Source organism: Etheostoma cragini, chromosome 18 (assembly GCF_013103735.1).
Source record: "Etheostoma cragini isolate CJK2018 chromosome 18, CSU_Ecrag_1.0, whole genome shotgun sequence".
Lineage (NCBI taxonomy): Eukaryota > Metazoa > Chordata > Actinopteri > Perciformes > Percidae > Etheostoma > Etheostoma cragini.
In genome coordinates, this window is record NC_048424.1 from 8,171,919 (window position 1) to 8,243,712 (window position 71,794).

The window sequence follows — 71,794 nt, forward strand, 5'->3', positions numbered from 1 at the left end:
TGGAAGGGGGAGGCTGACGGGGGCGACAGGCTGATAACAGCACAGCGTAGCAAAGGAAAAGTGAGGGTGAAAAGGGTCAGAGGAAGAAGCTGTGTGACAACAAGATAGTTGTGATAGAATGCGAAATATTTCTCCTTGAGTCAGCCATAAACCTTTAAGAAAGGCAGAGGTGGAGGTTGCGTCAAACCTTTCAGCTGTAATGGGTTATAAAATGGGCTCAGCCTCCATCTCTGCCAAAAATCATTGTCCTCATCCTTGGGGGAGGTGATGGGGAAGGCGTGGTCACCTTTAGTCCTGCTGCGAGAAATGACCTTAGGCAGGTACAGACTCAAGCATGGAAATTACAGGGTTTAAGATACGTACGCCGTTTACAGAGGCCCCAAAGGCACCCTTAGCCTGTGTACAAGCAGCTCTCCGTATTCTGGTTTATTGCATCTGACTGGTGACTGTATCTCTGGCCAACTGTAAAATGCAAATTTTCATTTTCTTCCAAGTTATTGTATAAGTTAAAGCAAATGTTTACCCAACATACAAAAAACACGTTCTTACTGTCCTGTCTAACCATACAGATCATTTTGGTTTTATTTCCCCGATTTTTCAGATATCCGTTCACCTCAGTACAGGTGTTTATGGTGCTTATAGTGTTCACAAGGTTAGTAATGCATAGTTATATTTTTGCAATGTAGTCTGAAATAAGACCGGGATTACCTAGACGATACAGCTCTTCTGTCTCTCCTCTGCCGTGCTGCTGCTGGGGCATTTAAGGGTTAAGTGGCATCGACACATGGGGTTCAACATTACGACTTTGTAATTTCTGTTAAAATAGATGTCACAAAATTGGTAACGAAAAAAAGTATTGTTCAGAAACCGGTATCAAAGTCACAGTATTGGTATCGGTTCCGGTATTGAAAACTTGAACTTGAACGATACCCGGCCCTACTTGTATGACCACTGGCTTACGGTGGCTAATGTCAAGGCTGTTTTATAACTGAAATGATATGACGCTGACAGTTCTTGTGCTCCTATAACTGTGTGTTAAGACGGAATGTGAAGCAAAGATTTATGGGTGGCACGATTGCATACGAAGTAAATGTAAAGAGGCAATCATATACAAATTTGCCTGGGGTTGTACGAAGTGACACAAACACATGTCCCTGCAAGTTAAAAATGTTTCAACATCAGTGGCAAATTCTTACATATTCCGGCGTATATTATCAAGAATGTTTCATAAAAGTAGATGACAGGGAAAAGGAGATAACAGAATAACAGAAAGTAAGTTTTGAGTTCAGTCAGAGGCTGAGCTGAACACAGACATGTCAGCGCGGCTGTTTCTAGCAAAGTTAATAGCTGTAGCAGTTAATGTGATAAAGTAATTTTCACTTTATCAGCAAAAGTCTAGGTGTTGCCCGTCATGTACATGACCTGTGTTGCCAAACTTGTCTTTTTTTTTTTTACATGCTACCCAAAAAAAATGTCTCAAACAATGACTCATTGACAGTCAGGGAACTTGTTCTTCCTATAAAAAGTAAATTTTTACACGGTCATGTTCATGTCGTCATCTTGTCATGTAAAATAACTAATCACAAATATGCCCACACTCAAAAGGCATCAACTCACACATAACCAAAGTCCTCTAAAAGCTCAAAGGCCACTCCACAACGAGAAAAGTTCATGCTGTTGTTACATGAATTACTCACACAGTACGTATATAAGTAATATGGGTAGTAAAAAGAAGGTTCAGACGGAGAGGCATTACAGAAGACAAGTAGGTGGCAGGGAGGAGGAAAGCTGAATAGAAGGTGATGAATGAGATGACTGAAGGCAAAGAGAAAGAGCGAAACACTGTGAGAGAGAAGTGGATTTTAAATTACATGGTGGTTCATGTCAGCAGACATAATTAGCAGCTTGGTCAGGTGTGATGAGTGGGACAGGAAATATGAAAAGAAGGACAAAACAGCACAAAAACCAAAGCAAGTGTATGAGGAACAGAATCCACTTGACACAATGGAAATGCAATTTGAAATTCCCTGAAGTGGAGAAAGTGAATGAGAACAGTATGTTCTACAAATTCATGACTTTGAATGGAAGTGAGCTCCCAGACATGCAAACATGGCTGCATGGTTTGCAGTTTGTCGCGTGTCAAGCGCGTGAATGACAAGTGTGAAAATTCAGAAAATTCTTAAGCTGGCTGGCGGCCTGCCAAGTTAAATGTTGCCTTTGGTAGCAGCAGCAGGGGGGGGGGGACTGCTGGGTTCCAGATAAACTTACAGCATGATACAAGTATTTACACATTCTGGATCTGAACCATTCACCAAACAATTAACTGAAAAAAGACTCAGCAGATGAATCGATAACAAAGGCCGTCATTAGTTGAAGCCCTAATTGCAACCGAAAGTTATGTGATTTAAAAGAGACTTGACTATACTTCTTTCTGTGGTGGATTACACGTTCCAAAATGGCAGTTATCAAGCATTACTTTGACAAAAAGATATCAAGAATAATTTTGTTTTAGCTCTCTGGAGCTCAACATTGGCAAGTATCTGCATGTTAGTCATTTTAAACTGACCGTCTATTTGAGCTGGAGAACACACAAGAAATAGTGGATTGCATTGCATTTTTGCACTATGATGGAAGTACTGTCTTCATGTCTATATGTAGTTTATTTTGTGACAATATGGTGTGCTGCATTTAATCCTGTATGTAAACAAGAACTTCTTTGACATATTAAAAGCTTTAACTGAATTGAGGATTTTGACTGAATTTCCAAACCTTGCTTCAAACTACACAAGCACCAAAATGACCTCATCTCCTCTGTGCTGTGGCCTTGACTTCCAAACACACAGGTATGGCTTCTTTTCACCCAGACATGGAGTGGTTGACTGTCAGAAAATGAAGATGTATATGTCTAATCCGGACATAGCTGTGCACCCCCCCAAATAAAGCATCATGCCCCTAGGCAAAAGAGTGACACACGCACACACACACACACACACAAACACACATTCTCCAAGGAGGAGTCATGGGGAGGAGGGGAGGGAGCACAACAAGAGGAAAAGGGAGTGTATTTCTCAAACCACACACCTTCCCTCCTCCCATGTAAGAAGTAAGAGGAAGACTCACACACTTAAGTGTTCATTTGTGCGACCAGTCACACACAGGTTCACAGGATACTGAGGTTGGGCGAGAGACTAGGAGAGAAAGAGAGAGAGAGAGGACAAGAGACAGAGGACAGCCACTAGTTGCTCATAGACACTCAAGCTTTCAAGAAGAGCACTGATAGCCTACCATATGTGTGGCTCCTCCCAAGGCTTCACAGTAAGTGTGCATCCTTTTCAAATAATTTTAATGATACTAATGTATCATAGATCTTGTGCTAAGAATTCATATTTTTACCAGTATGAACTGGAGTTATTTTTTATATTATGTTGTTTTTTAATTTGTTATTTATTTTTTATTTAGTATCTTATCCATTCAAATTTTTTTTGCATTACAACACTGTCGCGCGGAACATAATGCAACAGTAAGGTAAGGAGTGCTTTCTAGAGTTAACCTGTTAAATGTTGTCCTGCGAGCCACACAGCTGTGTGCCTTTGACTCATGTCTTGATTTTCAGAATATATTTTCTGCCGTGTCACAGGGGTTCGATGGTTTCGGAGTGAGCTGTCACACTTGTGACAGTCATTCCGAGTCAGCTGTGGTGACCACACTTCAGAGAAAAATAGGGGGAAACGTCGTCCATAAATCTCATATCTCTGCACTTTTATCTGCACTCCTTTTGTGTCTCTCCCCGAGAGTAAGCTGAGATATTGTGTTATTGCACCAAACGTGCCACTATTGAATACATACTGTATATTTCAGATTACTGTGTGAGCTTCGAAGGATTTTTAAATAATTAACACAACTATTCTTTTTAATGTAAAAACGGGAAATACACTCTTTCCATTTAGGCGGGTTAAGTAAAGATTTGTTTATAAATGATTGTATAGGATGATATGCCATAGAAGCTTCCCTCCAGTCTTCATTTCAGTTTTGAGTTGAGGTTTCCTAAATATTACCAACCACAGACCTTATCCATCGCTATCTCAGAGGCAAAGTGATGAGCCTGAAAAAGTAAGTTCTGAGAGGGCACATCTGAGCATTGTCTTTTAATCACAAGTCTTGTCTTCTTCTCTTTCACTATTTGACTGTTTCATCCCACCAGCCGGCCTTTTTCAGAGCTTAGGTGCCTGACAACAATCTTCCTGAGAAGAGAGTGATAGACAATGAGGAACAGACAAAAAGAAAGAGACTTTAGACCTGGCTCGGAGCCAAGTCAGTCAGTTCAGAGGAAGTCTGTGCGATTCACTGGGAGTGCTGATTTCCTTGTGAAAGTGGTGCCGCTCCGGGGGCTGACGTGCACAGGAACCTCCCTTATAGCCCAGGGGTTATGATTTGGAGAGTCACAGGATGTATGGGACAGTGGGGGCAATGGGGCAGCAAGCACCACAGTTCCACTTTGAAGTTTGTTTGTCCGGTAGTTGCTGCTGATGGGAAAGTTAGATTCTCCACAACTTCTCCTCCTCCTTAACATCCCTGACTTGCCCCCTGCCTTCTCTGTGTCACATCTTGCACTCTGGAATCTAATTTTAGCTCCATTCAAAACTGGACTTCCCTTGGTACTTTAACTGTTGTTTGTATTGTCTGTGTTTTTTTTTCTGTGTGTTATGTTGTGACATAAAAAGGAAAAGGCAAAAGGAAAAAAACGTGTCCTTGGTCAATACTCCCATCTCCTTAATGATCAGTTTATTTGTTTTAGATACAGAATGACAGACATTACATTATGTCTCTATGTTTTCTGTAGGCCTCCTCCTCTCCGTGCACCCCAGCCATGTTAACCCCAGAAAGCTCACCGCAAAGCACAGGGGTCATCGCAGCAGCGATGCCAGAGACAAAGGATGAAGACATGACATCACTGAGCGAGGCACACTTTGAGGAAAAGTGCACTTATATCGTCAAGGACCAACATCTGGATGAAGAGTCCGAAAATAACAGCAAGACACGAGCTGAGAGATCCTTACCGAGAAACCTGGCGCTGAGACGCTGCCACAAGTCGGCAGAGGTATGTAGTAAAGCAGATCTCCCTTGTTTGTGTGTGTATTTCAAATTGTCTAAGAAAGTTGAGTTTTAAGGAGTTCTTACAAAAACCAAAGCAGGAAAACGATGTAGAAATACAATCCCAAAACATCTAAATGGTACGAAAGCATGTATTGCAGTTGTTTATGTTTGCTGTAACTGCCGACAGATTGCGTCACTCCAACATCCTTCCATCCACTCATCCATCCTGAGGAGGGAAGTACTTGACATGTTGTTGTCTAATTTCAGCCTTTCCTCTCTGCTATGTATGTGTTAAGGCAGAGGCAGAGAAAGGCAAGCCTCTCAGCACACAGCCTGAGGTCTCTATGATTAGTAGCTACTACTGCCTCAGATTCCCGACCCTTTGTCCCAGCACACAATTACACCGTAAAACAGAGCACCAGCACCGGCACCCACTTTATGGATTACACCGTAAAAATCATCTGGCTTGAATGAGTCAGTTAAAGTGAGTTGAAGTGGTGGGTAGCTTATGTTTAACTGGATGGACTAGGACATTGTAGATAGTGAGATAAATGTTCGGTGGAAGATTAGCCCAGTGCAATCAATGAAAAGGAAACATTAGCTTTCCTCACGCAAGATTAGGGTTGAGACTCAGTAGATGAAAGATGGTTGTCAGGCGAGATCAGAGGAAGTAGCCTCGGCGTCTGCAGTCAAATACCTGTACTACCACTTTGACCTTCTAATAAGGTCTGTCTGGAGTCTTGTTGACACCAAAAGAGCAGGATACATTACAGTAATCTGTGACACAAGGGCACCTCGAATGGAGCAGTGTGACGAAGCGAGGGCTGGATAGACTAGAGATAAACTCTATGGCTAAGCATGTAGTGGTTGATCCAGCTAACTACACCAAGCCAGTATTGCTCCAAGAGAAAAGAGAGACGACATTACAATTGCTTGGGGCTACCTGAACAAGGAGCTCAAAGTACAGTTGACTGGTCCGGGGTGGGCCCATGACACCTTATCCTCTCTCTCACACCCAGGGGGCTTGAGACAGAGGGGCCAGTTTCACACCTGCGGGTAGCAGAAAAAGAGTGGTGGTGACATTTTAATATGGTGGAGAAACTAAAGATAACGTGGGCGATTGGCTTAAGAAATAATCAGCATGTGAAGGAACAGGCACATTCTGTCACAGCTGAGCAAAGTTTTCTCTGGGAAAGATTTGTTATGACAGCTAATATACATAAAAAAGTATATAACTAAAACAACGCGTTGCTTGGTTGCTTAATTCCTTTTTCTAGAGATAGCAATTTTCCAGTAAATTGACCCGATCTTGTTTGTCAATCACCAAGAAACCAGCACAGGGTGCAGAGTCAGATAAGAAGGACTGTTTTTCCAACAATGGGAATGTTTTTCAGCTCTGAGTGCATCCGGTTGCTTGCTCAGGCCTTTAATTTGTGTGCAAGTGTGTTGTTTGATGATTTCATGTCCTCCTTGTTAAACAGGTGCTTGGGGTGACCAGTAAGGAACTGATTCCTAAGGGAACACGTTTTGGCCCTCTGGTGGGGGAAAGCTACACCAATGAAACACTGTTGAAAGACGCTAACAGAAAATACTTCTGGAGGGTAAGTGAGCTGCATGTCAGTTTATGGATTTGAGCGCTTGCATGTGAAATTAATCTTTGTGTGCCTCAAAACTCTGCACATCCTGTATCTGGAAACGCTGCTGTGGCTGTGGCATGGCACGAGTAAGCAGTTGTGGTCAAAGGGTTGACATCCTGTGAAAGTAACGACTCAGTCTGCCAATGTTTGGGTACCTTTAAATGCTGCGGGATCAGATGGGTTCAAATGTGCATGCACTGTAAATGTGTGTTTGCCAGTTCTCTGCATGGCTGCCTGAGGTCACACACAGCTGTTTGGTTTCAGTGACGCAGCAGTTGTCCTCTCTCTCCGCTTCTCTCGGCAGCGGTATCGCTGCCAGTAAATACACCATACACATGTCCGCGCTTCTCCAGACTCAAACTCTCACACTGACTAAGCAAGGAAGTGGCTTTGAGCCTGAGAACTGTTATGTTACAAATCAGCAGCATCTTCCATTACACACAAGCGCCTATGTAATTCTACAGTTTAGAGTCAGCAACCTTGAAATCATCCAACCCCAACCAAAACTTGCCACAGCCATAACACAGACAATGTGTTAACATTACAGCCATGACTCATGTGACAGCACAGCCTCAAAGAGCAGAAAGAGGAGGCTATTTCACCAGTAAGGCGATAGGTGAGAATCGCAGTGGGCGAGATAGTACACCCAATACTACAATCCAGTCATATGGTGAAATTCTTATTTACTGTTGCTTTTATCACTCTATGACTTGTGTGCCGCAAACACAGGCAGCACTTATCTCAGCTAAAAGAACACACAGAATTTACCATAAAGCCGTTAGGAAACCTGTGACATCATAGTTTCTGATTCAGGGCATGTCATCATCAACTGACTTCTTGTCATATCTCACAATGCAGGTCTTCTCGGAGGGGCACTTACACCACATCCTGGATGGTTTGATCGAGGACCGGAGCAACTGGATGCGTTATGTCAACCCGGCCTGTACTGTGGAGGAGCAGAACCTGGTTGCCTGCCAAAGTGGCTTGGACATCTACTTCTACACCATCAAAGCACTTCAGCCGGGCCAGGAGCTCCTGGTGTGGTACTGTCCTGAATTCGCCCAGCGCTGTAACTACCCTCCACTTGGCCAACTCGCTATGGACAGCAATGGTAAGTGCGTGAATGGTAATAATATATGTATCTTGTGTCTTAACCTTGATGTTGGAAGGACAGAGTGTTTTTTGGACACTTTAAGAACCATTCCTGTGGCCACGCTATGAGACACATCTGTTATTGTGGAGTAAAAAGCTCCCAATCAAAGTGCCCGGCAACTGAAACAGTCTTTGTGTGTGTGTTTAATAAGTTACTATGTCACACCCACAGCTCTTTTGTTAAAGCAGGACACAAAGGAGGAGAGTAGAACTTTGAAAGCAGAGAGGGTCTGTCTGCCGGGTATAGTACCTGTGTAAGATGAGACGAGTTTTAGGACTATAGGAAATGTTGCAGTTTCCCTTTTTTAAACTCCACACAGAAACACAGCTGGCAGCTCTTTGACACTCAAAGCATTCGGCTTTTCATTCACAAACACAAAGAGGGCACATGCTAACAGAGAGACCGCATGCACACGCCAAAATAGTCATTTACACGCACGCTCACACACACATACACACACACACACACACACACAAAGTGGCTGCCTGAGGTGCTAACAGCATTCTGGCACGACTCCTCTAATTTATTTTGCTCCTACGGAGGAAGAGAGGTAGGAACCGCTCCAGTGACTACTTGAACTTCCTGACAAGACGACCTGCTGACAGATTGATATCTCTTACTGAGTGTTGGCTGTTTGTTTGCTGAGAGCTTGCCTCCTAAGAGGGGGGGGGGGGGGGGGGGGGGGGGGGGGGGGGGGGGGGGGGGGGGGGGGGGGGGGGGGGGGGGCTAACACGGGGGAGCACACAGTAGATAAGGGTTGCTCTGTGTTTGTTGATGTTAATTGTGTGCAAGAGTAGGTGAAATGTGCATGCATACTTCTGTATTTCTTCTTCCTTTGTTGTCAGCTTGCGCCCTTTGTCTATGCAGGAGCAGAATTTCTCCTTGTGACTTCCTGGATAAAAAGTGGGAGGATTTGCTAAGATGAATTACAGCTTTGGATTTCATAAAGTTGACCTGTGTGTAGACTTTAGTGGGAAATAAATTATATTCATCAGTTGTCAGTTGCTGACAGGTATATATTTTCCACTCCATCAAGCATCTTTAAAAATGATTCATGTCGGGTTAAGTCTGTGGTTCAACAGTCACTTTATTGACAAGTCCTTATCCAGTGCTGTCCTGCTCGTGGTGGAAAACACTGCCCAGCATTCTAATGCAAATAACATACTGGACCCACTAACTCCATGCTATCTGTATCCTGATCAGACATCTATTGTTTCACATGTGGTGTCCACTTTCATAGAGTGCCACGGCAAGTCTGGAAGGCACACCTTATATAAAACACATACACACACACACACACACACACACACACACACACACACACACACACACACACACACACACACACACACACACACACACACACACACACTAAAGCTTGGGACTTGAGTAATTTCAACAAGGAACTCATGCGCATGATTGTGTTAATTTCATGGGTTTATGTGTGACTCAACTTAATAATGATGATACTGTTACTGAAATTCTAAAAACAATTTCAACTGTTTCTGATGTTATGCCCCAATTTATATGTCCCACAGATCAGAGTCGAGCTCAGAAAAAGACAACAGAAAAACGAGGACACAGCGTCTCTGAAATCCTCAGAGACAAACCGTCCAAATCCCTGACTACTTCCCCCAGACGTGTGGATAGTCCCTTGTCTCATGCCAACCTCCCAGCAGTTTTCCCCCTGTGCCCCCGTGTTGTCTACCCAATCCAGCCTAACTCAGAATCCATCCATGGCCACAGACATGCAACTCTACCGAATCTGCCACCAGGAAGTAATCCAGCTGCCAAAAGACCAGCTCTAAGTGGTCCTGTCCCTTCCGGCTTGCACTTCACCTTTCCGCACAGTCAAGGCCCTGTTCTAGCCAAACCTTACCAAGAGCCTTCTGTGCCTGATCGACTTCATCCTGCACTGAGGCATTCTCCCTATCTACTGCCTCACTACTCGCTCGGCCTTAACAGCATTCTACCTCATTCATACCCATTGTACAGAGATCAACTGAAACCTCACTTAACACTCTCATCTAATTTACTGCCTTTTGACGGCTATGCACACTTCTTCCAACCACTGGCAAATGGACACAAAGACTTGACACTTGCACTATCCGACACCAAACAAGACCTCATTCTTTCACCAACCAGTGAGCATAGAGACAACAAGGACCTCACATACGAAAGGACAAACTACCTCAGAATCCCCTCAGATAACCTCAGAGATTTCACACACTCTCCTCCCAGCAATGTCCAAGCAGACCTCCCTATACCCACCACATCCAGTGCTTCACCCATGGTCACCTCACTCCGCAGAGCACTGCCCTCTCTTGCGCCTGGGGGACGCTCACCACCAGTGGGCATGGCCGCCTTTTCAGACTGCCTCCCTTCCAGACCCACGTCTGCCACTCAGAGCAATTCTGAGAATGCAATGGACCTCAGGAAGATAACACAAGATGGGCAGATTATTGGCTACAAGACCCTGCCGTACCCCCTCACCAGGCAGAATGGAAAGATTCGTTATGAGTGCAATGTCTGTGGAAAGGTCTTTGGGCAGCTGTCCAACCTCAAGGTTAGTTCCTCTTCATCATATTTTTTATGAAAGAAGGGTTGGGAAACAATGCCTAAACACAGTGGCTGTCAACTGACTTGCACAACATTGAACGTGGCTAAAGAATGTTAGAATTTACCAGCCACCATGGTTTCTTGAGTTTGATGGAATGAATAAATGTATGGTAAATACTCACTTCTGACATGTTGTCCTCAGGTCCATCTGCGAGTGCACAGCGGAGAGCGTCCCTTCAAGTGTCAGACCTGCAATAAGAACTTCACTCAGCTGGCCCATCTGCAGAAACACCACCTGGTTCACACAGGAGAGAAGCCTCATGAATGCAAGGTATGACTATATCTTAAATTAAAGAAATAGTGACATGGTAAATAGGTGGTTGTAGCCAGCAGTCAAGGGTCCATGGGTTAAAGAATCTAAAGCTCACCAATTTACATGTTTTACCTTGTTTGTTTAATACAAGAATTCAAGTGTAATTCGCTGTTTAATAATGGGTTATTTGTTTATTTCTTGGCCCGGAGAAGTAACTTCATGGAGTCTCCTGGCCAAGTTCAAATAGTTCAGCACATTAAACCCCCATAAAACCACAACTCGATGTTTTTACATTTACAACAGAGCAGGTATAACTATTATTTTAAAGTCCATAAATTGTCCTCAAATATTTTATCCCCTTACGCTATCTCAACTAGAGGTATACTGTGACAGATCTAAAAGATTCTGAAACATTTTCTCTGTGGCTGTTTCGACACAGGTGTGCCATAAGCGATTCAGTAGCACTAGTAACTTGAAGACCCACCAGCGTCTACACTCAGGTGAGAGGCCCTATCAGTGCAAGCTCTGCCCAGCCCGCTTTACTCAATTTGTCCATCTCAAGCTCCACAAACGCCTCCACACTGGAGAACGGCCTCACAGGTGTCCTTGCTGCCCCTGTGCCTATCTCCACTACTGCAGCCTCCAGGTGCACCTCCAAAGCTTCTGCCCCCTCTCCCCTGCGGCATCTCGCAGACACTCACCGGAGGAGCTACACCGAGTCAATGCGGAGATTGAGAGGTTTGATACGAGCGAGGCGGCGGAGCAGTTAGAGGCCATGGCTGCAGAGGTCGAGATGGACAAGGGGAATGTTATTGATTTAATAAAGAAGATGGAGAGTCATTCCTCTGGTCCCCACGATGACGAAGAAGGGGAGACTGAGCTGAACATCTACACATCAGCAAAGGAGTGTTCTGCTTTTGAGCTGCATCATGCCAGCCCTCTACCTCTGCATTCAACCAGCATTAAGCTGGAGTCAGGCTGCATATCAGAACCCTAAGACAGCCTTGCTAATCCAGCCGTATAATCCGTACAGGTCAACTCAGCAGCTGTCTGTTACTGCCCTATTTGAAGCAAAGCCTTATCTCCATCATGCCTAGTCTATTCTCTACAGAGGCTGTAGCATGTGAAGAATAAAGACCAGCATGGCCTGGGAACCAACGGTTTGACTTATTTACATCATTGTTAATTTATTCTGTTGTTCACATTCAACTGAAGTGTAGATTTGGGACATTTTCTGCAATTTTGTTTTAGTATCTCTGGAACATCTTCATGGAACAACAACTTACTGTGTGATTTTGCATAAACAAAGCTTGTGGTTAATTGCGTGAGTGTTTCTGTTTATTTGCGAGTGCGTATTTAAGCCGCCTATTTAAAGTGTTGATTACTGTACAGGCATGACTATGCAGTATCGGAGTGTTGAAGTGTTAACACAGATGAAACCTCACTTGTTTGCATGTAATGTAAATACTTGCCTTTGTGTGTGTGTAGAGTGCTAATGTAGAGATGTAGACAAACATCTTGTTATGAGTCCTTGGACACCCACCACCAGTAAGTGTCAGTCCTTCCCCCTGGAAAAAACACAACTAAAATAGTTTTTCTATCAATAAGATCATGCTGCTAATTTTGTACTTGTACTTCCATATTTTAGTTTCAGTATTAATCAGATGACAGACAACAAACCAAAAACCGATGACTCTACAGTTTGTTCCAAGACATAAACATAGATGTTAGATTATTTCTGAGTATACTTTTACAGATAACTGTTTAATAACATTTACCAACTATATTGTTTTGAAAAATGTAGGAATGCTTCACAGATACAACATGAAAATATAACACATTGGGGCATTGCTCCTTGACTTTCAGTGCAGTGATGTTCTGTGATCCTCACATTACAACTTAAAAATGGTGTCAGGTGGCCATCCAATAATTAGACAAATTACAACAGACAGAGCATGCATTATCAATGCTAATGACACTCCTGATCACAGCGTGCCTGCCAGCTGCTCTGGAGCTCTTCTGCCTCCATGCAAGAAAAGCAATGGAAGACCGGAGAATATTATCTATTGCATAGTGATGTATAATTCTCGGGGGAAAAAATCCTATCAATAAGTCTATCATAATGAAATAAGAAACATATGCATCCATTAGGGTATTTATAATTTAAATATATGGAGGGGGGGTTGGGGAAGAGGTAATGTTTCCAAGGTGGAGGGAAGGTGAGCTCTGTAGTAACAGTTGCAGTGGACGGTCGGTAAACTGATGCCCCTTTAAAACCGCGCAGTGACGTCACATATTTTTGACAAGGAGGGGGGGCAGGCGGCGGGAGAAGAAGGGAGCGGATGGATCCAGGGTGAAGGATGCCCAGGATAATGTCACCGGTGTATCCACTCTCCTACCTATCCGTACCATGATCAACGCCGCCGGAGCGGTCGCCCGCAGGATGCCGTCGGTGATCCGGCGGAGCGGATGCTGGATAGCGTGGTGCCAGGTGGTCCTGCTCGGCGTGTCGGCGCTGGTTATCGTGGCGGAACGGACCGCTCGTAAGTGGGCATTGAATTCTCCGCGCTAGCGGGCAGACACTGAACATGAAAACAGCGCAGGGGAATGTTGTGTGGAGAATTTTCCATGGCTTTAATGAATGAAAAGGCTGTTGCTCAGCCATTGTGCTTCGTGCTGGAGCTTTCCACCAGCAGCAGCAGCAGCCGTAGGCTATAGTTCGGGTTACAATTCAAGTGGTGACGCTACAGCACAGCCTTTACTAATGAATTGACAAACCTAACGTTAGCTAGTTGTATTTAATGCAGGGCGATGTGACATTGGATAGGTCGCATCCGAAAAGGATAACCGACGCAATAAAAGGTTGTCCTTAATATTGGAGAATAATGCTCACCTTATAGATTTCTCTAGCCTACCCACTCTCCAAAATACATTACAGAATATCCTATTATTATAATTATTACTAATGCTGTTGGTATTGTTCATTGGTTGGTATTGCACATCTGGAATCTGTATTGATAATAGTATGCAGTACTCTCAGGTGTGACAAATCCCTGACTTAGCAGATCAATGGGGCAAGGGCAGGTCACAGAGAGATGAGGTGACTGGATGTGTACAAAGTGTGACTTTGCCTTCAGCAGGTTCCCACAAGAAGAAAGACTGTGCTGCTGCTTGAACTGGGGTCAGCATGTCACAGGAAAAAAATTAGACAGTAGTGAAAATGACCTGTGTTATTTTCTTCACGGTGCAAGAGGTCTTAATTATAGACACATCCGTACAGGCTGTTAATGCCAGGGGTCAGACTCTGGCCCTTTCTTGGTGGAGCTTGTGTCATCTCATCAAAACAGCTTCCTCTCATATCCAACTTTGGGATAAATCACTTGAGCAAGGTGTCTCTACTCCTTCATTTATCAAGGACTCTGCTGGCTTCTGCAGCTCTCAATCCGGCTGAGTTTAATGTGTTTCCTTTAAAAACTGCATGGCTCTATGATGAATCAGATTGTAGGCTACTGCATCTTATGAATTCTTAACCTAAAATAAACACATTTGTTAGAAAAACAAAATACTTATACCACCTTGTATCTGTGTGTCCGCATTGTTTGTGTGTAAGTGATCTACTGTATAGGGTTTTACCTTTGGAATGAGGAGACGCAGTGGGCGGGCCTCACTCTTGGCCTCTTTCTACCGGGGACGGCAGTTCAGCTGCTGAGTATGAAATGGTACTATGATGATGGCGATGACAGGCGATGCTACCTCTCCGTCATACACATACTGCACTTGGGCCTCTTCAAAAGGTAAGATCTCTGCAACTGCAGATGTCATATTACAAAATATAGCATCATTTGCAAACAAAGAAAATGTTGTAAGGATTTAATCCATTACGTCCCGTAGGAAACAAACCAAGCACACAGAAAGAAAGATTCTGTAACTGAAACCTTCACCAGGAGGTTACTGTGTCAATTCTCTGGTATCTGTCTCCCTCTTCTGGCAGGTTCTGGGACTGCATGCGGTCTGTGTTGTACATGCAGGGCTCAGTGGCTGAGCTTGGAGCGGCTGTCATGCAGCAGGCAGATGTTGCTGCTCTGTGGTTGCTGGAGGCCCTCGTCCTCACGCTGCCCCAGAGCCTGCTGCAGGCATATGTCGTGGTGTCCACTGATGTGGGCATCTTGTCCCCAGGTAAACTAATGCTAGCATGAATTATTGGCTCTGCAGCTGGTTTGGGGAATGTCAGTTGTTGTTGGAGACGGTATAAGAGATAAGAGTTGTTTTTCATACCTTGTGTGTTTACCCTCAGTGGCCTATTGCTGTGGTCTGTGTGTGCTGTCTATTTCCTGGGCCCTGGTGCTGTACAGCAGAGCCTGCTGTCTGATACGACCGGGCCACCTGGCCATGCCCCCGGCAGCCCTGCTGTGCCAGCTGGTGTGGAGGGCAGGCATGCTGGGTGCAAGGGTGACTTGCCTCATGTTCTTTGCCAGGGTCTTTAACTGGTGGGTCTGTGGAGTAGCAGGTGAGCAGCAATCTCCATGGGTGATTTTGTGTAGCTGACACTTAACGTCTGGCACCTTCTTAAGGAAGAGAAAGGGTGAAATTAAATGATATATTTTTGTTTTATAGTAATGCAAGTAGAGGTTAAGGACTAATTTAAGTAGAGATTTATACTTAAATATATATTTATATGAGTGATGTAATTATCCTCAGAGTGATGCAGCATGTCCTCTTAATCCAGTTTTCACTTGCCTCTTTGCATCAGCTTGATACACTGCATATGGATTCCCTATTGCGCTTGTATGCCCTTGTCTACTTTTACGTTGACCTCTAGGTTTCCACTGGCTCACGGCCTCCTTCTGGCTGGTATCACAGCAACCAGACATCTGCACCGGCCCCTGGTGTTGGCGTGCCTTTAATGGCATTATGGGGCTAGTCCACATCTTCTTCTTTCTCAACATCAAAGACGGACCCTCGCGCTTCCGCATGGCCAGTTTTTATACAGTAAGACATGACTTTTCACCGTGTTTGATGCTGCTGCCCGTTTGTAATGGTTTAAGCTGCCTGTTTTCAGCACCCCTTGTTAACACACACACACACACACACACACACACACACACACACACACACACACACACACACACACACACACACACACACACACACACACACACACACACAGACAAAAATAGCCATTGTCATCCTCACCTCTGCTTGCCTAGCTTACAATGATGTAAAGCTTTCAACAGATGACTGATGGTGTGACCTTCTCTCCTCCTTCAGTTCATGCTTGTAGAGAACGCCACTCTGCTGCTGGCCGCCTCCGACTTCCTCAGCGAGGCATCATGGGACAGCATGACCCTTCCCACCACTGTGCTGTGTAGCTTTTTCCTCAGTGAGTCACTCTATCTCTCTATCTGCACGCCCTTTGTTGTGAAACAGATTTGTCTCCGATGTTTTAATGGTTAATGGTTATATCAGACTGGTCAAACGTCCAATAGTTTCGGTGGTATCTTAAACCCCAATGATTCAAATCGATTATAACTAATTCTAAGTAGGAACCCACTGCAATGGCATTACAAATAGTAATTGCCCCAGTACGTTAAATAACAGAGTTATTAAAAACATAATTCAATGATATGGTGCAAATCCTAACAAAGACAATTATGTGCCAAATATTCATATGCAGGATATTATAATTTTTTTGTCATTGTAAGGTAGAGTTGAACATGATAGTAAATAATCCATGATCTTTAGTGCATTTAAAACTGCACTTAGCAATCAAGTTAGCGTTGATGCCAGCCAAACGTAGCCCCGGCCACACCATTTGAGGTCGGGAACTTTGTTCTGGACTTGATCCGTTGTCGAGCAAATATGCTCAAACAAGAGCTGTTAGGACCAATCAAATTGTGAGGGTGGGCTTTATATGATGATGGACAGATGATTAACAGTAACGTAACGATGAACGTGAGTAACCCGCGGGACTGTGCCCGTCCATGTCACCCTGCACTGCGCATGCTCCAAAAACGGTTCTCCCGAGGTCCCGTAGCTGTAATAATGGATCTAGCCAATTGTTGTAATTCATCATGTGTTCTATAAATACATCCATGTTATTGTCTTATGATAAATCAGAGGAATGTATGTATGCTGTAAAGCCTTTAACGTGGAAGTAACGTTATTAGCGTTTTCCAAACTCCCGGGGTTACCGGCTAGTAGCTAACATTAGCGGTAGCTAGCAGTTGAGTTCTGTTGACAACTATGCGTTGCTCAACCTATGTCACATAGTCCGTTGCGCCGATTGGTTGTAGGTCTATCCAATTGAGTGCAGAGGCATTTGTGGTTGAAACACGCCCCATAATCACAGCCCAGTGGAACAGTATCCAACTCATATTCTGACTGGAATCTGAGTATGACGATGTCAGGCTACAATCAAGTAACAGTGAGCAGTAAAATACTGACTACAAGTAGACTAAAACATGCTGAGTGTACTAAGGTCAACTGTTTCCTGTACTCTTCTTCTTAGGCGCTACCTGTCTTGTCGTATACTACCGGTTCCTCCATCCCAAGTCAACAGAGATCAGCCAGGGTACAAACCACAACCACATGGGCAGCACATGTATAGATCCAGGGGAGTCATCCTACTCTCTCGGGGATAAAAGCCTGCCAGCTGCCTCCATTCAAAACCACGGCAGCTTCTCCCTCTCAGGTGTGGCTGGTTCTCTGCTGGAGCACCCAGGAACTTGTGGGGGCCGGGGTAACAGCTCCTGCCCTTGCTACCACCACCACTGGCTCCTAATCCGTCTGGCTCTGAAAACAGGAGACCTGGGGAAAATCAACAGAGCGTATGGGGCCGACGGAGCAGCAGCCATACTAGACATGGAGGAGTATAACCAAGAGTTTAAGAGTAACGAGGGCATGACTATCACAGCAGGAGGCAGCAGTGGGGGGGTCTCCACTTCTGAGTCTCAGGGGAAAGGCCTGGCACCTCTCTCGGACTGCAAAGATGAGTTTCAGAGCGTGAGCGAGCCCATTTCAACCGGACAATCGGAAGAAGAGGATGAAAGTCTGGAGATGGAGAGCCCGATGGAGTCACCTGCATCGGATTTCAAACGGAGCTCACCAGAGGGCAAGTCTGTGTTTGGAGACAGCCCGGAGCCGTACTTTTGCCCTACAGAGTCAAGTTCAACCTTATATTTCAGCGCTGATCCTCAGTCTCCCAGCAGTGCCAGTAACCCCCGTTTAGACCGGGACATTGGGAGTCTGGAACAGGGGGTGCGCCTCATCTCAATCCCCAGTGATCCAGCCCTTCACAGAGATGTTCGTGGGCTAAAGGGCCGGGTTGGGCCACGCTGCACTTCCACTCCTAAATTGGACTCTGGAGCGCTGGACTCCCCATCTGGTGTCCCTCATTTCACAGGTCCCAGGAGACAGCTTATAATGTCCCGAAGAGATGAAGATGATAACTTCTAAGCTCCTCAAGACAGAATCAGGGAAAAAGTAACAGCAACTTATCCAGCATTAAAGGAAAATACCAGCTTTTTGGAAGGCTGCTTTTCCATCTGCTCAGTAGTGTAGGATGAGAAGGCTGCCAGAGATTTCACCTCTGTATGTCTACATGTTTAGTACACTGTGGGGCATAGTATCTAGTTAACATTTTTGGGGATAATGCTGAGCTAACCTGTATTCTTCTCACATCATAACTATTTTCTAAAAGCAATGCAAATCCACAGAGGTGAAACCTTTTAGCAGTGTTTTCATTAGACATGAAGACATTTAAAGAGCTTATTGGCCACAAAGATGGCATGTGGAGCTCAGACACACCTATCTGACTAAACGGTTTTTTTCTATTGATTTGGTAGCAATTAACTTCAAGAGTTATGCTGGGCAAGAAAAAGTCACTGTTTCTACCAGATTGTTATAACATATCGAGGAAGTAGCCATGACGTTTATTAATAAACGTCATTAGAAATATGCAGCTTTTTTATGATTTCAGGCAACTGATGGTATCGATATCACATATCCAAACTGCTGTTATTCGTGTTAAACATTGCCAGCAGTAGAACAGAGAAACTATTCCTAGACCTAAAGGGGACTTGATTCTTCACCATCTCAGCAAAAGCCAGAACTTTGTTGGCTTCTTAAAAGCACAAGTATCTTCTATATCATATGTATATTGCTGTGATATTCCCATAAAAACATCCCCTGTCCCATCAGAGAATAATATACTGTATTTTTTGTAAAATCATGCCATGGCTTTGAGCAGGGCTAGTGTGCCAACCTGGCAAAAACTGTTAAATGTTTTATCCTTATTTACATGTTGACCATGTAATTTCTAACATGTGTTTTGAATTTACTTTTTTTTTGTTGGTGTGTTTGTGTGTGTGTGTGTGTGTGTATGGGGGGGAGTGTTAATGTCTCAGGCACAGACTTTAAAAGCTTTTAAATGTCTACTGTATAACAAAATGAAAGATGCTAATGAGGACTTTTTTATGTGCTCTTGATTGCTATTGCACAAATATGAATTTTTGCTCATTACTGTTCTGTAAACAATATGAAATCCACTAACAAAGAAGTGAAATGATGCTGGTTTTTCTCTTGCACCCAGGTGACTGCCTAAAAAGCCACTGGTGGCTTTAAATAAGCAATAAATAGCCGACATATTGGGGTGACTGAATTCAATTGTTTGTAATTATTTAAATGTTGATGTTTTTTATATTTGTGGTATCAAGTTGTTTTGAAGTTCATTTTTTTTCTGAATGTTTTTGAGCACTTAAGACATCCAATGCTCTGTGACCACTAGTGGGGGAATTAGTATTCAGATTTTTTACTTTTTTTAACTAAAAGTAGCAAGTAGAAATACTTTGTTAACAGGTTAAGGTCATGCATTCAATATCTTACTTAAGTAAAAGTAAAAAAGTGTAAGCATCAAAATATACTTTGATGCACCAGAAGTAAAAGTACATGTGCAGAAAGTTTTTTTTTATAATTATGTTATAAGATTATAATTAGTAATGCATTAATGTGTTTATTACTTTTAAAGCTGCCGCTGGTAAAGGTGGAGGTAATATCAATAACTGGACTTATTGTTAAGTAGCTTAACCTATAATATATAATGTAGTTGATTTCTAATGTATATTAATAATCTAAACCTGCAAACTAACTAAAGCTAAAGTGGTATTACTCAAGTTAATAAAGTAAATGTTAGAACAGACCGAACCTAATTGTGTAAATCGCCTCAAAGAAGGTATTTATGGCACTTGCCCTTTAAGACGTGACGCATGCGCAAATCAGTAAGAAAGTTAACTCCTGAACTTCGTAGTCAGAAAAATTGTGATTTATAAAATAGCAGGGAAAACACCATTGAGTTGACATGGCATTTCGCCGAAGAAACAAGAGTTACCCTTTCTTCAGCCAGGAATTCTTAATTCAAAACCATGCCGACATCGTCTTCAGTTTGGTGATTTTCATTTTGATTGGGTTGATGTTTGAGGTGAGATGAACTCAGATTATCTTTTTTTCTTCCCTCGTCTCGCTCAGCTGTTTTAAGATGGCAAGTCCGCTGCTGCACATTCAAAGATGTAACTTTGTGCGAAGTGGAAACGTATTAGGTCGAAACTATCTATTTTTTTTTTTTTTTTTTTAGCTGTGCTTGTTCGTCTGCATCTGAGCTTTCTATCGGTGTAATGAGTTCCGTGGATATAACGGCTGCTTAATACTAGAGTTTATTTTTTAACAAGTTTAGTTAACAACGAATGTTGCCCAGTTCGCAGGCAAAGTAGCGACGTATGCTTTTAAACTAAGCAAGAAAGCTACAGCTGGGTATAAACTGCACTTTTACACATGTCTTGCTAGTTTTATATGGTCAAAGTTTTCGGTGTCTTGCTCTTAAAACTTGAATTTCTATCGGAGTTTTAACCATAGAAAAAAGTCAGTGCAATTGAAAACTCCTCTGTTGGCATAGCTAGTCATACGTGGCTGATTATTAATAACATACTGTGACTTATGTTTCCTAAAATGTACGTTTTTACCCTTTTTGACAATGTCTTGTTCCAGTTTCCAGCAAAAACGTACCGCTTCAACATTTTGATTCCAAGATTTGTCAGTTACCGCAGAGAGCCTAGTTAAAGCAGGAAGTACATCGTTTTCGGCATTCAAATTAAAAGCACCGCCGTGGCTTTAATGGGATTCAAACAAACGTCCGAGATGGATGGCGCTTTATTTTGAAAAGCGTTTGAAAAGCGTCGCTACAGTGGCAGTGGTAGTAAACTGCCACGTCTCAATCTTTGAGCTGCTTCTGCTGGCTCAACCTCAGCCGCTCTGACCCGAAGGGGTTTCACAACTGATGTAGCTACAGTGATTGTACTAATGAGGTGTCTCGTTAGAAAATAGCTTTTGATACGTGCCCACAAACTGACTCCCCAGGCTGCCGCTTCAGCCCTTTAGAGTTTCAAGTTTCAATCCGGAACCCTGGTTGGGATCATACAGCTGGCCGAGTAAAAAATAAGCAGGGGATTTCCTTCATTTTTGTCGTTTCGGAAAAAAAGGGGAACAGTGCTACAGCAGGTCTTGAACGTGACATTTTGACGTAGACAGGTCACCTGTGGCCTTGGTGTGCAGGGAATGACTGGTGACTTGTGGTGCCCAAACGGTCTAGGGCAGTGGTTCCCAAACTTTTTGAGCTCAAGACCCAAAAGAGAAATTTGGTGTCTCCACGGGACCCAAATTTACAAAAATACACCATGAATCATTGTAAAATCTACATTTTTAAACTGCGACTGAACAAACCATGAATTTAAACGTATATGAAGTATATTTATTCCATTATAAAAGTAATCAAAAACAGAAAAGGTCTCTATTCTCCTTTCTCCGTCTCACCCCTTTCTCAACTCATTTTCTTATCCGAACAGACCAGTGGAGCAAAAAAGAAGGGTCATTCACATAAGATTGATATGCATTTACCCAATAAAACGGGTCTGCGACCCATTTTGGGTCCCAACCCTGAGTTTGGGAAACATTGCTCTAGGGGACCAACGTTCAGGGGTCTCAGTCCGGATGCCTGTTTGTGTAGTCCTATTTTCTAAAGAGAAAAAATATTTAAAATCCTATGATGTCCCCAACCTGATTGACTGACTGACAAGATCATAAACAACATTATATATTCTGAAAAGCTAGGATTCTCCCTCGCTCGCTGTCCCCATACACACTCACAACATCTGCCACGTATATTTGTGTATGTTGATGATACTTTGATGTCAGCTTCACTGAAATATGTTGCTGATTACCAACTCATCTAATTTCCAGGCAACAGCCAAGACGGCCATACTGTTCATTCAGCCTCAGTACAATGTCACCACACTATCACCAGGTAAGCAGTGCAGTTGAGGAATTCTTATTTAATACTTAGTTTACTTAGTACTTTAATCCACAGTCTGTGACCTATAAGCCTATTTTGAACTCCTACAGTTCATACATTTCCCAGTTTCACCTCTGCTGCTGCTGTTCCTGCATGTTGTATCATTACATTACTGCCATTGATTTAGGATTATAAAATGAGTTAACATTGCTCCAGGATCTTTGACACACCTCTGATTGCAAACATGTGCCGTGTGTGTGTGTTTGACCCGTTGTGTGTGCTTAGAGGGCGAGGTGACGTTGTACCATTACGGATGGAAGGACTCTGCCACCATGCTCTTCTATTTCTTTACCGCCATCATCCTCCATGCAGTAGTGCAAGAGTATCTTCTGGATGTAAGTACCCGGTTACTGTGAGTCAGTCAACGGGGGGGGGGGGGGGCACTGTGGATGTCACACAGGGAGGTCCTTCTACACAGCAATTATACTGTCCCAGTGATAGACATAAAAAGAACAGACACATATTGAAAATGGCTCCCTGGTCACCAAAAGAGTAATGAGTAAATAATAAAATAAGGGCATGCATTTATTTAAATAGATAATTGCTAGTGTAGAAATTCACACTGTCTCTGTAAACCCTGACTCGTACCAATTTTCCAGGGAACATTTTGGAAATTGTTAAGAAATTACTCAAACGTTATGGACCCATAAAATGACCAACATTAGGAATCAGCAAAAAGATTAATAATGTAAGGGACATTGAGGCACATGCAGTATATTCCATCAATTTAGAAGAATCAGATTATTTTGCGGTCATGAACCTGAAAAAAACACACAACCTCTGTGCTGTCTTAATCCATTTGCCCTTTCCTCAGTAAGAGTATGCTGTTATGACTATAATCAAGGTTATGAAGATACATACTTAGTGTTTGCGTCCAGTTGCGCTTAAAGGGACGTTTTAAACAGAACTGTTTGAAACGCACCACATCAAAAAACATAAGAGCAGCACTCGGTTTTCCAGATGAAATCAGACAGGCTGACATTGCTCCAGTTCTCTGAGCAAGTTGGAGAGAGAGAGAGAGAGAGAGAGAGAGAGAGAGAGAGAGAGAGAGAGAGAGAGAGAGAGAGAGAGAGAGAGAGAGAGAGAGAGAGAGAGAGAGAGAGAGAGAGAGAGAGAGAGAGAGAGAGAGAGAGAGAGAGAGAGAGAGAGAGAGAGAGAGAGAGAGAGAGAGAGAGAGAGAGAGAGAAGCTTTGAATCCATCTGAAGGTATGAGCCCTTGTGTCATTGTTTAGAAATAGGTCAGCGAGGAGGAATGAGGTTTTATTTTAGCACCATCAGCATGGTTTCCAAAGTGTTCTTAAAAGAAGAAAAAGAAGCAATCATAAATAGTATGTGCTGTCGTTGCTTCTCCTAGTTATGTTTTACTGTGACATTTCCTTGTGGATGACATTTTGAACAGTCACCAGACCCCCCATTATGACTGGACCCTGCAGCGATCTCTTGTATTGTTCATGTTGCAGAAAGTGAACCGACGTCTCCACCTCTCAAAGAGCAAGAATACCAAGTTTAACGAGTCGGGTCAACTGTGTGTTTTTCACATGGTGTCAAGTGTGTGGAGTTTTTACATCCTTATAACAGTAAGTGATATTTGTATCATATTACAATATTCATTGACAACTTCTTACATTAGGAAACGTCCCAGATGTTCTTAAACCTATCAAGGATAACTCTTGTGTTCCTCACACACTAATGAACAACAGTATGAAGTGTTGTATTATCTGATTTCTTCACACAGGAAGGATATCTCCTGCATCCCAGCAGCCTTTGGGAGAACTATCCCCATGTACACCTCAGGTATGACTGATGTGTTCATGGTCTTTCAGTGGAAAAATGTATATCAACTTTTAAACATACATACATACATACATACATACATACATACATATCCACACACATTTGATAACCTTAAAGCAGGGATGTGTCTTAAAAAAAGACATGATAATGTGTTTACCAATATTTTATGTTAAGTTGTCTATTGCTTTCTAAAAAGTCACATATACAAGTGATTATTGCCTCGCCTCTTTTTATAGCTGACAAATACCACTAACTGGTACTCAGATCAAAATTATTTTATTGTTATTTTTTTAAAGAGACGTTTTTTGAGAGTAAATGTCATTGACCCTTTCTCCTACTTCCCCTTTGCCGGCCTGTGTTTCCAGGTTTCAGGTGAAGTTTTTCTACCTCACTCAGCTGGCCTACTGGCTCCATGCCTTACCAGAGCTCTACTTCCAGAAAGTACGCAAGGTCAGTAAGGAGGCCCTGGGAACTTCTGGAGTGTGAATAGATAAGCCGTGCGTGCTCGTGTGCATGCATGTGCGTGTGTATTTGTATGTGTGTAAAACAACAAAAGGCTCCAGGATTCAAAAATACAATACCTTTTTCTAAGAGATACTGTTTGTTTTTCAGGAAGAGATTTCTCGCCAGCTCCAGTACATCTGCCTGTATCTGCTGCACATCACTGCAGCCTATTTGTTGAAGTAAGCATCCAGCAGAAAGATCTTTTTTACCTGCAAATTAAAAAGAAAATGCATGGCTAGTGAGAAAAGAAATTCCAGGATAAAGTAATGAAACACTGAAGTTTAAGATTGAAAATTCTTAGAATTCTCTGCGGCAGCAGATTCAAAATGGCGTTACTGATATTATATAAAATACTGTATATGGTTTTGATAGAACCCTATATACATGTTTCCTACTGGATTAGGTTCCTTTGTCTCCTAATCTATCACCTGCTTCCCTCTTGTGTAGTTTGAGTCGTGTAGGCCTGGTACTGCTCTTCCTCCAGTATGTGTCAGAACTGGGCTTCCACATCGCCAGACTCTTTTACTTCACTGATGAGAACCATCAGAAAATGTAAGTTACCTCACTGGGTTTATTGCTTTTTGACTTTTTTGAAGTGATCAAGCTTTTAGTGCTATTGACCTGAAATAAATGTTTATTATTTGCATTTCATGTGACTACATCTTCGCCGTGTGTCCCGATTCAGGTTTGACCTGTGGGCCGTCGGCTTTGTGTTTACACGGATGGTTACTTTGACCCTGACGTTCCTGGTTGTCGGCTTCGGTTTGGCTCGTGGTGAAAACCAGGGGCTGGACTGGGAGATGGGCAACTTCAACACTGTGCTGATAAGGTAATGACCTATGTCCAACTTCTGTGGATAATAATTCATTTTGTGGCACTTCTATGACTTTTTACAGCTACTGTGACAACTGTATAGTCACAATGCACGTATCGTCCATAACAAAAGTGTTGACTTTTTAATGTTTTAGTGTTTTACAACATACAATCAAAGTGGATTGAGGCAGGGATTTTGACACTGATTGACAGAAAATTACTGTTAGTGCAAGTTTCAAAGGAAATTTGTCTCAGCAAATGGATTAAATGGGGTCGGAAATGTCACAATTACCAGTACATTGGGATATTTAAATGTTGGGATATTTTCCAAAACACGCAGTTGCACTAATCTTCTTGCCTTGGGGCCCCCTTCAGGATGACTGTTCTACTGCTGGTGTGTTTGACCCAATCTTGGCTACTCTGGAAGTTTATCCGCTTCCAGCTGAGGCGCTGGAGGGAGTTCAGACATGAACAGGCTGTTCGCAAGAAGGCTGCCACAAAACAAGCCCTACGGCCACTGAAGAGAGACTCACGTGAGTTTAAACACCTGCCCAAACAGGTTTCCTAACGCTGACGTCAGCCCATGGTAGTTACAGTCAGGAAACACATTTTTCATAATATGACATATGTTCAGAAATGTGACTTGATTCCTTACTCAAACCAACTTCCCCTACTTTCTTTTGGCCACTGAACGTCTGGTATGTCCTGCATTAGTAACAACCCTGACTTCTTACTTCTGTCTCTCCTGCTAGTTGGCCACCACGAAAATGGAGTTCTAAAAGCTGAGAATGGAGCATCTCCTCGGATCAAAAAACTCAAATCCCCCTAAGATAACCCATCGGCCGGCCTGAACAGTGGCCTTTGCCCTGGCTAAGGTTTCTCATCAGCACAACAGGGAAGCTGGCGGCCACTGGACACCAAGCCTCTTGTTGAGTATTTCCTGAGATGTTACACAGACTCAGAAAACAGACTTAGGCTTGAATGCTGGAAAATGAAAATCCAAGGAAATCCCTCGAGACATTCACTCTTTATATCAGTATTTTTTTATACATCTACGCAGACGGCTATCCCACCCTAAGGAGCACCATTGTGTGCCGAATGAAATGTACAGTGAACACAGTATACAGCACACATGCTATTGTGTGTGTTAATGTTGAATGTGCTGATGCATATCCTTATACACAAGTACTGTATTGGTTGTAGTGTTTCGATTTTCGCAGCTGTTTTCAGCTCTTGTCATTGAGCCAGCTTTGCCTGTTTTCTAGTCTGGTCCATTGGAGCAGAACATTGTTACTGATGATATGGTATGATATGAGCTTACTGTATGCTGGCCTTAAAAATATCCCTTTACCATGTCAGGGAAGAGATTTTGGCCAACCAATCACCTGGGCTCCTCCCTATGATTTATGTCTGTTTGAAATCCTTCATTCGTCACTGGTCACTTAACATATATGCATCACGTATGTATGGTGGATATAACCGCATGGCTTTTTTTTTTTTTTTCTTCATTTAATTGTTTTGTTAATTACTTTATTAAATAAGGCATTTTTCGGAAAGATTGTGACTGAAGTCATTTTTCTACTGCCTTTTTTCATTTTGTACACTTCTGTATTCTGTCAACAAAATGGCTTGAAAGATTTTCAATCGTCTTCATAGTGTTTTATTCTGCAGCAATGAAAAATGCATGCATTGATAGTTGGTAAATAGACAAATGCATGCAGAATTACATAGACATTTCCAATGTTCTGTCATAACACAGTAAACAGCAGTGTGTTCAAGTGATTCTGAATGGGGTGTCTGAAGGTGAACTCAACCAAGGGTGGCACTGAGCATGGAGTCCCATCACCTTTGCTTTTAGCTAAATGCTAATAACAGCATGCTAAAAGTGTCCCTGGTCTGGTCTTCTGTTTGCTTTATGTGGCTGAGGGAACATAGTTTTCTCAATTTAAAATGTACATTTGATTGCGCGCCTCAAACATAACTTTTTAATTTTGAAGTAGCAAATCAGATTTTAGGGTAGGCCTTGGAGACCTCTTGGTAAATGCCCAATATTAGAAGGGTATTTTGAGCTCAACCAACCAACACCAGTTGAGCAGCTGTCTGATTTCGCCAAAAAACCTTTTCAAATTGCCTTTTCTGCAGCAGGCGGACTGTTTATTGAGTAACCAAAAATTCAGCAAAGGCTTTGCATTGATTTGTTTTCCCCTCATTTATTGGGCAGTGAATAACTTTTGAGGCAATCCAGCCTTCCCTCATATAATAAAGATGGCTCTGCTACATTGTCCCCTGATAAAGAATAAAAAAAGGAATGTGTTAGTCAAACTTTTTAAAAAGTTTTTTTTTTAATATAATTTATAGACAATTCTAGAGAATTTGCCAGGTGGCTGTTTGGATTTTTTTTCCATTCTAGTCAGCTGGCTGGCTAGTTGCGGTTGACACACCCAGCTTCTGTCGCAGAGAATCCAGTGTCTGACACGGGATCTGGTGTACGCTGGACTCCAGGTACACCAGCACAAAGTAGTCAGCATTGGTCAACGCAAAGAGGTGGTTAAAAACTACAAAACCAAGCGAGAATGAGAGAGAGGAGAAAGATGCCATTAGCTGAGATTTTAGGTTATGCTATTTATTGTAGGGGAAAATGAAACTAAACTTAAATTCTAATGTCTTCCTTAATGTATCAAGGAAGACATGTATGGTACAGCAGCAACATGAGTTCTACATTATCAATGAAAAAATATTCCTTCAGGAAACCAAGACATAGTAAGTAAATACAGGCTGTTAAACTGAGAGTGTTGCCCTACACATTGGCTCTAATAGCTCTAAAGTCTGCAGGGGAGTAAAACTCAAGTTTGTCCTCTGTAGTGACTGGTTTGGGCCTGTGTGTCTTTTTCAGGACCTGGCCAACAATGATACCGGGGATGTGCTTTTCAAAAAAATACTGATCATGTCATCTGACAGGAAATAGGACAGAATGAAATATCGGCCCTCATTTGCGAGATTCCGGGAGTCCTGGCATGTCGATGAAAGAGGACAGCTTTAAGGTAGAATATGTAGTGAATATCAGCTTATTATTTGTAATCAAGTACCGTTAAAAGTGGCCCAAAGGTTCTTTGTTGACACCCCCAAACTCTCCCAAAGAAAAGAGGAAATAGAGGGCAGCTCCAATGCAGATCCCGACACCTCCACACACTTCTAGTAGGGTATAATTAATGACTGAGAGGGAGTATGTTTGTATTAATCAAGACATTGTTTTTGAGGAAAGCATTGCACATGATACCTTTAAGGAAAGCATTGCACATGATACCTTTAAGAGAAAAGCGAAAGGATCTGTTTTGTCGATCGATGGCTTTGAGTTTTAGAGAATGTAGTTTGGTGACATACAACATGCTACATACTACTGGTTATTCAGAAGGTAATAAGCAGCAATATATATAATATATATATCTATATTAATATATATCTCGACTTACCGGGCTGGCACTGTAGCGCAACACTTTGTGTTGGTTTTCCAGCATCTTTAGCACATTCTTTTTGTGAGTCTTAGGAATTAAAGACAAACAATTCTGGAGAGTTGTCAAGAGAACCAAATCCATTATAGGGAGGAACCTCCTGTAAATATGGACAGGATAGGGAAATGAATAAGAAAAACAGAATTAATGAGTATAATGACATAAAGTCACATACCCTCAAGCTGTACAGTTTATATAGTTTGGTAAAAGAACAAGAAAAGACAAAGATAGAAAAATTTCAGTTTCTCACCTTTCTCTCCTGAAGCAGGTCAGTCTTTTTTGGTCCCTCTGAGGGTTTCATCTCAATATCAGGTTGGTTTTTTTGGTAATACTCTTTAGTGAATCCATCACAGTCATAAAGCAGGAAGCAACGGCCCATCAGCTTTATCGTTTGACCCACATGGAAGTCTTTGGGGGAGTAGTACTCATCTACTTCCGCTGTTGAAGCCTCCAGCACACAGCTGGGAAAGGTCTCTGGATAGAAATAAGTAGAGTGCTGCTATTGCTATTCATCTATCTTTAAATCTGTTTTTATGTTGTTTCTTTTCTCTTTTTTTTTTTTTTTTTAATCAATTCTGATTTTTTTTCTGTGTATAGTTGACACTGACAAAACATTATATCCCATACTCAATTATCGAGCAATAGGATGTCAATTGTGATGTAAATGTGATGTTACTTTTAAAATAAGAGTCACTTTCCAAAAGGCAATCACTTTTACTGTACATGACCGGATGCAAAGAGACACCTGAACATTGCACTGTTTAAGATCTAATGCAAATATATATGTCAGCTTTGTACATATTGTATAATCCCTCCAATACAATGTGTGCCACTGTATATACTGTATAGTTATTTATTCTGTATTACCATAGCCCGAAGATAGTAGTTAATTTCCACCGGACACACATGGAAGTCCTCTTCAGCTGAGAAGGGGATAGTTTCACTAAAGTATGCATAGTAGCGCAGCACCTACAAGACAAGATGTTGGTGAAGAAGAGAAAAACAAGAAATGAATTTGACAGTTAAACAGCATCATCTTGAAAGAAAAAAAAACCTTCTTCTGTCAAGGGCCACATGTAATGTAAATGTAAATGTGCTGTATTTATATAGCACTTTTAGGGACTGCAGGGGCGGGGATCGAACCACCAACCTTCCGATTGGCAGGCAACCACTCTACCAATGAGCCACAGCCGCCCCATAGGCTGGGATGAATTCTTCTTCTACTGTGCTCTGTTCGAAGGACCTGTAATCCATCCATCTGGTGTCATAAAAAACTCACTAATCTCTTGTTGGATCAACTGCTCTGATAAAAGAGGATTCTGTTCAATGCCCATAGTGGGTTTACGACGGGGGAAAGCATAACTCTGGTAAATCACAATACTAATCCATCTCCAATCACATCCCATTGCAGTCAGATGAAATGTTACATAAATATCAACCATGAAGTTCAAACACGTGAGCCCACAGGGACACTCAGCCTTGCTAAACTTTTATTGTACACAAGACTAAACAATTTAAATTAGAGAGGAGTTGTAGTGCTTGGGTCCATCTTTAAGGGCTGCTATGCATTTTGCGAGCCACCAGATGTCCCTGTTCGCACTGTGTTTGAAGCCCCAAAGCTTTACATCTTCAAATCTTCTTTGGCACAAATGGAAATAAAGCCCCTAAGCTTCATAAGACTATGGTCCCCCATCAATATAATAAAAAATAACAGTAACAAAGACTATAACATAAATAACAGAAACCGTCACCACATTTAAGAATAATCTGAAACCCTCCTCTTTGATAAAGCTAATAGTAAGGGAGTGAGGAGTTGCAGCGTCCGCCTAGACAGGCCCACCTGCTTCTCTTCATAGTCGTCAGACTAATTTAACATATAATCAATAATATAATAAAAGTAGAGGAAGGCAGGGCAGTACAGCCCGATCCCGTTGGGGTGAGTTCTAGTCCGACCAGGCTCCTCTCCTTAACCTGTCTCTCTTTATTTTATATTTTTGTTATTCTGTTATTTCCTTCCTTTGACACACTGAGCTGCTCTCTCCTCTATCTTTCCATGTGTGTGCATCCCGTACTAGAAATGCCTGTTACTAACCTGGTTCTGGGGAGTTTACGCCCCAAAGTCCCCATGTTTTCTTCTCACCCACTATATTTCCTTGGATTAGGATGGCACCAACATCTTGGTTTCAGCTGCCGCCGGGGCCCTGCTGCACTACACCCCACTGCGTCCTGCTACGTCCAGCTGTGCCCTGCTGTGCCACACTACATACTGTAATGCCCTACAGTGCCCTGCTATGACATGAACCACAACTGCCACCATTTTTAGTCACTGTTCCATTTTCTTTGTTGTGATTGTTATTGCCACTGTGCACCACATCCCCAACCGGCACCGTCAGTCACCGCCTACCAAGAGCCCGGGTCTGACCGAGGTTTCTTCCTCGCCATTGCGCATGCTTGCACTGTCACACAATGCTTGCTCTTGGGGGAATTGTTGGGACTTTATAAATTATAGAGTGTGGTCTAGACCTACTCTATCTGTAAAGTGTCTCGAGATAACTATTGTTGTTATTTGATACTATAAATCAATGAATAATTGGTCACAATGTTAACAGAGTAGTTAAAAGAACGGCAATATATAGATGTGGTATTTTAATGCAGGCAAAATAAAACAAGGCAAAATTATAGACTCTAAAAATAATTTGTAATAATTGAATTTTACAGTCTATGAGGAAATTACATGGATACTGGGATTAGGTTTGTCGAGCCTGCCTGTTGTGGAGCAGGTTAGCTGCACAGAATAAATCTCCATGGTAACTTATGTGCCACTGCTTTCATGAAACCGAATCAGAATCAGCTCTAATGAGCAAGTAAGTGTGATCACATACAGTACAAGGAACTCTCTTTTTTGTTGCTCTCAATGTACATACACAGAAATAGACATATGGCTAAAAAACAAGGACGACAAAGCTTTACCAGGTAAACATGAACATTGTGATGGAGGGCTCCTTGTGAAGTCCACTGTCATCTTCAGAGTTATGAGAAGGTTCAGCTCCAGGTTGTTCTGACCACATCAGAGGGATAGCTGTTCCAACTCCATCTGTTTGCAGATTTGTCGGCATGTTGTGTTGTGTCATCTGCCAGTTTCAGGTGATTAACAGATACAAACAAACTGACAGTGACACAGACATTGATGTAGAGGGAGAAGAGCAGTGGGGATTGCACATATCCAGTTCTGGAGCAGCGCTGATGGTCCGGGTGCTGGATGAGATTGTTTCCTCCGGGCTGTCATGGAGTTTATGAGCACCTGAGGTGCTGGGACAGTTAGCTGGGTGAGTTTGGTGTGTTCAGTGCTGATGGTCTGGGTTTTGGCTGACATACATCCTCTTCACGGATCCTGAGCGCATATGAGAGGGTCAGTGTGTGTGTGTGTGTGTGTATGTGTGTGTATTGGTTGTTTGATGTCAGATAAGATGTGGGCTTATCAAACCTGCAGTAAAACCCATTCAGGTGTAGGCCAGTTGATGGGCCCTTACAGTGTGAGGGGATGGCAGACTGTTGTAACTACAGTGTAGTTGGTGACGTCCTGCAGGCCTCTCTAGACAGACGCAGAGTTGTTGACTGAGAACTTGTTTTTCAGCTTTACTCTCGTCAGGGTGTTTCTGGACTGGTTGTAAAAGAGTCTGTCCCCACTTTTGTAGACCAGGCCTCCTCCTTGTCTCTACAAAGCTGCCTGAGTTTTGCTGTGAACCAGGGTTAATTATTGCTGTATGTGTAGAAGATATATAAGTTGGGACACACGTCTTCACAAAAAAACTGATATAAGATGTCTAAGTGTCAGTTCATCCAGACCCGTAGCTGGAGCCTGAAAACCCTCCTATCAGTGCAGTGAAAGCAGGCCGGTAAATAACCACGGACCTTTAAACGTTAGCTACAGCTTTTGCTTCGTCACGGCTAAATTTATCCAGGATAGTGTGATTGTGAAATAGCCAGCTGTACCTTATAATGTAACACAATACAACCCTGGAATAAACACTTCAGATAAATTAATCTTGCAAATTTTAGCTAGTCGCATTTTCAGTCTGGCCCAGTTATCGATTATTAGACCCGGAGGAATTCCGTTTGCATTACAGAAAGATAATAACAGCACATTTTCTTTTAAATGTGACTGATAGTAGTAAAACGTCAGAGCCTTATCTAGCTACCTTATCATAATTGATAGCTAAGGTTAGCCACTTTTATGTTCAACTTTTCCAAGCTAACTTTAATTTACATGCTACCATCAAATCCCGATAGGTGTTTCCTGGTAAAAATAGTAGGCCGTGGTTCCAAGACATTGTCTTAAAGTACGTTACTTGTTTGTTTAAATGTCCTTCTCGCCACAAGATGTCTACCAGTATAGCTACTTTTTGTGATTTGTCAATAATTAAGTTTTCTTACTGCGTTAACTGGTCGTAAATCAGCGGTATCCATGGAAACGGCGCGGCACAGAAACAATATAAAAAAGAAAACACATTTTTCTGAAAACTTAAGGAAGAGAAAAAATATCCAGGATGATGTAAAGTTTTTTTGATTAGCTTACATGCTACAATCAATCTAATTAACATTAGTTGTCAGAAAATCATCATAAACAGTTGACTTTATCACACTTAATTTAAATTGAAGAGCTTTTACTTCACCACCAAGGGCGAGCAACACCAATACATCACACTGATAGAATTGCCCACAGGTCATCCATCAGTTCACATAATGTGATTTTATCATGACATTATTCTACAGTGTGGTAACTCTGTCGGCTATTTAATATCACATTATTATGAGATAAGAGCAGTTCCTTTTCTCAGAGTTCCACAGTTGGCCTACACAGTAAGTAGGGTGCATATTTGAAGCGACCGGGCCACAAGGCCATGACAATTAACAAATGATTAATACATTTAAATAGGCTAACATACAATGACTGACAGTGTGATGTGTGATCAGTAAGTTCCGTAGTGTGAGTGGGTCCATGAGTGAAAGAATGTAGCCTATGTACAGTGTTGTATGGTGCAGCAACATAAACCAGAACGGCAACCAAAAGCTACGATGATTTGTCAGAAAGGAGAGAAGCTTTCAAAAGTTCACTCCTAGTGATTAAGCAAAAAAAAAATAATTGCACCATCAGGCTGTTCTGAGTCTGAAGGAGAGGGAGTGACTAGCCTACCGGAGGCGGTGACCCATTCACCCATTCACCCAAACACTACAGTCAAGTCGTTGCCTGAAATGACGTGAACCCCTTCCCTTTCAGTAACCAACAGACACCTCATTCTGCACCAAGCCACATTCTAGGTTCATGCTATGCATTGGACAGGCAACACCTTCAACCCCATTCGTCGCATTACATCCCAAGAAAGCTTACCGTCTCTGAATAACTCCAGCTTTAAAAAGTTCAGTGGCCTACAGAGCCTGTGTTGCCAGTGTGACTGGTGAACCCAGGAGCTGCCACTCTACTGACGACCCTCTGCCACACCCATCTGCCGTAGGCTACCTGCAAGGACAGCAACCACACAAACAAAGTAACAGGCAGACATGATAAAGTGACATAAATGCACAACATAACTTCAAACTAAAATGTGCAGGTTTAAACAAAACAGTGGGCGAGTTATTTTGAACACAGTTTATTCCAAGCACAGGAGTCATAATTTGTTCTCACTTTACCAGCTATCAGCACATTTTAACCCCATTACAAATTTAAACACAAGAACGGTCTTTATTGGAAAAAAAAACTATATAGAGTGGCAGTCTTTATGTGGATGACCCTATGCCACGTGTACTCTCAAGTAAACTCTCAGTTCTGAAAAACCAAGCTTTTTTATGAAACCTATAATTATTCCCACGCATGAATCCAAGGCAGCGCAAACTGAGCTGGATTGACGATAGCTTATTTTATTAAACTGGCAACATGATTCAAGAGACGCAGGTTGTACGTCCACTGTGAACCTTTTTTCAGTGCTGGTTCCTTCTCCAGACGAGCAGCGATTACCATCAGCATCTGGTTTAGCACTGGTATCTTTGAAATAAGGGCGCTGTTGACACAAAGTAAAAAAGTACACAAAGTATTTCTAGCAAAACTCTCTGGTACAAAATTGGCATATTCTGGTTACGTACATTTACATCTAGCAAGTGCAACGTGTGACAGACAAAGTTTACACATGGTCCGCAGTTATGATAAAAAGGGGAATACATATAGCCTATGATAAGAAAAAATTGGGATATCCAATTAATAAATCATTTGACCAGTTATTGGGTTATACTGTACATTAGCTGCACTCTTGACAACAATGACATAATAGCTAGAAAAGGCACTGCACTGTGAATTAAACATACTGTATCAAAAATAAGGATAAATCACTAAACCTCTTTGAGGCTCTTTATATAATATTTCTATTTCTTTTTTCTTTAAATGCTGACATAAGCTGTTTAAATGGGCTGATCCCCTTCTTAGGAAGCAATTACATCAACCAAACACAGAAACACTAGGATTGCATCCCTGAGGTGCCAGACAACCTTCGCCAAGTATAAAAATATCTAATTAATAAACCATACTTGAGAACAAAAATACACAACATCAATAAACTATTAAATATTATAAAATCGATTTCATAAGGGTTGAGATGAATTCCCCCCAAAAATATATTTTGGTTTTATATAGTTCAAAAAGGCAGCATGGTTATTCACTGTGGAAAGATTGTCTTACATTGTCCCATTGGACACTTCTTTCTGCTTTATGCTCCTCCTCTGTAAAGTCCACACATGAATACTGGAGGGTGCTGAGCATAAAGCTCCAAGTGTCACAGTCTTTTGCAGGAAAGCAGACGCATCTGAGGCCTTGGTCCTTCAGTCACCATGAAGTCTCTACAGGTCTATGTGTCTAAGGCAGCTAACCCCTAAATCCCCACTTCAAAAAGGCCTGCTAAGGTCACAGGCAAGGCAGTGTAGCCTTTCACCCCTCGCTTCCGGCAGAAAGAGGTGAGCTTACCATGCAGAGTGGTGAGCTTATTCTCTTACTGAATGGGGTACAGCTTATGATACCCAGAGGAGTATGCAAACCAGTAGAGTGGGAGGTCATTCTGCAATCACTTCCACTGTTCTCATCAGTGCGAGTCCACAGTTTTCATACTTGCTTATAAAGCTTCATGAGGGCCATGCGTCTTGCCCCTTCCAACCCAAGTGCGTCAAGAAAGTCAAGAAAAGAAAAAAAGCCCATTAGCAGTCCTTAGTAATACCGATTGAGGCTCCGTGTCCCGGGGATGTCAGGTTGCCCGTTCATCCAGATCTCTCGGATGATTCGCTCCCTCTCCTCGAGCCTCTGCGCTCTCTCCAGCTCTTCCGCTGACGTGAACACATTCATGTTTAGCGTGCGTTCGAATCGCCGGTGCCGCCGCGCCGACAGATCCGAGGTGGTTTCCCAGTCCGAGTCCGAGTCGCTGGAATCTGAGGACGAGTCGGCGGGGCGTGCTCGTTTCTTGGCGGGAGGCCGCTGGCGGGGCTGGCAGTCGGTGCGACAAGAGATCTGGACCACCAGAGCGAACAGCGTGAGAAAGAGGCCAAGACACACACCACAGATGAAGAAGAGCGCCGCCCTCTCTGGGTGGTCTGTTATGAAAGAAAAAGACAGAGCAAGAAGTGCTACGTTTAGTTGATTACTTAAGAACACGTCAAACATTTAATTGGATCTTTATGTCCGATGTCTTTTATGTTCAGCCTGCTCTGTTAGAAATGTTTTCACTTGATGGCTAACTCACTATGATGAACAATATCTGCAGACTTCCAGCTCATATTAGTCAATTCCTAGGCTCGGTGTCTTGGTTTGACAAAAAGATCCTGCTGGGTACTGCCCTTCTCCTTCCCCTTGTCTTCAAAAACGTATTTTCACACGTTGTTCATGTTGGTTAATGTGTCCCACCAACTCAAGCTGCAGGTGGACAAGGGCTGCTCGTCCTCTACCTCTAAATAGGATTTGTCTTTCACTACTAACTGAACTGAAGAGAGACCTACTCCATCCATCTAAGACTTTGGTGTGATCATGTGGGACCTGCTGTGCAGAAATGACTCATGTCATTTTTAGGCTTGATTACTGTAACGACTCTTTACACCCTCCAAGTTCCAAATGAAATGTGGAATAGATTCAGATTCAGCTTAAGTTTTCCTTTAAAAAGACCCCATATACAAAAGTATTTTTATTGGTGTAATATTCCTAAATAAAAAGCATTCTATAAATGCAGATCATAAAACTTTATGGCAGCTTGCAAATATGAGAAAACTGTAGTTAGTCACATATGTTCAGCTTCCATTACAAATTACAGTGTATGTTTATTTGAGTGTATAATTTATGCATTCCACTATGTATAAAGTGTTTATTTGAGTTTATTTGAGGTAATAAAACAGGAAGTATCCAAAGTAGTACAGCGTGTGTTTTAGCAGCCGAAGCAGATGATTGACAGTGTGTGTACGTAGCGGTTTTCCCGGCCTAACATCTGCATTCCTCTGGTCCACATTTACCCACCTTTCAGTCCCAGGAAAAAGGAATAAGCTTTTGTTTTTTGTTTTTTTACAATAGATAGCATGCCCTTTAATATAATAATCCAGACGAGTTCTCAAATGATCTGTCAGGTTAAGGTCTCTGATTTAACTGCATCTTTAGGCTACTCATGTGATGTGATGTCACACAAGATTATACGAATGTTGCCTTACTCAATATGTAATTGTAGGCTGCCAGTGCGTTGCTGATGAGGGCCATGTTGGCGCTAGAGGTGGAGTTGATGATGGGATTCATGGCTGGGGGTGGCAGGGGACCTTCTCCTCCACCTCCTCCTCCTCCTTCTGAAAACTTCTCCTCGTTGGGGTTAGTCTCCCTAACCTTCTTCCTATCTGCAAAAGCAGAAAAGTTCAGTTTTAAGAGGATAGTTCATTTAGCATTTAGCATTTATTTAGACACACACACACACACACACACACACACACACACACACACACACACACACATTTTCCTTTGTGGATAGAACATGACTACACTGAGATCAAGGAGAACATTTCAGTACCACATGTGAACAATGTCAGATTATGACGCCTGGTTGGGTCATTTACAGTAAAGTCTGAGTATTTGGTATCCGAGGTATTGTGACTACAGCCTTCAGACCACTGAGTCATCCCAAGTCTATCACTCGATTTTAGGAGATTTACGCTTCTGTAGAAAGGATGCGTTACGCATAAAGACGCACACATGCTCACAGAGAGTTGTATGATTCAGAAGATAATACAACAATTGTATTAGTCAAACTCATTCTGACTCAGGTTATTAAGATGATCACAAGGGAAAAGTTTGCACTTTGGCAACATTTCAAAAGCTTCCCCAAAATCTCAGAAAACAATCTATTTATAGATGAGAACAACTGTTTCCCCCTCTGGATTTTCATCACAGCACGACTTCTACATGCTGGCTTGTGTTGTGTGAGCAGGAGTTGAGGAGGAGATGAGATGAGAGAACAGAGGAGCACAGAGTGATTTGATTACCTAAAGTTATACTCATTTTCTCAGTATAAAAAGGGTAAAGCTACTTTAATGTCACATACAACATAGCGAAATTCATTCTCTGCATTTAACGCATCCCTCAAGGGAGCATTGGGCAGCCATTTACAGCGCCCGGGGGGACCAACTCCAGATCTGAGCCAATGCCTTGATCAAGGGCACTGACTGGAGAACCTGGTACATGTTGTTTTAATGGTGGGGGACTCCAGAGCACCCGGTGGAAACACACAAACATGGGGAGAACATACAAAGGCCATACAGAAAGGCCCAGAACGACTTAGATTCAAACCCGGAACCTTGGTGCTGTGAGGCCACAGGGCTAACCATTGGGCCACCATGTTGTCACATCTAGTTAACCTGAAGAAGTGTTTAGGTAGGATATGTAACTATTTTAACTTTAGCTCCATGAATAAACAATGCCTCCCTAAAAAAAAAAAAACACAATCCTTCAGATAACACAACCCCCCCAAAAAAAGACGAATGACTTAGTCATACTCACATGCTTGATTGTTTTTGTCGGTGTAAGTGAGCATGCTTCGGTGAACTGTCACACACACCAATGACCTCTAATTGTAATCTCTTAAGGTGTGTCAGACTCTCTTTATCTGATAAAAGCAGTTTACACTGGAATTGCTTACTGAGGAGGTAAATGTTTCCACCTGGACCCACTGCTGTGGTGCACACATCGGCTAACATTCAACCACAGACCACAATCTCTTTCTAACACACAGGCAGAGGAATTGTCAATAGAAAACACTTGAAGGTCTTGTAAATACTAAATACAGAGTGTTTGAAATGCAGTTGTTGCTCTGTTGATGGAATACTTTTAACATGCTACACTCAGGTAAAGCCATTATTAAAAAATATCTAAATACTGCTAAATAAATGCTGCATCTGTGTTGGCACAAAAATGATGTGCCTCAGACAGAGTGATACACAGTATTTGAATACTATTTGTGTTTTAGCTTCGACAACAGGTGTGTTAAGAACAGACGTAATTTGAACTGAGTTGTTATGGTCATAGCCGGTATCATGGCTTAAGAGAAATACAAAATAAATAAAACTGGCCAATTGATCTATGGGAATTGCAGTGCAGGAACACCCCTGCAATAAAAAGTTAGGATCAAAGATGGAGAGTCAGAATTTTGCGGCAAATTTATTAATTTAATCTGATATGAGAATGCTACCATGACATTTTGGACTTAATAACTAACTCAATGTAAGCATCAAATAGCTCTTATAAATTGTAAAAAAGTATATACCCACAACAACCCCCCATAAATACCTAAATGGGGAAATGTGTGAAAGTTGATTGAAAAGAGCGGGGAAAATCAAGAATTGAAGGTATAGATTCAACATATGATGTCATATCAACTGTCTAATCTTACTCTCAGCAAGATGGCAAATTAGTTTACTTCCCAAAATGCTATTAGCTTTTATAACTAACTGGTTAATAACTATTCCTTTAAGAAGTATGTCGTGAAAACGGTGATCCAGCTGTTTGGTCAAATATCTGTTTCTTCACATCCATCCATCTATCCAGTTAAGCTTTAACTGAAGTGTTTGCAGCAAGGAAGTGAAGCTATTCATGCGTCAGCAGCACACATCTCCTATCCGCTCCCTCTCTTAACTCCTCATTCATTCGTCTATCCTCCTAATCAGTACAGAGCCGGTAGCTGAGCAGAGTAATTAGTGTGCTGGATGCAGGCCACCGTCCCTCATGAATAAAGCTTTGTTTAAGTTTCCTTCCTTGCTGGCATCTCCTTTTTCTTTCCTCTTTCATTTCATTGTTCATGCTCTGTCTTCTCCCTCTTTCTCTTTATGAGAGTTGGACATACTGATTTAGACTGTGGTCCCATTATTGACTCTTGGAAAGCAGTATATTTTTAAGACCAATGATCATAAATGGTCCAAACCAATGGCTCTGCTTGGATACATATGGAAACAGTTGAACTCTGTGTAACTTTAAATATCCATATATATATATATATATATATGCCCTGCCTTGAGACCTGAATTACTGTTTCTGTTGAGTCCTGGGAGGCCTTGGGACTGTTAAGTGTTAACTGTTCTTCACGGGAGGCCCGGGAATGTGTGACAATGTTTGTGAGAGTGAGAAAGCTTATGTTGTTTTGCTCACCAGGAACAGCGTCAGGGCTTTTGACTGAGCTTCCCTCCGGAGGACTGTCTCCCACATGGGCGCTGGGTGAAGGGGAGTACACCGGCGGTCTGGGTCCCTGCTCCTGAAGCAACTTCTTTGGGACTACAAAGAGAAGGATAGGTGGAGCAGAGGAGGGGAGTTTGGGGACGAGGGAATGAAAGAAAGATAGAGGATAATAAAATGATTGAAAAAGAGATTCATAGCTGTCATTTCTATTTAAGTTCTGTACAGATCCTGGCCAATGTGGATAAGGCAATATGATCTGCTGAATTTGTTCACCCTAGACATATTGGTACAAGTAGTAAGGTTTGCAAATATTAAGGAAGAAAGGAGAGTACTTAGATATTTTACAGGTGGTATTCAGTTTTGTTAATCTCGCATGTTATTTAACGTAAATTGAAAGTGACAACTTGGAGTAGTATTGTACTGGAAGAGTAAGGAGCGATTAATGAGACAGCCCGATGGCTGTGATTCACACACGCTTCCTGACCTTGCACATGATTCCCGAAAGTTAGGCTGCAATCGCCCCCTCCTCCTCCTCCTCCTCCTCCTCCTCACCCCTTCACATCCCCCCAACCTCACAGTGTCCTGTGAGTAAGTGAGGCTGCACTCTTTCCCCACAGACACAAACCCACAATGCAGTGGGCTATACATTCCTGCCTGCTCACATGTGGTTTCGAGGTCCGGGCCACGCTCCGGTCACTGTGTTTGTCTGCCCTGTCACATCACAGAGACTTACAGATCAACAGATGACCGTCTGTCCAGCTGTTTGTCCGTCTGCTATTCTTGCATTTCAATTTCTCTGGACAAACAAAAAGGCAGTGAAGAATAATCAGCTGCCAGGTTTTGCTGACATTAGTAGCACTAATAGTGAAACTGTGACATGTGATTTAGCATAAAAATTGACCATTTATGTAAAGGCAGAATGAATAAACACTGATCAAATTTCTAGAGACAGAGTTTGGCAGTGGTCCAAGAGTCAATCAAAGTGCAGGAAGGAGCGAAGCAGCTCCCCTCCACTGGATACTACTTATGCCCTGAACATGTTACAGGATTTTTCCAATTGTAAGTAATGATGAAAAGAGACTGAGCTGGAACATTTAACTACGGGCATTTACTGTACAGATGATATGACGACATACAGTACTTGTCTTTATTAGATAGTTGACCGTAGAGAATGAAGGGATATACTGGGGGGTGGCTACATGGCAACCTATCTGCATTCATTATAAAAAATAACAACAGACACTATATAATAAAAACTGATGCCGCTGTACAAGTTATTGGAAGTCAACTTACAATTCAGTCCATTCATCATGCTAACTAAACTTCATTGCATCTTGCAGTCAACTGTTCTGGAATAATTTCATAGTAAAGAGGTCTACTTGCAGCAGTCGTGATTTGTGCTTTGACTTGCGCCAAGAAAAGCAAACGAAGAGAGTTGGACGTTAATAGCTCGGTTAATCTTTTAAAATGAGAGAATAGCAGGTGCAGGAAAGATTAAGTATCAAGTTTGTCCTTGAGCCAATAAAGAGATTAAAATGTTACAATTTTATTAGCGAAATTTCCGGTTGGAATTTAAGTATATGGAAAGTGCTTATACTCATAGATTATAAAAGTTTAACCCGAAAGTAAAACATGTTTGATTGTGACATTGCTAAATTACACTGTATGAGAGAGATTGAGCCTTTCACTCACTCATGTAACAATTACAGCTGTATATATATATATATATATATATATATATATTCATATATGTAGCACAACTACTGTGACTCTCTAATCTCTTGAGTAATGTGTTCCTTAAAACACTGACTTGCTAAAATTACAAAAAGAGTCTTTCACTGCATTACATCCAATGAGAACATTAATTGATTAACTTCTTACTCGTATGTTGCCATACATGCTATCATGAACAGAGAGAGCTGTCTGCAGCAATGCTCATGTGAGGAGAGGTTTTTGATCATATCTTACAGCAGAAACTCTGAGAGCCAATCAACAAAGCTGGTTCACTGAAACTCACAGTCTTCAAAGAGCTCCGCTGAATCTGGGTCCAGCCTTTGATTTTTCTACTTGTCATGAGCAAAAGAGGCAGGAGGTTCATGCCAGACTACTAGAAGTAGTAAATGATTTCTGGTCTTTGTTTTAATCTGCTTAGACTGTTTCGCTGCACTGCATCAGGATAATTCATGTGGTGTTAGGTGAGTTGCCAGCTGTAGAAATGTATACTCTTACATTTAAATACCTTTCTGTAATTGCATCATCTCATGTGGCACACCGCATCAATCTGTCGCCCAAATAGGTTAAAAAACCATGAATTTAAAACCCCATTTTATCCAGGTCTGGTTGGCACAAACTAAATAAACTGAGCCCCCCCCATATGTGGAGGATAAAAAAAATGCAGAGAAATTAAGAAATGGGATTTAGCCGGGCAGCTCCCCCTGTCTTTCCTCATCAGTCTGACACTAATCATGGGTCTTAAAACTCCCCCACTGCCACACTGCCACACCATCTCCATGCCCCGCCCTGATTACAGCCTTCTGATTGGCTCTAATTGGCTGCACATGTAGCCCAGGGTCACAGCTGAGAGACGTGTCCCAATGTCCCAATACATGGTATTTCAAATGCAGTATGCCAAAAAAACAGTTCTCCTGCATGTGGTCACATTTTGCAGCATGCAAGCCAGCATGATTTTCTGGCAATTCTGACCCACAATCCTGTGTGCAGCATACATGAGCAAGAGGGTCAAAGTTCAACACCCAATAATGTACATATCACATGCACCATACATAATTTGTAAGGGCAGCTGCAGTACATACTGAAATTAAAAATAAAAACTAGAACTGAAAGCATTTATGACTGGGGTCCAAGCCTCCCCGGTGCGATTCCCCCCAGGCGCAGGCCGCCCCTGATGACCCGCATAGCCTGCGAAAGCAAGCCTGCAAGTTTAACCAAAAGAATAACAGAGGCGAGGAAAATGTCAGGAAATTTCAGTAAGTGCGAATTGTCTGTCTGTGGTGATTTGCAATAGTGATTTTCCCATTTATTGAGTAAAAGGCCAATACGCTTCTACCTCAATTATAGCCTCCCTTAAAGGCCGATCATCACCAAATATGGTATAGAGCCTCAGATTGGCATGTCAAACAATACTATCAAGTTGTTTGATGATAGCATTTACTGCGGAAGAGATATTGCAATTGCATATTTCCCATTTAAATGCATTGAGTTTTTTGACAAACTAACTCAATGCATTTAAATTCATTATAGCGCCCCTAATGGCCGATCTTCACCAAATTTGGTACAGAGTCGTGGAGTGGGATGTTGAACAATGTTCTGATACCTGTTAATTTGGCTAAGATATGCTAAAGTTTGTGTTTTGTGGCTAGAGCCAAATATTTGTTTGGTCGTAAAATGTGCATAGTTTAACGTAACAATTTTTAAAAATAACTTTGGTCAGGTCCATTGGTAGATGCTACGTACTATGTTTCATGCTAATAGGTTGCACGGCCTAGGAGGAGATCGAAAAAGTAGGTTTGGGTATTGCGCGATATTGCAAAAAACATTTTAGCGGTAATGGGCATGCCCTATATCACCTAATTCAGCTCAATTCAAGGAACACCTGGATGTAAGGTTTTCAAATGTGCGATGTGGAATGTGATCAAAAAAACATTTTACATCATTATAGCGCCACATAGTGGTCCATGTATGTAATTTTTGGTATGTGAGGTCCATGAAGCATTTTAAATCTATGCTGTAAATTTGAAGTGGTGAATAGGCCACGCCTACTTTGACGAATCATTACCCCACTGTAGTTGTGGCCTCAGGAGTAGTGCTAGATTAAACCCTCAAAATGTTGTAAAAATCAGATGAACGGTTTATGAGATAAAAACTTTTTGTACTTGTAGCGTCCCCTAGGGGAACATTTTAATAACGCCAAAGAAAATCCTAAAGTTTTAATTTTGCCCGAGATATAACAAAGTTTGTGTTTTTGTAGCTAGCTAGTCAAATTTGTTTGTAAGTAATTTGCGTAATTTTTATCCAATAAAAATTAATTTGGTTCTTTGTGTTATGTCCCTCTGGAGATGCTAGATACCAAGTTTTGTGCAGATCGGTAGCATAATCTCGGAGGAGTTCGAAAAAGTAGGTGTTTGATGGATCAAGATTTTTCACATAAAAGTCTAGGCGTAAGTGGGCGGGGCCTATGTCACAAGATTCCGCTAAATTCAGGGAACACGATTATTATGTGTATTTCTAATGTGCGTGGTACTGTTTGGAAGTTACAAGGCCAAATGTGGTTTGTTCTGCTATAGCACCACATAGCGTTTGAAGTGTCTGAATTTCTTTGTCCAAGGTCCCTGCAGGGATCTGTACCAGTCCTGAAAACGGCAACCCACCATGTACTGTTTAGGCTGTAGTATCAGTTTTAGGTGGAGAAAAATAATAAGAAACCTTAGGAAAGCAATAGGGTTCCACAGCTCCGCTGGATCTGTGAACCTGTGAATCTTTTCCCAGCGCCCTCGGGCTTGGACCCCTAATAAAGCAATTTGGAACTCAGTGACTCTCACATTTTACACCATAAGGGGTTTATAATTGAGATACCTCTACGCATGCAGACTCAAAGCCACACGTGATGCACGTGTGTACATAAAACACACATGTGCGTAGATACATAGTCTAACAAACTTGTTTAACATCAGAATATCTATGCTTCCAAACAGCAATTTCCCATGTTTTTCTATGGGCTTACTTTGTTGGCAGAGGTTGGTGCAATATAGTAAATTTTTCTGCTGCTTGTCTAAAAATAATTGTCAAAAAGTTAAAACTTCTCGAAGCAAACGGCCACAAACCACATTTAAGGAGCCAAGCAGTAAAAACTGAACCAGTAAAAGAGAGAAAGAAGAGTGCAAGGGAGAGAAACTGAGGACACAAATCACTCTACAGCCTGCATTATAATGACATGGTCACATAAACGCATGGCAAATGAGGGACCCGGGCCAGCACTTTACCTCTCAGAGCTCAGGACCGCCATGGGGAGCGAAGATACGAGGCGGGAAAGAGTGCCCATAACAATGGGCCGTGTTTACACTGGCAGAGCTGGCTTTGTTTTCACTGGGCTCTGCAGGCCAGAGTGTGTGTGTGTGTGTGTGTGTGTGTGTGTGTGTATGTGTGTGTGTGTGTGTTAGTGTGTGTGTGTGTGTGTGTGTGTGTGTGTGCGCGCCATGTGCTGACCACTGCAGAACACAGTTGGGATAAAACCCTGTAAGCCAGAGGGGATATAATGAAATATTAAACCATGGTAAATCTGAGATGAGATCAGACCTGGGCCAATGTTTTAGGGCAGAGATTTTCAACAGGGGGTCTGGGACGCCTAGGGGGTCCTCAGAGTTACTGCGGTTTAAAAACAAAGAAAAAACATTAGATACTGGCCTCTAGGTTAAGTAGTCATTAAGACAGCCATCCACCGATACAGTTAAGGTTTTAAGGATTCACTATGCCACATGTTTAACATTAAAAACATGATTTTAATAATCAGGCCAACAACTATTATTTTGATTGCTAATGCTATAAAAAAGGTATGTAAAAAGGCTTTAAGCCGCCCTACACGTTAATGTAGGCCCAGTTTAATATGCAACTTCATTTACACAACATATGTAGTAGGGGGTCCCTGCTCGGTCTTAGTTTTCAGTTAACGGGTCCTTGCTTTAAAAAATGTTGAAGATCCCTGTTTGAGGGCATTCTTTAATGTTCAGTCTGCATTAGCTCTCAGAGATTTTCTTAAGTCTTAATGTGGTTACACTCATTTAAACTACGCTCTATCTTGGGTGAAGCAAGAATTATCCGCAACTTGAGCGAGGTCGGATTGAGATTTACTGTCTATTCATAAAACTGCAATGAAAGACGGGAAACTGTAAAATAGAGTGTGTACAACACACACTTTTGACACTAGATGGGATTCGTTTGCACTCCTGAGGCCACGCCTACATTGATGTAACATAAACAATATGGAGAGTTTTGTTCCAAATCAGATTTGAAAAAAAGCACAGATATTTAGCGGATGACGTAAGTGCTTTGATGATAAAAATGCACACTTTGGGTAATTATTTTCCCTTTAAGGGGTATATAGCATTTTGGAGGAAAAGCAAAACAATGAAACAATGAGCTGGCATATGTGAACATATGTGTAAGAAGTCTGAGCAAAAGCGTCTGGTTTCAATCAGCACACAGCCAGTGCCTACTTAATCTACAACATTAAAGACCCAATATTCACTTGATAGACACGCACAAACACATCAAGGCAATGCATCAACTACTCAAATTAATGTTTATAGACACAATTAGACTCACAAAATGTTTTAGCTCTTTCTCCTGCTCCCCACTCAGACACCACCGAGACAGGCGTGCAGACATCTGCACGTTCACATTCCCAAGCCCATCCACCCACAAGTCCATTTTTTCACTGAGCTAATGGGATTCCTGTAGAACAACATGCAAGGTATATAGAGCAGAAGCCGAAGGTGTTGAGATTGCATTCCTCCTCTCTCCCTTTTTCTTCTGTCCCTCCAACCCCCAGCATAACACTCTAACAGCATCCAGCTGACGGCAGCTGATTGGGCTCAAGCGTGTGTGACTGTTTTTCCACATCTGACATGCAAGAAATTGACTCTATTTTCAATATACAGATATAAGTGTGTGTTGTTTGCATGAGGATCGCAGAGTAAAGAATGTGAGAGTTTGTGTGAGTGGCTTAAAGAGATGCAACCCCCCCCCCTCCTCCCCCTCCTCCCCCTGACCTGAGCCAAGCTGGGGCAGAAGTCATGTTTATCTTCCCACAAATCAATGCACTGCCTCGGCCTCTCACTGTGAAAATGAATGGCTGCATGAGTGTCAACATATGTAAAAGCAAGTATGCTTGCATGGCTAAGAGCGTGTCACAGGAAGCGTCCCAGGATTAACACACTCATTCTCCTCTTGTGTATAAAAAGCAGACCTGGTAACGAGACCTTTATCAAGGGACTGGTGGTTGAAGCTGAGGGTTTTATCTGGTTCTGTTCCATTTGTATGTTAGTGTGGGCAATCTAAACTCCTCTGCTGCCTGTGTATGTGTATGTGTGTGTGTGTGTGTGTGTGTGTTTGTGTGTGTAGTAGAGAGTTACAACATACATTGGGACCGCAGTAACCTTAAAGGAGGCTATAGCGGCGCATACCAGTGGTTAGTTGAAGGTTTTAGCCCATTAAATACTGTACAAACTAATCTAACTTACATAAATAGTAATAATTTACATGGCTCTCAACAATTTTCCAAAGCATGCCATATTTTTTAAATTAAATCCCCACCTTCAAGACAGCCCTTGATTTACATGAATTCCCATAAATGATACACAAAACAGCTAGATAAAAACAAGTGTTGGAACAGATACATGTTGCTGATATTTTAACATACTAGTCTTATAAACTTTAAGAAGTTGAATGTATAGAATCATTAAAGTTGGCTTTTAAAGGAACACGCCACCGTTTATTTAAATAGTGCTTTGGCTGTGCTTCCACCTAATATAGTGTCAATGTCTGTTTAGGAAATTGTCTTAATCTGCATGCCTATTTGCACTCGTTGTGAATACGCAGGCTACAAGAAGAAATAAGGTTGTTGTTTTTTTGTTGGCTCACTTTTACTCACAACACGCTAACCGGCAACATAGGATTCTACTCACTACACTAAGCTAACTAGCGGCACTAAAGCATGCACCGAAACAAAAAATGCGTTGGCTCACCTATCTACAATTAGGGGAGACCGTGATAAGCCCTATTTCAACAAACAGTGGCATGTTCCTTTAAAGCCCACGGATAAACAATGAACATTAGTTGGGAACGTTACCACTCGGCGCACTGCCATCAATGTGTCCTTTAGCAGGGCTCTAAATCCCCCCCAAAAACCCTTCTGGAACTCATCTAAGGCCATTTGTTGAATACTGGCTATGCTAGAAAGTTGACTACAGTGATTGTTTGTAACTGTATGAATAACAAGCAGGCACAGTTCAGATAACCTTTACAAAATGTTATGAGAACAACGCCTCAAATCCCTAAGATCCAGCAAAGGTTCAGCTTGGTCTTTTGGCACAGATGCATGAATGCTTAATCAAATCAGTGGTCTCAAGTTATCAAGCCAGCTTGGATGGTGTAGGCTAGAAATGCATTAAGCTGGCATGAGCTTCTTCTGACAAGAACTGTCTGCTAAAAAGGCTTGTGTTCATCCAGCATGCTTTAATACAATACAGGTATTTTTACCGGGAGACATAGCTGGATGATGGTCAGAATGTGGTGACACAGTCTAAAAGCATCCAAACTTTGGGGTAGTGAAGGTTGGGAGTACATTCCAGGATGGAGCGAGTGGAACAGCTCAACCCCCATCCTGCTTCCCTGAGTCCCCTGCTCTGCATTCTGAAATGTTTCCCCATTTACTTTAATGGATAACACACAACCCTGTGAGACACACAGAAATGCAAATGTGTACACACACACACGCAGACACACACACACACACACACTCACACACACATACACATGCACACACACCACAGCATGGGCTCTGAACGCAATCGCTCTCACTTCCCAACAACCATCAGCTAGACTCGAAAATCTCAGCTGTTTTAAACCCTCCTCCCATGTGCACATACACACAGTTGGTGTTTTAACATAGATGCAGAGACAGAATAGATGATCTCTTGACATTGTGGGGTCATAACAATCAGTGAGAAATTACCTCAGTTGTGGAGCTCCCCCTTCAGACCCCACACAGACAAGAATCCCTCTAAGGTCTCCAACACTGACAATAACCTCAGTCCCAGTTTGAAACATGCACAAAGACGAGGTTCTGACTGTAATGATAATCAAATTACAGAAATACATACATTTATTAATTCTGCCCTAGAATTTCATCATCACTAAATCCAACCTAAACATCTGGCACTTTTGGTTGCCTATACTAATCATGCCAGTTTGTATTTTATTACAACTACCCAGATGCAAACTGTAATCTGGACTCAAATTTTCAAGAGCAGTTATCAGTGTTTATCTTAAATAATCAAAACCGTGTCAAACTAGACATACAACAACACATTAAAACAATTCAGCAAAAACACAATGCAGTTTAACCATTTTTTAACTTAGTTTGCTTATATAGAAGGGTTCTGGGTCATAATCAGCAGCTAATTTGTGTTTTTTCTTTTCTCAATTTCTTTCCCTAACTCTATTACTGAAACAATTCTGAGCCGTGTTTGCACTAAAGGACCTTTAGCACTGTAAACAATGGTGATCAGGATTTTTGGGCAGCAGGAAGTTTTGCATTTGTCATAGGGACCTGAAATAGATTTTTCAACAGTCTGCTTCCTTTAAAAAATCTGGGTATTATTGTGTGAGCTTGACATCACCAACTGACCACACTAGGCTAAAGCTGCCTCACTGAATGCATAAATAGCCTCTAATGCTCTAATGTTTGTATTTCCATGTCTTACTCGGCTGGACGTGGGAGAGGCACACTGTCGCCGTCAGCACTGCCACATCATTATCTCATGTGCCACTGGGTCAACAAGGATGTGACCATCGCTGACTCATCAAATCACGCCACCCGCCTAAAATTTACTCCTTCATATCAGAGTCGTGAGGTAATGGGACGCTTGCTTTGGATTGGGTCAGAGAGCTGCTGAGGTTGTGAAATGACAGAGATCATCATTTGTTGTTGCTGACATAGAACAGAGAGAGTATAGATAGTGGCAAGACCCGTCTAGACACAATCGTGACAGAAATAAAGTCAGCAACATTCACATCAACACATGTCATGGCTGATCTAAACAATAGTGCTATCTTTAGCAGACTGCAACAACTGCTCGTACATGGCAGTTGATAAAATCAACACTTTAAGTCCACTGGGACATGAGTAATGAATGGCATTTTGGTGAAAGATAAACTATGCTTAGCTAAAAGTAGCCCAGTTTATCCCTCTCAATATACCAATAGGTCTCAATTTAACCTTTCATGCAGTGTACAGTCATCTTTGTTATGTGTGGCTGTTACAAGTGTTTCAATGAATGTTGGGATGTCGACATTCTTTCGTTCTCTCTCAATCTCTTGCATGCTTGAATACATCAAAAGGTATGACTGATAGAGCCCTAAAGTGACAATAAGATGGAGCAAAATTGATTCCAGTCTCTGGTGTGGGAATTGTTGTCCTGTTCAACACAGAGTTTTCCCACTGATTGTCTATATAGCATGAGAAAACATGTCATCAAGACTCCTGAAACACACCATGATGGTGGTGTACTGTGCAACAGGGACGGGCGGATAGATACCTGAAGTATCGAGCCACCAAATGCTGTACCACCACTAAGTTCATACCACCAAAACATAAGCGTTTTTTTGAGTAGCGATAGTAGGGTCAAAAAGATTGATACCAAAACAATGTAGCCATCCAAAATCAAGTTCTGGGCCTAATCCTTTCACAATTTCAACAATTTCAAAATGGACATACACCAAACATCTCGAAATGTTGTTAGAGATGACTGTAGAACAAGTTGACGAGATGGAGTCGTTTAAGAAGCAAAGCTCTGCTTCACTCCATCAACAACAGATAGTTAAACGAGGTCAGCACCTAGCCTGCTGAATGGGCCTCTTTGATAAAGCTATCCCCATTTAAAGAAGTTAATTGAGATGGGTGGGGACAAAGATAATATGGTCCAGGCATTGTAACACATATACCCTGGTGTAGTTGATATGTCTCTGAAGTGTTATCTGTTTTGTCCATGTGAATGTTCTGATTGCACTTAATACCAGTAACGTCATATTTTATTGATTAGAACATGTTCTTTCTCCTCTCCACAATCAGTGAGTGCACAGACATTGGCCCCGTGGCTGGTGAAGTAAAGTCATTTAGTCCAATGCACTGTACATTTAGAGCGCTACATTTTAAAAAGGAAATCAAACCATATTTAATTAACAATACGTACCCTTGTGAGTTGAGGCAGTCCGTGTGACCACATGTTAAAAGGATAGTTGCGATTCTTACCTCAGAGTTACATGTTTAAGACCCTCTCCATGACGCATTGGCTTTTCAGTAAACACCCAGAACTGACTCGATTTGATTGGAAGCCATTGTGCTAAATGACGGCACCACAGCAAAATAAAACAGCGGTTTGTTTTAGCATCTGTGTCATTATATGCTCTATGATTTGATGTACACTCGATCACTACCTCTTTATCATTTGGGTAAAACACTACCACCTGCCTCATATAATGCTTGTCTATCATAGGTGCTTCTGTGCCCTGTCATTGTCAGGTAATTAGAGAAAGGCCTAAGTGAGAGTGAATCACAACTGGTAGTATTCTGCCTAAATGTTGTACCCTACCTCTTCCACAGAAAAAGAACCCAAGCAGTATGTGTAAGCTAGGGAGGCATTTTTTTCTCCATGTGTTGACAGGGTGCTGGGCCATATTAGTGGTCAGGCCTGGACAGAGATTATGACAGTGAGGTCTGGGTCAGCCTCAATCTGTCATCGGTCTTATCACCAAAAGTGTACGCAGCACACACATGTATTACCTTCTGTTTAGCATTTTACTTCAACGCTGGACTTGAGCCAGGTATTGTTTGAGGTTTTTTGAGAAGACCAATGGTGCCAAAATTCAACTAATTTTTTTGTTTTCCTTATTTGACAAAAGAAGCCACATTTGTTGAATGCTGTCTATATTTAAGCAGCCATTTACAATATTCACCTAAAAAAACACACTAGACTGAACCTCTCCCATTTGAGCAGACTTTTAAAATTACTTTTCTCTGGACTATTATTAGAGCACGCTCTGAAAATAGACATTAGCAGGTGGGTGCTATTACAAGCTACACTGAGCAGAGAGAAGAGAAAGGGAGGACATGAGTGAAAAGAGAAGAAGCAGCTCCACAAACCATTCCTTTCCTTTCTTCACTTGATGCTTTGGGTTGTTTGGCACACAGGAGCACTGAATACATATAATGTTGTAGCTGGGTTTCTCATTAAAAACATACACTTGTTGCAATTATGTGAACAGCTGTATGCTCATTGGGTCCATAAATGAGGATGATGATAATGAATTATGCGTCCATGTGCTTCTAAACTTTGGCATTGGAGACTTTCTAGGTACAGCTAGGTATTGGTTTGTCCTGCTGTCTATATTTCCTGTTGAATCCAACATGTGTCCTGTCTTCTTCTTCTGCCCCTGTCAACTTAGCCATGGTATATGAACAACTTGAGCCACAACATGTGCAAATGCATGTCAAGGGTTAAGAGTGTAGAGAAAAAGAGCACGAGAGAGAGGATTGCCAGAGACACTTTTACACCAGTCTTTAAAACAAACACCTGCTGTTGTGGCTGAAGTGCCGGTTAAACATCTGAGATCCTGCAGTCTGTAACCGCAAGGCTGTTAGTAGATAATGAAACTGAGCTAACAGAGCTACAACATTACACACTATCTCATGTCCTCAGGTCATAATTTGATATCCTGCACGGGCACACACATCAAACTTGCAGCCAGAGCTGTAGTGGGGGGTAAACGAAACATAAAATACTGTTTGCCCAACTCTCAGACTCAGCACCTATGAGGATTTACGTAAAGTATACATCTGTTAGTGTCTTGACACTAGGTTTCCTTTCTCAGTTTCTATTGCAAATTTTAATAGGACTGTTTCAACTCTTGATTTCACTCAACCACATCCTAGAATACAAAGCACACCTGGCTGCAGGAGATGGTTAGCTCAAACCTCAAACCTTGCCTTGTAGTTGGGTCAGAACAAGGTCAAATCACGTTCCCACCACAAAAAAACTTCTCAAGAATTTGTGACCGGATTTATCTTGTTGCATCAAGAAAATTTCAATTACTATCAGTCATTGTATCAATAGATCTGGTCACTATGAGCATAATTGCACCTTGTTGTAACACCTCCATTGGTAGTGTTACTTTCTTGCGATCCAATCAACATTATCCAACCATTATCCTTATTGGGAAGAGACGTTTTGAGGAGTCTACCTAATAGTTGTCTATATCATCAATTGGTTACTATTTTAATTGTTTCTTCATTTTGAAATATCACTGGTTTGTGTAAAAGTAAATGTGCAATACATCTACATTTGAAGCCAATAACAGATTATTAGAGGTAAAAAGAAAAATGAAAGCACAACAAAAATGCAGCAGGGTTAAAGGATAGATGGAGAGAGTAGTTTTTACCCACAATTCCTTATCATTACATCCCTGAATACTGTAACTTATATCTCTTTACCCAACAGACTCAAGACTCGCCGGATGACAAAGAGCTCCGCAGCAATACAACCCAGTGCAGATTGTGTGGGACAGCATTTCAAAATAAAATACACAATGCTCCCAGCGGATCATATTTCCCTGCACTACACCTTGAAAATGTCATAATGGGCGGAGACAGACCTGAAGTCAACAGGTCAGCGGTTTTGTGATGCTGTTTATAGAAACTACATCCTGTTATATTGTGCAATCATAGGTGAAGCTGGCAGTCATGGCCGCAGCTGTTTCGCAACAAATCCTGATCCGGTGGGTATTGAAGGACAGCAGAACACGCTACAGTTGGTGGAAATCCAGGGTGAGAAGATTTTTCTTCTCAATCCCCATCCCAGTCTGCAGTATTTTCATTCCAGCTGCTGTAAATCATTCCGGTATCAAACAGCTACAGAAACACTTCCACACTGGGCCAACTGTGACCTACAGAGTTAAAAAAAAAAAGCAATTTCATCCGTGATGGATGTGTCTTTCTTTCCCATTGCGTTGCTGCAGCGTGTTCGGTGCAGATTTGACATAAGGCAGACTCACACAAGCATGTACTACTGACACACGGATTACCACTTTAACTCACACACACATTACGCAGAACACCTTTTCAGAACATATTTTCAACCCCGAGACAGAAAAGTTGTAGTGGAAGGGATGGAGAAAGAAGAAGGGAGACAAGGAGGGAGACAATTAAGACTTTCTATGAGGGTGATGCAGACCGATCAGCTTAAACCAAACAGTCTGAGATATGTGTGTCCATTATGTCGATGTACCATTAATAAGTATTGCATGAGGAATACAAATGACACATGGAAATGTGAAAGATAAGGAACATGCAGAAATTTAAGAAAATAGTTTGACAGTTTGGGACATAAGCTAATTTGCATTTGGATTGGCTGGGAGTAGTTGCTAGGGAGTAGACACTGTTCCCTGCAAAGAAATAGTCCGGCACATAACCCTCTGTAAAATGACGAATTTTTTTTTTTTTTACACTTTGGTTGTTTGATTGGTTAATCAAATGACACAAAATGTTAATTAGTGAGCTTTAGTGTTGCTTGGGGATTTTGTTATATTCAAACAGAGCCACACAAGCTGTTTTCTTGTTTCTAGTCTTTAAGCTAAGCTACCCTTCTCATGGCTCACGCTATATATCTACCCTTCAATGCGCCGTGTCAATCTTCTCATCTAACGATTACATACCTGCTAATGAATTTATGCTGACAAATAACAGTGCTTTGTTTTCTGATAATTTCACTAAATCATTTCATGCATGCAGGGTTAAGCATATGCCAACTTTGTGAGGAGCCAGAGTTTACACTGAAAGGATTCTTGGTAGTTAGAGGACCACCCATGAATTCAGCAGCACTGACCTTTATAGGGCAACTGTCATATTAACACTGACAGGCATTTTATTAGGCAAATCAACAAGTAGAACTCTTGTGATCAAAACACAGAGCATGTGGTTGTCTGTAATGTTTTTAAAGGGGTCTCTGCGACTTTAAAAAGTCTTTGTACTTTTATAATGCAAGAAATCACATCAAAATCACATTTGTTCTGACATCCCAGCTACGTTTCTGTAGTCAAACTATTATTAAATGTATTCATCCATAACCAACACATCTTAGAGAGCAGTTTTATATGCTAGCAGAGCTGTTATTGCATCTTTTATTTAGAGATCAAAATGCTTAAAAGCTTGGGTAATGTTTAAAACAATAGCCGACTTGAATCAACCTCACACTTCTGAAATAGTATTTCAATGTAGCCTACTCTAAACTACAGTGAATCTGGCACAGACAACAACATAGTCCTGATGTGTTTGCTTGCATCAGCATAAAAAGTAGCATCCCAAAATGTGTCTGGTTTGGCTACGGAGGCCAGGATTCATAGCGGCCTCACTAAACAAACACAACTTGGAGGTCTGGCTTCACTTTGACTGATGGACATTATTATGCACCGTCGATTAAAAACCAACACACTGGCAGAGTGTGAGAGGTCCAGCTTTTCAGTGTGGGCCTAGGGGTGGAAAATCCCCATATGAAAGAGTTATACAGGGAAAGAGAGTGAAAAAGTAAAAGACAATAAAGTGAGATCCTGAGGCCACTTTTGTTTGACGGACAGGACAATCTATTTTTTTCTCATTCGTTGGTTGAACTGTCTAATGACAAGATGCCAACTTTCCACTTTAACAGTAACTGCACTGACAGCAAAGCTAAGTGCTCAATGGACGTTCATTTTCCTTCATTGTCTTAGACAGCAAGTAAAAGAAGAGAACAGGGACTGTCCAGGTTCATCTAACCAGCTCTATTATTGTTATAAGTGGGGAAGAAAGCCAAGATCCAAACAGAGACTGCCCCCCTACAGACGACCTAACAGTGGTCAGACACAACAGCCACTATTACCAAGCAATACTGTACGCCTGATTAGAGAACACATTATTTCACACTGTTTAACACAGATAAGTGTGAAAAAGACTCTAGATAGCGGAGATAAGGCATTACCACACACTCAATATGAATCAATGATCCACAAGTCAGCGGCTCCCACACACTTTGGCTGAACCATGTCTACTACATCACACTTGAATCACATGAGAGCACATGGACCACTTTGTACCAACATAAATGACTAACTGTATTAGGATAGCAGCTAATCATAAAGCCTACAATAGCACACACACACACACACACACACACACACACACCTCAAGAGTAGCAGAACCCAATCAGGCGCTGGTGTCATGTTGCAGACAGGAAACAGATGGCCTGCTGGGAAAAAAAAGAAGGAAAAAAAAAAAGCATGCCAGAGAAGGCCAGAGAGAGTGCTTTCCTTGCTTTTCTTCTCCTTCCATCCCTCCTTCCATCATCCCTTCATCCTCGTTTGGAAGAAAAAGGGAGAGTGAGGCGGAGGCGGTGTTTGGAGGCTAGATCAGTGGGCTCTGGCTCGAGATCAGAGTGACGGAGTTCTCTGGGAGACTTTTAAATACCGGCCCAGCATGGCTCTACTGTACTGGGCCAGGCTGGGGCTCGGAGCCTGCAGGCTATTCAGGATTATTTAGAATATATTTTAAGCCTTTGGGGAATAATACTCCTATCTAGTACATTGTGGATGTTGGTTTGCATATTATTGAACATTGGTCAGACCAGCTGGGGCTAGCGGTTTCCCCTGTCTTTCAGTCTTTATTAAGTTGGTGAGTACAATGTGATATAATATAGAACTAATAGCCCAAACTATTCAATTAGATCCTTGTCATGCTTTAATTCTTCTTTAAATTTCAGTTTTTATACTCTTACTATCAAACAGACGTGGATTAAAAAACAGACAATCGGTGGTGCCTGAATACCATCAGACACATTGAACATGTGACCTGTGAGGTTTACTTCCTCCAAAACAACCTCCTGACCTTTGCCAGGTCCACAGGACTGACCCATCAGCTGCTGATGACTGATAACCTTTGACTCTGAAACAGCTATCAGAGATCAACATTGTCTTGAGTAAGCTTTCCCTCCACAGAGAACGCGTTGATAAGTGGATTGACCCTGGCTGTCTGAGGTCGTGATAAATAACATGTTTATTTGAGCTCCGTGTCCTAGGTTTTTCTTAGATCTCTAATTTCAGATTTTTATCATTGTGAAGCTTCTCATGCCGATTTCAAGATCATCTGATGTAAAGAAAAGTCTTGAGTCAGGGGCTAAGGAGAGAGCAATTGATCAATTTGGCTGATGTGAAGCTCCTCTTCTTGACGTTTGAGCATATAATGCAGTTAAACTCCAAGTGGTGCTTAAATAAGCACATAAATGTTTGATTTACAAATATGTACTAATTGCAATACAAATATCCAAACATTTTCCATTCACGCCATAAAGTTTGCTTTGTCAGTTTCTTTCAAAATGTTTCAAAAACTGTTTTGAAGTATTGGCAAAGTTTCGGATTGAACATGTGAAATATCTTCATTCTTAACAAATTTACAGACATGTATATCAAAAATGATTATACCATTACTCATTATTTGTATACTATGTTTCAAAGTCTATTATTCTACTAATATCCTGTATCAGCAAAGCACCTTGAAACTCTTCTACATTCAGCAGCAGCTATTTGTTGTAATATTACCTACACCTCTTGAAGTTAAGACATCAATGGCATAAAATCCAGCCTTTAAAAACGTAGTGCTTTGTTAGAAATCACTTACACAAATTAACTTACAGCAGATGTTCATCCTTCAAAACCTGCCTTACATCTGCAGCTAGTCATTTAATGCTTCATTCAAAAACCCTGCGCTGTAAAATCTACAGACATCATTAAGCATGTCTGCTAATTTCTAAAACCTGAAATACAGCAGCGATAAAATTACTAAGGCAACGCAATCCAAAACACATGTATTCTGTATACTGAAACCTCCTAAATGTGGGCCGACATAAAACACATCTTCTCAGAGTCTCTTCATTAAATTGGCACCCTGTAATCCTGCTGCATAACATTTCAACCTTTATTGGAAGTCTTGGGTGGATTGTTGAGGAGTGTTTGAGCTTTTTGAAAGTCTCCAGACTTCTAATAAGAAGTCAAGTAAGCCAAAACATAAAACACTGTTGATACAAAGACTGCTCCGTCTCTCCTCCTCTGTCTGTCTTTGTCTCTCTCTTCTGTTCCTGTCTCTTTCTCAATTCAATTAGGTCGTAAAAAATCACTGTAAGTTGGCCAAAGCCTGCGAAATAGGGTTCATATATTTCAAACTATATGCTGACGATTAACTACTTAAAATGTGTTATACTGTCTCTCCCTCTCTGAGCCAATGGCCCTTTCTTTTTTTCTACCATGCCACTAAATCCTCCTCTAAATCAAGTTTCTCTGCCTTCTGCAGTCCAGGCAGCATATGTTGCTGGACTCATAGCAATCCTTCCCTCTTTTAGAACAAATTGAGTTTAATGAGGGTGAGGAAGGGTGAGCTGAGGGGGAGGAGAAGGAAAGAAGAAGGGAGGGCTGTAAAACACACCACATGCAACTCCATGCCAATCCCCTACGAGGAGAACACAGCAGCATTACCAAATCCAACAGTAATACGTGCTGGCCAGAACCAACACCTACTGAAACAGGAAATCACTGCATGGCAAAAACACATGAGGGATTTAGTCTTTAAATGTAAATTTCTTCACACACTTTGTTTTAGAGAAATACACAATTATAAAATTGAATCTAAAAAGAAAAATCTGAACAATCCTTTTTGTATTCATGTGAAACAGAAACTATTTGCGTAGTTAATGCCGTTGTCAGAGAACAGTCCCTTCGCTGACTTTGAAACTGTCACAACTGCAAGTATACATGCAGAGTCATACACCATCAATCTTTTTGACCCGCGTCTTACACACACAAACCTGGCCGTACAGTCAAGTGAGCAAACATACACACACCTTTGGTAAAACACTGACATAACACACATATTTGGAATGCACCTCAACGCTGGTCTTTTTTGCTCTGGTCATGGTGCAATGCTCTGGTTTATTTTACTGTACTGTGAAAGTTCTTCTAAGGCCAGCACAAACAGGAAAAAAACCACAGACACACACACATACACACACAGACACCCACACACACAGAGGGGCAGCGTCCTTCACCCTGACCAGGTTGCCTTAGAAAGGATTAAGGATTAATTTTCCTGGGTGAGCATGGCTTGCTAAAGGGCAACTAATAAAAAACCGAAAGCCTGCTGAATAAAGCCATTCAAGAACTTCTCTGGCACGGTTCACATATTCCAGACTTGAGCATGAACAAGACACACACATGCTGTCTGTGTCATGGTTTTGCATATTACAGTTTCCTGTTTTATTTTGTAGTCTGTTTTTCTCCCTCGTCATGTCTTGTTTTACTTCCTGCCTTGTGTTTTCCCGCCTTTGTGATTGTCTGCCCTTCCCTGATGTGTTTTGCCTGTTCTTGAGCCCTAGTGTCACCTGTCCCTTGTTCACGTCATTACGTCTTGTATTTAGCCTCTGTGTTGTCTTTGTCTGTTGTCAGGGGATTGTATTGTTTTTGGATTATGTGTGTGTAAATCTACCCGTTGTATCTGTGTTCCAGTTTTTTGGAATTCCTGTTCTTTTGCTTCCTTTACATTCTGGATTGATTTCTGTCTAGGCAAGGCAAGGCAGCTTTATTTGTTAGCACATTTCAGCAACAGGGCAATTCAAAGTGCTTTAAATAAAACCAGTTAAAAAAGCAGTTACAAATAAAAACAGATAAAACAGAAGAATAAACAGTTAAAAATAAAATAAAATAAGAGTAAAAGTTACAGTGCAGTATAAGGAATTAAACATTAAAGAAATGAACATCATCATTTAAAGAAAGGCAACATCAAAAAGAAAGGTCTTCAACCTTGATTTAAAAGAACTGAGAGTAGCAGCGGACCTGCCGTTTTCTGGGAGTTTCTTCCAGATATGAGGAGCATAGAAACTGAACGCTGCTTCCCCTTGTTTAGTTCTGACTCTGGGGACAGAGAGTAGACCTGTCCCAGATGACCAGAGAGGTCTGGGGGGGGTCATAGTGTAGTAGCAGATCAGAAATGTATTTTGGTCCTAAATCTTTTAATGATTTATAAACTATCAAAAGAACTTTGAAATCACATCTTTGAGGTACAGGGGGCCAGTGTAAAGACTTCAGAACTGGAGTGATGTGATCCAGTCTCTTGGTCTTAGTGAGGACCCGAGCAGCAGCGTTCTGAATCAGCTGCAGCTGTCTGATTGATTTTTTTAGTGAGACCTGTAAAGACCCCGTTACAGTAGTCAAGTCTACTGAAGATGAAAGCATGGACAAGTTTTTCCAAATCCTGTTTACCCATAAGTCCTTTAACCCTTGATATATTCTTAAGGTGATACTAGGTTGACTTTGTAATTGTCGTCATGTGGCCGTTAAAATAAATAAAATCTAGAGGACTAGTTTGGTTGTATATCTTTTTGTTTGGGATTAAATCCTCAAGCTCACCACTTTCTGCCTGGCTGTCTCTGCATTCTGGCCCTCCAATTCTCAGAACCTCCATGACAGTTTGGATAAGTGCATGAAAACTTCTTCTAGTGTTAAACTCGGAACGTGCATCATTATGCACAGCGTAGCTCAAACTTCCAAGTTAGGTAAAATTCATAGAAACATTTGTGAGTGAATCCACAGACAATGTATGTAATGTGTTAATGGGAATAAACGATTCTCCTGCTGGGAGATAAATGACTCCCCACAGCTATAAGGCTCCTCAAACAGGGAAGTATAGGGTTAGATATGGGGCACAGGAGAAGCCCACCACCCCCTGCAAGCAGCTGCATGTTGATGCTGAAGAATGTAAGGAAGTTATTTTTGGGGGGGGGGGGGCACATCTGCTTCAGCAATCAGGAGACCCCCTCACCTCCCTTTACATCTTAAAATGACTTAAGGAAGTAAGGAAGGAAAGAAGAAAGGAAGTCAGAGAAATGGTAGGAAGGAAGGAAAAATGGAAAAAAAAACTCTAGAAGAGTGGAAGACATTAGGAATGCATGCTGAGTTTCAAAAACAGAGAACAGAGAAGAAAAGGATAACAAAAATGAAATCAAGGGTAAAAAGTTGGGGGTTGGAAAGGAAAGAGAGCTTTGCTTCACTGTGAGAGAACCAGGCCAAAGCTTAGTACAGTGCCAGGTTCCATTCAGACTAGACAAAGTAAATAAAACCACTTGATGAAAAAGCAAAAGGAAGCCAATGGATGGTGGAAAAAAAGCACTCCAATTAGGGGGGTATGAAGCTATGCCATGTTATAGGGATGAAGGGAGAGGAAACAAGAAGGTCTGACTTTCTGTTGTCACTTGTTCTGAGCAGTCGGGCTTATCTGATGGCCGGACACAGAATTACAAAGATTATTACAGCATTGTAAACATGAAGTCACATCTGTACATGTGTGGGTAATAAGTGGGAGAAACAGACACCCAAATAATCATTTCTACTGTCAATCATCCCCTCCATCTCTACAGGACATCCAGACTGCTGTTTCTGACATATTAAACAAAAAGCACGTTAACATTCAGCTAATGAAAATGAGCGCTGGAGCAGGCTGGGCTTAATCCAGTTCCTGTTCCGTCAGCCTCTGGCCCGCCCTCTCTTCTCGTAACCCAAACCACACACTAATTCATAAATTACAAACAAAGAGTCCCTTGTGGTTTGGGAGGGGCCGGGCCGGCACTGCAAACGGGCGCTACAGCTGAACGGCTACGTGTCAATTACAGGGAAACCTGGCTGGCAGGGAGAGGTAGGTGTGGATGCATGCACACACTAACAGGCTCACACACTCGCAAACAGCAAGGCAGGAGCACAGGCCTATGAACATGTTTGCAACAAACACACACACACACACACACACACACACACCACACACACTTAGGAAGCCATCTGAGCAATTTTGTCATGTTGGAGCCTAAGAAGTGACTGACTGAGCCATTGTCTGGTGTAAGCAGCTCGCTGGGTTTCCCGGCCCTGTTTACGAGGGCTGACATGCGTTAGGGTGGTGGACGTGCACCACCGCCATTTAAGGCAGGCTTTTGTAAAAAAACACGTTGAATTTTGGGAGACATTGCTACAATTGTGCATGTGGATTAAACATTAAACATATGCGTCACATAGAAAGGCTTTACACCGAGATAAAACTGAATTTATGGAATTACAGAGTATCTTGTTAGGCAATCTCCAGTTGGTCTCTAGGCTGAGTCCTTGGCCCGGGTCTGGGATGCGCATCCGACCCACGACCCTTTGCTCCTCCCCCCCTCTCCTGTCATTCTCCAGCTGATCTATAATAAAAATGGTAATAAAACCCCAAAATATAACCTCAAAAAAGGCTCACTTGTGAATCTTTTACGACCTAATTTGTTTCATTTCATTGTGATATACGTAGATCAAGGCTGAAGCACGGGGGAGACCACGTCTTTGCTGTAGTCGCCCACTCTGGAATGAGTTGCCTCTACATATAGGCTGGCCCCTACACTGCCTGTTTACAAGTCCCATTTTAAAACATATTTTTATTCACAGACTTTTAACCCATTAGAATAGTTGCTTTTCTACATCATGTCATTTTTCTATTAAAGTTGTCTTTAGTGTTCACTGTGTTCTTTCTATATTTTAGTTTTTTTTCTGATTGTACAGCACTTTTGTCTACTGTTGTTTTTAAATGGGCTTTATACATAAATTTGGATTGGATTTGGATATAGATTTCATCGCATAACCCAGCTAACATGCAACAAAAAAAGCTAAGTGATGAAATGATAAGTCAATGCATGGGCAATGATTATGATAATTGATCATTTCAGTTGTTTTTTAAAGCAAAAAATAGTTATTCTGTTTTATTTTGGGGTTTTGAAGGGCCGGTTTGGGCAAAGAAAGAAATCTGAAGACATCATCTTGGGTTCTGCAAATTGACAACCTTTTATCATTTTCTGATATTTCATAGCAAAAATGGTAATTGATTAAGGAAGTATTGAATCAGCAGATTAACCGATAATGAAAGCAGTTAAGTGACATCTTTTCAGTGAGCTCAGCCTTGCTGCCTGCTCTGAGTCAGCACCAGTATTTGCATTGTGCGAACGCCTCACTGCCGCTTGCTGTTGGTTTTACTGTATTATGCACCCGGTGGTTAATTACAGTGGAATCAAACTCCTGCCAGCAGAGCCTGTTCTCTACTAGCAGCTCATTAGGAAAACAACACTAACCATCTATGGAGAAACACACACACACACACACACACACACACACACACACACACACACACACGCACACACACACACACACACACACACGCACACACGCACACACACACACACACACAGGTGGAAACATGAAAATGATGTCCACTGTTCCTTTTAAAGTCCCTTTAATGATAAAGGTATCATCACTGAGTGGGTCTTTGTCATGTGCGTGTGTGTACTGTTTTCTGTGATGTATGTATGTGATCTCACACTGTTGGTACCTCATCTGTCTACATGTGAATCCTACAGTTCCCTGTCACAGTCTAATCCACTCGGTCTCCCACTCAGCTCTTGAGAACTTGTTTGTTCCCTTACGTTTCACACACACACCATCTTCCAAATAAATAACACACTCACACCAATTAATCCGCTCTTACGTTCTCACATCCTCAACAGCGAGAGCTGAGACAGCAGTGACAATCCTGAGTGCATCACCAAACGAAGCATTTCAACTACACAACATGCAAAAGGCTAAAAAAAAAAACAGAGTCTTATGACGGATTAAATATGCGGAGAAAATTACTTTTAAAGATTCAAAGTTTAAAGCTTTTTAGATCGACAACAGGAAGGATGATCCCATTTGTCAAATAACACAAAAATATCACAACTGTAGCACAGAAACCAGAAGGCAAAAGTATCCGGACAGCAGATTTACAGGGGGATTTAAGTGTGTTCAGACAGAGGACGAAGTGACACTTACACACACATAGCTGAATGGAAAATCCTCCGAGGTCCAGGCAGTAACTTTCTCTCTGAGCGTGTGTTTGTGTGTCAGTCTTGTCAAACACTGCTACCTCCTCCCCCTTTTCCGTCCCGCCAGGAGAGCTGGGACTAGCTTCGCTGTAAAAACAAGCGCTCACGTGAATAGTCCACCGCGGCTCCGACCACAATAAGAGAGCACAGCCCAAAAAAGGGAAAAAAGAAGACGGGAGGGAATAAAAATAAAATAAAAAGGGTAAGCCCCCTTTAAGAAGGTATGCTTTTTCAGGATGACTTCCCTCTTTTTAAACCAAACAGACTATGAAGAGAGTTTCCTTTTTTTTTTTACTTCCTCTCATCCAAAGAGAATAAGGCTTTTCTAATGCTTCTCCTCTTTTAGTTTCCCCTTCCTTCCTGCACTCTGGGAGAGAGAACGTTAAACCCGGCTTTAGACAACTGGAATGTGACAGCAGGAGAGAGTGAGGGAGAGAGAATGAGGTGGTGAGGGAGGGCGCGAGGGAAAGAGAGAGAGAGAGAGAGACAGAAGCAGGGGCTGGTAGTGTCCACCTACACAGCCCACTGCTGTGTGAGTGAGTGAGCATTCACAGAGAGGTAGGAAGGGGAGGGGAAGGAGCATGGAAAAGAGGAGGAGGAAGGGGTTCTGTGTGTATGCACGAGTGTGTGTGACGGGGAGTGAAAGAGAGAGAGATGAAAAAGAGTGCAGCTCCAGGATGTGACCTGAGAATTTCATTCAGCTCAGATTGGAGACCAGGGACTGTGGTGTGTAAGAGCTGGAACATGCTGCTCCTGCATGGCTGCGTGCATGGTCGGGTTGGGCCATATGACCATATATGCCATGAGACTTTATGAATCTGTCAGAGGGTTTTTCAAACTGTCCCTATCTGCCCCTTTATTATCTCTGGTTAAATTCAAAAATCAGTGAGCAGGACTGCTTGACTGCAATGTTGGCTTTTTATAGAGAAGTGCATTTGTTTATCGGTTATTTAAGCCACACATTTTCTTGATTGATTTACCAGAAAATGTACTACTTGTGACACAGTATATCAATATTGATATATTACATGATAAAGAATTTAAGCCAATATTGTGAATGCAGTTTTCCAATTTGTTTTCTTGACAGGAAGTTGGATCCACCCATCAGCCTGTTGGACGCCCACAGCTGTCTATGAACTGTTGAGATTTGGGAAAGCATTTACATTTCTTTTGCCAATGGTCTCATGTGTTAATTTTATGAAAACACTTTAGGAGATCCGTACATGATGACATGGTCTCTGTCTTCCAGCTATGTTTAGAGAGAATGTGCTTTTTGTTCCTAACACTTTGGATCAAAATAGATCAAATGAAATGTAGAGTTATATTGTAAACAAACATTCATAATTAAAAAAAAGTTACATCTACATTCAGTGTTTTTATCACGTTTCTTTCTCATGAAACATCTGTAAAGCTGATATCTCTATAAATCATTAAGACCCGTGTTTGCTAGATTGCAGTCTTCTTCTTCCCCCCCTCTCCTGGCGCATTGATTTGTTTTTCGGCACTGTTTTGCTGCGGACTGCCAGTCGCTGGTAGAGCGGGTTGCAATGCAACGTGCTTGTACATCCTTGTGTGCGTGCATGTGATTCAAACAAAACAGGGACTCTATCTTGAAAACATTGCTCAGTGGTGGTGCTAAGGGTAAAAAACTACACAGGGGTTCTTGAACTGTAATAGCTGTATTGACAAAATACAATATTCACAAATCAAAATGACTTGTTTTAGTAAATTGACTATTCAAACCAGAAAGCGCTGTTTATAATGCTTTTTTCGTAAAGACATCCCCTCCGGCTACTGTTGTTTAAAACATGTCATTGTAAATAAAGCTGAAACAGAAATATTTGGGAGGTGTGCATGTTGACTTCTTTGAGAGCCTCTGAGACCCACAGTTAACCAGAACACACCATTCTCAGAGTGGATCTGCAGTGACGTTTAAATGTATCCTGCATGCCCCCCTCCCACACACACACACACACACACACACACACACACACACACACACACACAAACAAATTCTCCCGTCTCCCTTCCTCTCTCCCTCTGTCCTCATCCACCACAGGAGGAAAACTGAAACCAGCCACAGACTGGAAAGCATTAGTCTGCCCCCCACCCCACCCATCTCTCCGATTCAACACACTATGTACAAACAAAAACAAAAACGGTAGATAATCACAAGAAGCGTGGAGAGTTGTGTTCGCCGTGAGAGCAGAGTGAACACAGTTTCCGACTTTGTGAAGCCGACAGTTGGCAGCCAGTTCTTGTCCAGAGCTTTGCTTATTTCGCAGTTTCCAGCCCAACAAAGAAACAGTTGCACATTTAGGAAAGCGGGCCAAGTAAAAAACCACAGGACAGGAGTGAAAGGGGGAGATGTTGTGTTGTTTGTGTGTACAGTGTTTGTGTATTCAGTTTGTGCATGTAGTGTATAATCCATTTATGCTTGTTTTCATGTGTGTATGTATGTTTGTACATGTTTTTGTGTGCAAACATGACTGTCTGCATGCTCCTATTATATTACATTTCTAAAGCAGACCAACAGCCTAAAGCCAAACGCAGAACATTCCTCTGCTCTGGAAAGCGCTTCCTATGTTGGGGGCTGGAACGGTTACAGGGACATAAGTGGCTTTGACTAGCGGCAGCAGAGTGACAGACCCCAAAATGATCATTAGAGAGGCCCTCTTTCTCCCTATTCCTAAACACAGCAGTGCCAATGAGACCTGTAGTCTCACTAAAAGTGCCACAGAGGCCACGACGGACTGAGTGGTCGGTATGGAGACAGTAGGACAGACAGGAGGGAAGCTAGACAAGCAATGTCATGAGACTGTCTGCACAATGAAGATAAAGGGGGAGGGGGGGGATCTGACAAGTGAGCATTTCTTCGAATCTACAGTGGTTAAACAGAGAATCTAATCAAATAATCATTAATTAGCTCAAAAGTACAAATCTCCACCTGATGCCACTGATAACACACTTAGCAACGACGACAATAAATACATCCACCATAGAATAAAAACAGTTTCCAGCCATAAACATGTTAAAACTTATCATCTACTGTGCTAATACTTTAGGAGATGACTTTCATCATCAAGGAGTCATACACTTTATAAGCAAACTCAGTAATCAAATTGTTTACTTGAGCAAAAGTAGAAATCCTACAATCCACAAATCACTTGTATGTACATTCTTTTTGTAAAGTACCTGTAACGATAACATCAATGTAGTGTAAGCATTTTGCTCTGAACAGTAGAGGAATAAAAGTATAAAGTAGTATGAAATGGAAATACTTGAGTGAAGTATCTCAAATGTGTACTTGAGTGATCTGTTCTATTGCACCACTGATCCTCATTGATTAAACCACTGAAACTTGCCATATACAAATATGATACAATATTATCTTGTTTCTCTTGTGATTCGGGTGCTGATGCACATTTTGACATTTGCCAACGCAACCGATGACCTTCTTGAATACCCCCGAGGTTTGAATTGAGTTCATCATACTCAGAGAACTGAAAGCTGGCTCAGTGCCTACAGTCAGCAGCAGTCACCTGTGTTATCTGGCTGTATCAGTACAGCTCTCTGTCGCTTGCCTGTGTTTACTAAGCAGTCTGTAGATAGTGGAATCAAAGCGTCTGGCTGGCACACAGTCTAGTTTACGTTCACAGCTTTGTCTATTTTTTCAATAACGGAACTTTTGAAGTTTTGGCAGCATGGCACAACACAAAGTGAATAGCGATGGATACAAAACCCCGCACAAAGGCCTAAGGGGAAAAAAACACTCGTAACTCACATTAGTCATAGGTACTGGAAACCTTGGAGAAAAGGTTTTATGGACGTTTATGGACAGGCCAATTGATTAGAAACTAAGGGTCCAAATAAGGAGTTATACATCTCTCGACTGTGATGTAGCAAGCCGAAATCAGCCATTTCATTTTGCTTAAGTTTTACTTTGCCTGAAGGGTTTGCTCAATTTTGACCTGCATTGCTAACACGCACAAATTAGAAATAAGCACCCCACTAGAAACTAGCCATGTTTATTCATGGTTTATTTTACTTATCTTATTTTAAATGAATTTAATACAATTCAAACTCTTTTTTCTAACTTTAATTCTAAGTAATTAATTCATTGCAATTTTATTTATAGTGTCAAATCACAACAGGAGTTCTCAGGACACTTTACAGATTAGGTCTAGACCACATTCTATAATTTACTAAAACTACGCCCCTAAGAACAAGCATTTGGTGCGACAGTGGTGAGGAAAAACTTCCCTTTTACAGGCAAAAACCTTGGACAGATGTACAATAAACGCTTTGTTTGAACAGATTTAGATTAAGTTGCATTTTATTTCAAATTAAATCAAAAGACTTTAAAGGATTAGATTCTAAACAGTGCAACTGCCTGTACCGTAGAATTAGCTTCAGATTAGCTTCTGTTACATAAAATTACATAAGGGAGCTGCCACCTGAAATGCCACTCTGAGCATCTCAGGAAGCAGCTACTAGTTCAGTGGATTGCTCAAAGGAACTACATACTGACTCAATCACTCCCCATGCCCAAATATATATATCTTCCTCAGATAGTCAGGGACATGAACCAGTCCACTTCCAGCTCTAACCCTGAGGCTATCGCCGTTGGAAATGGTGGACAGAATGGAGACAGAAGAAAAACAAAGAAAAAAGATGAGATGAAAGGCGATGAGTTTGCAAGTTGTGAGGGTGACATGGACAAGGAAATGGAGAACGTTGAAGGTGACAGAGTAAGGAAAGGACTGCAGACATCGATTATGCATAGCGTAAAAAACAACATAGAGAGAAAGAGAGAAAAACAGATAGAAAGAGAGAAAAATCAGGGACGCTGTAAGGACTTAAAAGGGAATTTGTTCAAGGTGCATTTAATCGGATTAACCTTCTTACAGACCTTCCCTCACGGCCAGTGACCACATCGTTTGGGTATTCAACTAGATTTGTAGAACTAGAACAACTAGAACACTACCTGAATCAAGGTCTGACTTCACCAGTTTTGTATTCGCTTGTTCACATTTGTGCCAATTTCTGTGTGTGTGTGTGTGTGTGTGTTGTTCTACATGTTGCCAAATCAGCCAGCAGATACCAGATGATGCCAGTTGATGAGACACGGTGCAGGTCCAGACATCAGCTGACTGAATATGCTGGCAAAGCGCAGCCCCACAGCCCGTCGTGTCAGCAAATCACCATGGCAACAGTGTGTTCCCGCCATACAACTCCCTCCCTGTTCCTTGTCTTGCTCCAGAGACAACACCCTGGGTGGCTTCAACTTTCAGCTAGTTACATTACAAACTTCAGAGATTATATCATACTGTATGTACTAATCAAACTCAATGCCTTTTATGGGCATTGGCTGGATCAACCGATACCACTATTGATGCAACACACACAAACACACACTCAGGTCAGCTGAGGTCACGTGCTGTGTGTTTTCTCTCAGCAGTGTTCCTGAGAGTGCCAGCTGCGGCTGTTATCCATGCGGGGTTTCTGCATAGTCAGGTCTGTGTTACGGGGCTGGGGAGCATTTAGTGAGCCCACTTCATTCCTTTCTGCTTGCCTCTCCACTCACTAAAATCAGACACACCACGGATCACACTTGGGTCAAAGAGTGTTTTCACACCTCTTTCTGGTTCTTGGTGGGTTTTACCCAAATAAAACCATGTGTGAGGTGGGTCATAATGATGCAATGAGAGTCAGAATCCTCTGACGTTACAACTAAAGTATTTGAGGGTGAAGTCGGGCCGTTTCCTTTCCATCCTGTGACTGACAATCTACTTTGTACGATTGGATTGTAGTTCACCACACCCAATCGAGCTGCGCACTCAGGTGAAAACATTCTCAAAGAATTCATTGTTTCTTTTTGGCTAAGTAGGTACAGCTTCAACATTATTAAAGTAAAAAATGGAAATGGCTGGCATTAAGACAGCCTTCACATACTTGGTTCAATGATTGACTAAAATGAGCCACACCTGCCCCCCCATCATCTGTTTTGCGGGATTATTCTCTTTTTTTCTTCTTCTTTTTTACTATTGTTTCATGGAAGCTGCTTCAATCAAGTTGTACATTATCACTACCATACATTATCATTGTACATAAGGTTAAAGGGAAAAATCTGTCTTTGCTTTATAAACCACAAGTAAAAATGAGTTGTTTTTATCATCCCCAATTAATAAAGGTTATCTTGAGAATGACGGCCACAACAATTGCACAAAAAAAAGGAAGAAATCCACTGTAACTAACTCAAATTTCTCTCATATGAGACACTAGAAATGTACCTGAAAACTGTCAATAACAGACGTGCAAACTGTATGTGTCAGATTAGAGATACTGGAAGAAGTGTTCATTTCACTGTCTACAGTTTTGAGTGTGTTTTTGCTTCCAGTCCTGCAGCTATAGGATGAGCTATAAGGGAAAGTGACAGGGAGCAGCGGCAGCAGCGGCAGCAGCGGCAGCAGCAGCAGCAGCAGCAGCAGCAGCAGCAGCAGCAGCAGCTACTGCCCGCCTCGCTGGCCTGCACACACCACACCACTGGGCCAAAATAAACATCTTTCCCACAGTCTCCTCTGCTCTGACATGAATGTGTGTGCAGGGGAGCTGGACGAGTGTGTGGTTTGCAGCGGTCCCATGTATGCCTCAAGTATTTTTGTGAACTATATATGTGTGTGTATGCGTCTGTGTGTATGTCTGTATAACCAATTGGCATAATCCAAACCCTCAAGCTTCTGAATTACATCTTTATCTTTTTCTATTTTCCCCTGTTACATCTAAATCAGCCCCCACGAGCCACATGTGGGCTGACAGAGCCTCTGCTACTCGGATTGTGTCCATTTAAAACACCACAGTCCGGTGACCACACCTCTGTCGGTCCCTGCAGTTCAGTCTCTACAGTGTTAACAGCTCCTGTAATATCCTTTTCAAAACGACGGAAAAATTAAACAATCGGTGAAAACAGAAGAGGGAAAATGTCCTTTTAAAACCAGCTTGGACAATAAAGGAAATTACAGCATTATATTGTAGTGACTCTTATGAAGTGACTTTTGACAACCAACAGATATCTAATAGTATTACGTTTGTTTTCTATTAAACTCCTGCTTTGAAAGATCAAATTCAAAATGACTTTTTCGAGTTTAGAGTGGAAATTGAAACAAACAAAACAGGCCCAGAAATAGCACAGTTGCTATTATTTTTATTTTTTTTAACACTGTATGTTGAGTGATTTTTTTCCCTGGCAGGCCGTTGAGTCCATTATTACAAACATATTCAAAATAAATTATACATCTGTTTTCATGGTGATTCAGCAAAAGCCACCTGATGAAAAAGATGCATGATATGAAGGAAAGCTACAAGACGGCTTTTAAATGGACCTTAAGATAAGACAACTTTGTCAAAGAATTGTCATATTTGACTTTAGTAATGGTTTAGTACATAAGTGGAAAGTTAGTTAAGCAACTAAGCTTTGTTTTTAGATCTTGTCAAAAAGCCGTA

General features: G+C 41.8%; 5 protein-coding genes across 5 annotated transcripts in view; 3 read left to right on the forward strand and 2 right to left on the reverse strand.

Annotated features, from left to right (window-relative positions):
• The first annotated feature begins 3,089 nt into the window (after window positions 1-3,089).
• prdm1c (PR domain containing 1c, with ZNF domain) lies at window positions 3,090-12,334 on the forward strand. The gene is made up of 7 exons (XM_034900128.1): window positions 3,090-3,315; window positions 4,841-5,098; window positions 6,576-6,695; window positions 7,590-7,842; window positions 9,423-10,450; window positions 10,646-10,774; window positions 11,196-12,334. Exons 1-7 carry the CDS (start codon window positions 3,289-3,291, stop codon window positions 11,751-11,753), a joined length of 2,373 nt encoding a protein of 790 aa, XP_034756019.1. The 5' UTR covers window positions 3,090-3,288; the 3' UTR covers window positions 11,754-12,334.
• Window positions 12,335-13,068: 734 nt separating this feature from the next.
• On the forward strand, window positions 13,069-19,415 carry xkr5a (XK related 5a). Its single transcript, XM_034900129.1, has 7 exons — window positions 13,069-13,299; window positions 14,367-14,550; window positions 14,748-14,932; window positions 15,051-15,263; window positions 15,576-15,745; window positions 16,025-16,136; window positions 17,265-19,415. Exons 1-7 carry the CDS (start codon window positions 13,167-13,169, stop codon window positions 18,209-18,211), a joined length of 1,944 nt encoding a protein of 647 aa, XP_034756020.1. The 5' UTR covers window positions 13,069-13,166; the 3' UTR covers window positions 18,212-19,415.
• A 589-nt stretch (window positions 19,416-20,004) lies between these two features.
• Window positions 20,005-26,248, forward strand: tram2 (translocation associated membrane protein 2). The gene is made up of 11 exons (XM_034900131.1): window positions 20,005-20,231; window positions 22,043-22,106; window positions 22,380-22,489; window positions 23,615-23,731; window positions 23,890-23,948; window positions 24,314-24,398; window positions 24,561-24,631; window positions 24,900-25,004; window positions 25,138-25,281; window positions 25,641-25,798; window positions 26,018-26,248. The coding sequence occupies exons 1-11, from the start codon at window positions 20,112-20,114 to the stop codon at window positions 26,092-26,094; spliced, it is 1,110 nt and encodes a 369-aa protein (XP_034756022.1). The 5' UTR covers window positions 20,005-20,111; the 3' UTR covers window positions 26,095-26,248.
• A 1,814-nt stretch (window positions 26,249-28,062) lies between these two features.
• efhc1 (EF-hand domain (C-terminal) containing 1) lies at window positions 28,063-29,527 on the reverse strand. The gene is given in 6 exon segments (XM_034900778.1): window positions 28,063-28,190; window positions 28,193-28,274; window positions 28,736-28,838; window positions 28,840-28,874; window positions 29,025-29,273; window positions 29,498-29,527. Coding segments are annotated over 6 exon segments (627 nt in total).
• A 4,879-nt stretch (window positions 29,528-34,406) lies between these two features.
• LOC117961592 (protein eva-1 homolog C) overlaps window positions 34,407-71,794 on the reverse strand; it is a 78,339-nt gene continuing 40,951 nt past the window's right edge. The window contains exons 6-8 of the mRNA XM_034900393.1: window positions 40,473-40,595; window positions 37,502-37,675; window positions 34,407-36,403 (exon numbers count right to left, since the gene is read on the reverse strand). Coding sequence (XP_034756284.1) covers window positions 36,021-36,403; window positions 37,502-37,675; window positions 40,473-40,595 — 680 coding nt within the window. The 3' untranslated portion in view covers window positions 34,407-36,020. The remainder of the gene's footprint in view (window positions 36,404-37,501; window positions 37,676-40,472; window positions 40,596-71,794) is intronic.

What these genes read in the sequence shown, in the direction of transcription:
- tram2 (XM_034900131.1), top strand. Translation starts at nt 20,112, where the DNA reads ATGGCATTTCGCCGAAGAAACAAGAGTTACCCTTTCTTCAGCCAGGAA. An exon ending in TGCAAGAGTATCTTCTGGAT is followed by an intron (nt 22,490 to 23,614) that starts GTAAGTACCCGG and finishes TTCATGTTGCAG; the next exon opens with AAAGTGAACCGACGTCTCCA. An exon ending in GATGAGAACCATCAGAAAAT is followed by an intron (nt 25,005 to 25,137) that starts GTAAGTTACCTC and finishes GTCCCGATTCAG; the next exon opens with GTTTGACCTGTGGGCCGTCG.
- prdm1c (XM_034900128.1), top strand. Translation starts at nt 3,289, where the DNA reads ATGTGTGGCTCCTCCCAAGGCTTCACA. An exon ending in ACTCGCTATGGACAGCAATG is followed by an intron (nt 7,843 to 9,422) that starts GTAAGTGCGTGA and finishes TATGTCCCACAG; the next exon opens with ATCAGAGTCGAGCTCAGAAA. An exon ending in GGCAGCTGTCCAACCTCAAG is followed by an intron (nt 10,451 to 10,645) that starts GTTAGTTCCTCT and finishes TGTTGTCCTCAG; the next exon opens with GTCCATCTGCGAGTGCACAG.
- xkr5a (XM_034900129.1), top strand. Translation starts at nt 13,167, where the DNA reads ATGATCAACGCCGCCGGAGCGGTCGCCCGCAGGATGCCGTCGGTGATC. An exon ending in CGTGGCGGAACGGACCGCTC is followed by an intron (nt 13,300 to 14,366) that starts GTAAGTGGGCAT and finishes TTTGTGTGTAAG; the next exon opens with TGATCTACTGTATAGGGTTT. An exon ending in GCATGGCCAGTTTTTATACA is followed by an intron (nt 15,746 to 16,024) that starts GTAAGACATGAC and finishes CTCCTCCTTCAG; the next exon opens with TTCATGCTTGTAGAGAACGC.